This window comes from Salmo salar, chromosome ssa15 (assembly GCF_905237065.1).
Source record: "Salmo salar chromosome ssa15, Ssal_v3.1, whole genome shotgun sequence".
Classification (NCBI taxonomy): Eukaryota; Metazoa; Chordata; class Actinopteri; order Salmoniformes; family Salmonidae; genus Salmo; species Salmo salar.
The window spans coordinates 32570272-32642360 of record NC_059456.1 but is presented as its reverse complement, the minus strand read 5'-3'; the positions used below and the strand labels follow the sequence as shown (position 1 = coordinate 32642360).

Below are 72089 nucleotides of genomic sequence, written 5' to 3'. Positions count from 1 at the left end.
GAGGCCGCTAGTGGTGACTAGGAGGCCGGCGGAGGCTGGCTAGCAGCTAGTGGTGACTGTTTACTAGGTATTCGCTATTATCTGTCCATAATATCTCGCTACACCTGGCCAATAACGGTACGGCACCTGGCTAACGTGACTCTGACCAGTCTCTATTGAGGAGTGGGAAGTATTCCCGATACTAAGACATGTGACATCAGTACTGATAATGCAGGATTATTTGAATTAGTGTGTCAAAGCATCATTCCTGAAAACACATCATGATCAGTGGATGCTGCTGAGGGGAGAAAGGCTCATAATAATGGCTGGAACGGAGGCAAATGGAATGGCATCAAACCATGTGTTTGACATATTTGATGCCACTCCTCCCCAATTAAGGTGCCACCAACCTCCTGTGGATCAGGATATGAGGTCAATACTCAAAATCCCTCCTGGCTTCCTGATGACACGTTCACGGGTCGCTTATCAGATTAACCCAGTTAGATATTACCTTAGGACATTTCCATTCCGTCATTCAAGGTGTGGTGGTCTTAGTTCAGTTGAAACTGAATGCAATCCAGTTTGCATTTCAAGATGACTAGAAGAGCTACTATTACTAGGCCACAAGTAAATATTTGGATGCAAACAAACAGTGTGCCCAGCCACCCTTAAAGCAGTAGCCTACTTTATTCACATTATCCAAATGTATTACTAGAACTGCCTTGGCGAGCCACGCAGAGCAGAACAAAGACTGATCCTGACAACCACCCACAACAGCCAACACTCTGCATCTGAACATCTGACAGTGCAGCTTCAACTCAAATCACATTTTATCTGTCACATACACATTTTTAGCAGATGTTATTGCGGGTGTAGCGAAATGCTTGTGTTTCTAGCTCCAACAGTGCAGTAGTATCTAACAATTCACAACAATACACACAAATCTAAAAGTAAAAGAGTGGAATTAAGAAATATACAAATATTAGATTGAGCAATGTCAGAGTGGCATTGACTAAAATAAAGTAGAATACAGTATATACAGATGAGATGAGTAAAGCAGTATGTAAACATTATTATTAACTATTCATTCTTACATAGGTATTCCTCTTGTCCAGATGGGATAGGGCAGTGTGCAGTGCGATGATGATTGCATCGTCTGTGGATCTATTGGGGCGGTAAGCAAATTGAAGACTAGTGATTCCAAGTCTATGTATATAGGGCAGCAGCCTCTAAGGTGCAGGGTTACATAACCTGGTGGAAGCCGGCTAGTGATGGCTATTTAACAGTCTGAAGGCCTGTTTTTCAGTCTCTCGGTCCCAGCTTTGATGCACCTGTACTGACCTCTCCTTCTTGATGAGAGCGGGGTGAACAGGCCGTGGCTCGGGTGGTTGATGTCCTTGATGATCTTTTTGGCCTTCCTGTGACATTGGGTGCTGTGGGTGTCCTGGAGGGCAGGTAGTTTGCCCCCGGCGATGCGTTGGGCAGACGAACACCACCCTCTGAAGAGCCCTGCGGTTGCGGGCGGTGCAATTACCGTACCAGGCAGTGATACAGCCCGACAGGATGCTCTCGATTGTGCATCTGGGAAAGTTTGTGAGTGTTTTTGGTGACAAGCCAAATTTCTTCAGCCTCCTGAGGTTGAAGAGGTGCTGTTGCACCTTCTTCACCACTATCTGCGTGAGTGGACCATTTCAGTGATGTGTAAGCCGAGGAAGTTGAAGCGTTCCACCTTCTTTACTGCGGCCCCGTCGATGCTGTTTCCTGAAGTCCACCATCAAATAAATTTGTATTCGTCACATGCGTCGAATACAACAGGTGTAGACCTTACAGTGAAATGCTTACTTACAGGCTCTAACCAACAGTGCAGTTAAAAAAAATACAGATAAGAATAAGAGATAAAAGTAACAAGTAATTAAAGAGGAGCAATAAAAAAATAACAATATATACAGGGGGGTGCTGGTACAGAGTCCATGTGCGGGGGCACCGGTTAGTTGAGGTAGTATGTACACGTAGGTAGAGTTAATTAAAGTGACTATGCATAGATGGCAACAGAGAGTGGTATTGGTGTGGAGAGGGGCTTCACACCACTGCCACAATCAGCTCCTTTGTTTTGTTGACGTTGAGTGAGAAACTATTTTCCTGGCACCACTCTCCCAGGGCCCTCACCTCCTCCCTGTAGGCTGTCTCGTCATTGTTGGTAATCAGGCCTACTACTATTGTGTCATCTGCAAACTTGATGATTGAGTTGTAGGCGTGCATGGCCACACAGTCATGGGTGAACAGGGAGTACAGGAGGGGGCTGAGCACACACCCTTTTGGGGCCCCTATGTTGAGGATCAGCGAAGTGGAGGTGTTGTTTCCTACCTTCACCACCTGGGGGTGGCCCATCAGGCAATCCAGGACCCAGTTGCACAGGGTGGGGTTTGGACTCAGGGCCTGAGCTTAATGATGAGCTTAGAGGGTACTATGGTTTGAATGCTGAGCTATAGTCAATGAACAGCATTCTTACATAGGTATACCCATTGTCCAGATGGGATAGGGCAGTGTGCAGTGCAATGGCGATTGCATCGTCTGTGGATTATTTGGGGTGATAAGCAAATTGTGGATCTAGGATGTCAGGTAAGGTAGAGGTGATATGATCCTTAACTTGCCTCTCAATGACTTCATAATGACGTGGGGCTATAGTAATTTAGTTCAGTTACCTTTGTATCTTGGGTAGAGGAACAATGGTGGCCATCTTGAAGCAAGTGGGGACAGCAGACTGGGATAGGGAGAGATTGAATATGTCCGTAAACACCCCAGCCAGCTGGTCTGCGTATGCTCTGAGGACGCGGCTATGGATGCCGTCTGGGCCGGCAGCCTTGCGAGGGTAAATATGCTTAAATGTCTTACTCACGTCGGCCACGGAGAAGGAGAGCCCATAGTCCTTGGTAGCGGGCCGCGTCGGTGGCACTGTGTTATCCTCAAAGTGGGTGAAGAAGGTGTTTAGCTTGTCCAGAAGTAAGACGGTGTCCGCCGACGTGGCTGGTTTTCCCTTTGTACTCCGTGATTGCCTATAGACCCTGCCACATACATCTCGTGTCTGAGCCATTGAATTGCGACTACACTATGTCTCTGTACTGTACTACAACATCTCCTATACACTTCCTGATGAACTCAGTCACTGCATCTGTGTATTTGTCGATGTTATTCTCTGAGGCTACCCGGAACATATCCCAGTCCACGTGATCAAAACTATCTTGAAGCATGGATTCCGATTGGTCAGACCAGTGTCGAATAGACCTTAAACAGAAAGTACCCGTGCTGATTTTGTGCCTATAGGAAGGGAGGAGCAAAATGGAGTCGTGATCAGGGAGAGCGGGGCATTTCAGAAAGTTGAGTAGTAGTGGTCTAATGTTTTACAGTACTACAGTCAATGTGTTGGTAGAACTTCAGTAGCATTTTCCTCAGATTTGCTTTGTTAAAATTCCTAGCTACAATAAATGCGGCCTCAGGATATGTGGTTTCCAGTTTGCATAAAGTCCAGTGTAGTTCTTTGAGGGTCATCGTGGTATCGGCTTGAGGGGGACTATACACGGCTGTGACTATTACCAAAGATAATTCTCTACGGTCGGCATGACGTATTCTAGGTCAGGTAAACAAAAGGACTAGAGTTTCTGTATGTTATCACAATTACACCATGAGTAGCTAATCATGAAACATAAACCCCTGCCTTTCCTCTTCCCGGGAGAGTTCTTTATTCCTGACTGCGCGGAGTACTGAGAACCCAGCTTGTTGTATGGACGGGGACAGTATATCCCGAGAGAACCATGTTTCCGTGAAACAGAGAATGTTACAATCCCTGATGTCGGTCTGGAAGGGGATCCTCATTGCATCTGTTAGGGGGAATGATGAGCTCTACAGCAGAGTCTCACAACTCAATCGCTGGTTGAAAACTGTTTTCTGCCCCTCCCAAAAGATAGAATTTGTCGATAATTGGCCCTCTTTCTGGGACTCACCCATAAACAGGACCAAGCCTGGCCTGTTGAGGAGTGAAGGACTCCATCCTAGCTGGAGGGGTGCTCTCATCTTATCTAGAAACAGAGACAGGGCTCTAACTCCCTTAGCTCCACAATGAGATAGCCTGCTGCCTGGCCTGCACCCTGTTAGCCAGCCTGCCAGCTTAGTGGAGTCTGCCACTAGCACAGTCAGTGTAGTCAGCTCAGCTATCCCCATTGAGACTGTGGCTGTGCCTCGACCTAGGTTGGGCAAAACTAAACATGGCGGTGTTCGCCTGAGCAATCTCACTGGAATAAAGACCTCCTCCATTCCTGCCATTATTGAAAGATTGTGATACTTCACATTTCAAAATAAGGCTACTTAAATGTTAGATCCCTCACTTCCAAGGCAATTATAGTCAATGAACTAATCACTGATCATAATCTTGATGTGATTGGCCTGACTGAAACATGGCTTAAGACTGATGAATTTACTGTGTTAAATGAGCCCTCACCTGCTGGTTACACTAGTGACCATATCCCCGCGCATCCCGCAAAGGCGGAGGTGTTGCTAACATTTATGATAGCAAATTTCAATTTACAAAAAAAAAACGTTTTCGTCTTTTGAGCTTCTAGTCATGAAATCTATACAGCCTACTCAATCACTTTGTATAGCTACTGTTTATAGGCCTCCTGGGCCATATACAGCGTTCCTCACTGAGTTCCCTATCGGACCTTGTAGTCATGGCAGATAATATTCTAATTTTTGGTGACTTTAATATTCACATGGAAAAGTCCACAGACTCACTCCAAAAGGCTTTCGGAGCCATCATCGACTCAGTGGGTTTTGTCCAACATGTCTCCGGACCTACTCACTGCCACAGTCATACTCTGGACCTAATCTGCTCAGACCCCAACCAAGGATCATCAAAAGTCATACTATAAATTCTCAGACAACCCAAAGATTCCTAGATGCCCTTCCAGACTCCCTCCGCCTACCTAAGGACGTCAGAGTACAAAAATCAGTTAACCACCTAACTGAGGAACTCAATTTAACCTTGTGCAATACCCTAGATGCAGTCGCACCCCCCAAAACAAAAAACATTTGTCGTAAGAAACTAGCTCCCTGGTATACAGAAAATACCCGAGCTCTGAAGCAAGCTTCCAGAAAATTGGAACGGAAATGGCGCCACACCAAACTGGAAGTCTTCCAACTAGCTTGGAAAGTATCGAAGAGCCCTCACTGCTGCTCGATCATCCTATTTTTCCAACTTAATTGAGGAAAATAAGAACAATCCAAAATGTATTTTGATACTGTCGCAAAGCTAACAAAAAAGCAGCATTCCCCAAGAGAGGATGGTTTTCACTTCAGCAGTGATAAATTCATGAACTTCTTTGAGGAAAAGATCATGATCATTAGAAAGCAAATTACAGACTCCTCTTTAAATCTGCGTATTCATCCAAAGCTCAGTTGTCCTGAGTCTGCACAACTCTGCCAGGACCTAGGATCAAGGGAGACACTCAAGTTTTTCAGTACTATATCTCTTGACACAATGATGAAAATAATCATGGCCTCTAAACCTTCAAGCTGCATACTGGACTCTATTGCAACTAAACTACTGAAAGAGCTGCTTCCTGTGCTTGGCCCTACTATGTTGAACATAATAAACGGCTCTCTATCCACTGGATGTGTACCAAACTCACTAAAAGTGACAGTAATAAAGCCTCTCTTGAAAAAGCCAAATCTTCACCCAGAATATATAAAAAACTAATCGGCCTATATCAAATCTCCCATTTCTCTCAAAACTTTTAGAAAAAGCTGTTGCGCAGCAACTCACTGCCTTCCTGAAGACAATGTATACGAAACGCTTCAGTTTTGTTTTAGACACCATCATAGCACTGAGACTGCACTTGTGAAGGTGGTAAATTACCTTTTAATGGCGTCAGACCGAGGCTCTGCATCTGTCCTTGTGCTCCTAGACCTTAGTGCTACTTTTGATACCATCGATCACCACATTCTTTTGGAGAGATTAGAAACCAAAATTGGTCTACATGGACAAGTTCTGGCCTGGTTTAGATCTTATCTGTCGGAAAGATATCAGTTTGTCTCTGTGGATGATTTGTCCTCTGACAAATCAACTGTAAATTTCGGTGTTCCTCAAGGTTCCGTTTTGGGACCACTATTGTTTTCACTATATATTTTACCTCTTGGTGATGTCATTCGGAAACATAATGTTAAATTTCACTGCTATGCGGATGACACACAGCTGTACATTTCGATGAAACATGGTGAAGCCCCAAAATTGCCCTCGCTGGAACCCTGTGTTTCAGACATAAGGAAGTGGATGGCTGCAAATCTTCTACTTATAAACTCGGACAAAACAGAGATGCTTGTTCTAGGTCCCAAGAGACAGAGAGATCTTCTGTTAAATCTGACAATTAATCTTGATGGTTGTACAGTCGTCTCAAATAAAACTGTGAAGGACCCTGATCTCTCTTTTGACAAACATATCAAGACTGTTTCAAGGACAGCTTTTTTCCCCCATCTACGTAACATTGAAAAAATCAGAAACTTTCTGTCCAAAAATGATGCAGAAAAATGTATCCATGCTTTTGTCATTCTAGGTTAGACTACTACAATGCTCTACTTTCCGGCTACACGGATAAAGCACTAAATAAACTTCAGTTAGTGCTAAACACGGCTGCTAGAATCTTGACTAGAACCAAAAAAATGTGATCATATTAGTCCAGTGCTAGCCTCTCTACACTGGCTTCCTGTTAAGGCTAGGGCTGATTTCAAGATTTTACCGCTAACCTACAAAGCATTACATGGGCTTGCTCCTACCTATCTCTCTCTGATTTGGTCCTGCCGTACATACCTACACGTACGCTACGGTCACAAGACGCAGGCCTCCTAATTGTCCCTAGAATTTCTAAGCAAAGAGCTGGAGGCAGGGCTTTCTCCTATAGAGCTCCATTTTTAGGGAATGGGCTGCCTACCCATGTGAGAGACGCAGACTCGGTCTCAACCTTTAAGCCTTTACTGAAGACTCATCTCTTCAGTAGGCCCTATGATTGAGTGTAGTCTGGCCCAGGAGTGTGAAGGTGAACGGAAAGGCACTGGAGCAACGAACCGCCCTTGCTGTCTCCGTTCCCCTCTCTCCACTGGGATTCTCTGCCTCTAACCCTATTACGGGGACTGAATCACTGGCTTGCTGGTGCTCTTCCATGCCATCCCTAGAAGGGGTGCGACACTTGAGTGGGTTGAGTCACTAACGTGATCTTCCTGTCTGGGTTGGCGCCCCCCCTTGGGTTGTGCCGTGGCGTAGATCTTTGTGGGCTATACTCGGCCTTGTCTCAGGATGGTAAGTTGGTGGTTGAAGTTCTCTCTCCAGTGGTGTGGGGGCTGTGCTTTGGCAAAGTGGGTGGGGTTATATCCTTCCTGTTTGGCCCTGTCCGGGGGTATTGTCGGATGGGGCCACAGTGTCTCCCGACCCCTCCTGTCTCAGCCTCCAGTATTTATGAGTCGGGGGGCTAGGGTCAGTCTGTTATATCTGGAGTATTTCAGTATACTCTCTCTCTCTCTCTCTCACACACTCTCACTCAGCCCTAGGACCATGCCTCATGACTACCTGGCCTGATAACTCTTTGCTGTCCACCTGGCCGTGCTGCTGCTCCAGTTTCAACTGTTCTGCCTGCAGCTATGGAACCCTGACCTGTTCACCGGACGTGCTACCTGTCCCAGACCTGCTGTTTTCAACTCTCTAGAGACAGTAGGAGCGGTAGAGATATTCTGAATGTGATCGGCTACGAAAAGCCAACTGACATTTACTCCTGAGGTGCTGACCTGTTGCACCCTCTACAACCACTGTGATTATTATTATTATTTGACCCTGCTGGTCATCTATGAAGATCTTGGCCATGTTCTGTTATAATCTCCACCCGGCACAGCCAGAAGAGGACTGGCCACCCCTCATAGCCTGGTTCCTGCAGTGTTTTGGAGCAGCCTCTGGATGAAGTTAAATTTCCCTGGGGGTACGAACAAAGGATCCAATTCGGGAAAGTCGTATTCCTGGTCGTAATGCTGGCGAGTTACCGCCACTCTGACATCCAAAAGTTATTTCCAGCTGTATGTAATAAAAAAAATTAAAAACATGGGCAAATAATGTAAGAAATAACACACACAAAAAAAATTCTGCAAAGTTTCTTAGGAGTTAGAAGCAGAGCTGCCTTACATCTTACTATAGAATTATTGAAGGTTCAACGTTCACCGAAAAGGCCTAAAAATACACAGGCCCAAGTGTTCAAACAGAATTTCTGTCACATTCTAGCTAGTAGCCTAAGGCACAATAGCAAAGATCTCCATTTGTCAGCGGGTCCCTATGCAGGGCTACCTCGCATACAGAATGCTGATGCTGCATGCTGATTATCATATGAAATATCCATTAGTGTGTAAAACTAAAGTAGAGATGCTAATTGAACAGATTTCACATATGGCTGCCTACCGTTCCTTCCTCCTGATAACTCAGGGAGGGGACAGTAAGCACAGTGATAGAAGCCATCTGACTCTTTGCGTCCCAAATGGCACCCTATTCCCTATATAGTGCATATTATTTTGACCAGAGCCCAATAGCCCTGGTCAAAGGTAGTGCACTATACAGGAAATATATGGTGGTTTATATGATGGTAATACAGAATCACGCCTGATCATGTGATTACCACATGCCGTTCTGGAGAGAGTAGGCTAGGAGTTGCTACTTCTCTTGATCCAGGCAATCAACTCAAAGATTGCCACTTTTGAGGCACTTTAGGTGTGCCAGTCAATCTTCACAACTCACACTATTGCTCAATAACTAATGTAGGCACTATGGCACATCTGATATAGTTTGAGCAATGTGCATTTGAAGGAAATGTGTTTCCAATCACTGGGCAGAGGAAAGGGCAAACACATTTGTTTGATTGGCCTTGTGACAAGGGCATAATCCCAAATGGCACCCTATTCTCTGTGTACTGTATAGGGAATAGGGTATCATTTAGGACTTGGCCAAGGTCCTGCTGTGATGTATTTCTACTGTACATGGTAACTCCAGCTCAGTGCCAAGCCAAACGCCTGGAAAACATAGAAGCCATTTTACCCGGAAAGGGATTTTTTTGCGTGACGTGCTGGCTGAGCACACCTGGCCTTTACGCTGCTGCGTAACAAGGAGGTATTTGCTTACTAGCTCATGTGCCACATCTTTTGCAATTTACATATGCAAATAAATTTGACTATGAAGACATCAAGGCTCGTCGTATGTTCTGACATGCAGCAGAACTTGAGCAATGCACAATGCTTTTGTTTGTTACAGTTTTTTTATTTCACCTTTATTTAACCAGGTAGGCCAGTTGAGAACAAGTTCTCATTTACAACTGTGACCTGACCAGGATAAAGCAAAGCAGTGCGACAAAATCAACAACACAGAGTTTCACATGGGATAAACAAACATACACAATAGAAAAATCTATGATGTAGTGTGTGCAAATGTAGTAGAATTAGGGAGGTAAGGCAATAAATAGGCCATAGTGGCGAAATAATTACAATTTAGCATTAACACTGGAGTGATAGATGTGCAGATAATGATGTGCAAGTAAGAGATACTGGGGTGCAAAAGAGCAAAAAATAAATAAATAACATATGGGTACCCCATGAATACTATGGGTACCCCATGAATACTCCATGAATACAACATAGAAAGCATGGAACATAGTGGGACCTGGGAAGGGTTGAGTTGTTGTTCCTTGAATGGAACATAGTGGGACCTGGGAAGGGTTGATGTGGTGCTCCTTTACCTTAGGGAGTAGCCAATCAATAAGTCTTGTACAGCGGCCACAACATGGACTACTTGATGCAGAGCTAAAGCTAACCCAGCATAACCAACCAGTTGCATCAGATCATAGTGTAGTGTGATTGGGGATCATGGTGCTAGCTGCCCCAGAGTGAGTCTGTTTCTAAAGGTATTTTTTTCTCTCTCACTCCACAATCTGACAACCTGCTGAAGGGAAATGTGGGAAGAGAAGAGCTTAGGTAGGACAACACGAAGGCCAAGGGGTGGGTAGGACAACACGAAGGCCAAGGGGTGGGTAGGACAACACGAAGGCCAAGGGGTGGGTAGGACAACACGAAGGCCATGGGGTGGGTAGGACAACACGAAGGCCATGGGGTGGGTAGGACAACACGAAGGCCATGGGGTGGGTAGGACAACACGAAGGCCATGGGGTGGGTAGGACAACACGAAGGCCAAGGGGTGGGTAGGACAACACGAAGGCCAAGGGGTGGGTAGGACAACACGAAGGCCAAGGGGTGGGTAGGACAACACGAAGGCCAAGGGGTGGGTAGGACAACACGAAGGCCAAGGGGTGGGAGTGTCTGTGTGTGGTGGCTGGGAGGGTCGGGATATTTCAGCGAAGACAGGAAACCAAATGGTATTAATATGGATGTTCAGACCAATAGCAGCTGCTGGTTTAAGTGTATTGGATGTTTCTGAAGAGGATTAGGAGAGAAAGGCAGACTATCCTATCTATTCTAAAGAAAGCCACTGCTTCCCCAGCTGAGGATGTCAAATCAAAATAGTTGAGAGGCAGCGTTTAAATGGGTTGTGAGTTCTGCATGTTGGGCCCCCTCCTCGCTCTGCCATGGCTGGGACAAACAGAGGATTGTTATAGTGGTGTTCGCACTGTCTGCCACGCACTGACAGCTCACTGTCATAGTAAAGGAAAGTCACGTGGTGAAGAGTGAAACAAAACCTTGTGATATGTTTAGAAACAATGGGCCCGGAGGCAGCGCCGAAGAAGAACTAAACTCCAAAGAGTTGAGCCTTCAAAGCCTTTTGAATCTGCTTCAGTCTCTTTCTAGTGCTATGACAGTCAGCATTTATAGCTATGCTTAGTTCTATAAATATAGCATATTAACATAATTAACTAGCATTTCCTGTCCCTCATCCTGTCTAGGCATAACGACAGATTATCATGCAAATATTAAAGAATCTGCATGAAGTAAATATGTACATTGTTTTTCACCAAACGGACATTTTGCGGATAAAACGCAGTACGTGATGACCTAGAGCACACAAAACACACTTTTTCATGTACCAAATAAAAAAACAAAGTTCAATGTGATTCCATCGCATTTTCAACTCTAAAACGATAGTTTTGTCACAAAAACTGTTGCGTTAAATAGCAAATGTGCCTACTCTGGTCTTGGCACATGCACTCTAACCAACAGCTCGCAGATACAGTGCGGATAGGCTGTGAGGGTAGGCTAGTTTACATGAGATTATTATGGATAACAGCAAAAATATGTATAGTTGTCAAATGGCAGTTAAGCATCGATCATGTCACTAGAATAAAACCCTTGATATTTTTGGGAAAGTAGCATCGTTACTGTGCACTTTCACCACCCTGTGATGTTCATCATCATTTATTTAATCTGTAGCCTAATAAACGGAATGGGTTTCTGAGTCATCGTCTTGTCGTTGATGGAGAGCCACACACCATATCATAGCGTAACTCCAAGTTTACTTCGATATGATGGTTATTATATCAATATTTACACATAAAGGCGTTTCCACCACCATCTCTCGCATAATTCATTTTAGACACAAAAAGATTCCACCATGTCAAACGAAGAAATTCATAAAATGGTACTGAAACGTCCTGTTTTAATCATAGCGGTTGTGATTTTATACGGTATGACTGGATGGAAACGTGGTTATTTATAGAACATCTGATAAGTAATAATTACAGCCTGCAAAATGTAATGCGTGAGTTTAAAGTGGGAGGGGCCTACTCCACAGACTAGTACTGTAGTGTACTTTAATGCCATATATCATGCTAAGTAACTAGAACTTGCATCATGGAGACAGTCAGCTGGAGTTAGTTTTTCGAGACATGACTTGTGTCCCAGAGGGAGACTGACTATAAGATTATGGCTTCCCTGCCCTGAAGGGTGTGTCAGTTAGGCCTAGGATATGGTCTCTACACCACAATCGTAACTGTCAGTTTTGCGAGTGAGGATTATCCTACTTGACAAAACAGGTTTTCAAACTACAGGCTTAATGATTTAAGTTCAGTTAACACCTTACGGACACGTTATAAATATGTAGTGCCATTCAGTTTTCACTGTCGTGCTCACACAACAAATGTTTATTCTTCTCCTCAGTCAGGGTTGCAGCCACAGAAATAGAATGAGTAGAATGGGCTCGGAACCTCTGATATCACAATTTGACTGGTATACTCATTCTAACTCTAGGGTTCTGTGATGGTGACTCTGTGATGGTTCCTGCCACAGAGGGGGTTCCTGACTACAGGTCAGAAATAGGGCTTTCATCCATGCCCTGTTAACTGGAGCTGACAGAGGCTCAGCAGGAGCAGGTTCCTGATCCTGGTGCCAGCCAGTCTGGTCTAGGAAGGTAAAGCCTACTAGGGTCGTGTTAGTGAGCAGTGGCCACCAGACGTGAGTAAACGGTTTAAAACACAGGAGGTAGCCAACAACAGCACCTGAACATGGCCTGTATGACTGCTCATGTTTTCCATTCAACAACATTTCTCCAGTTTGTGTGCCCAGTGGGTGAATGTGACCCAGTATGTGACTGTACAAAAGCTGAGGCATCACTCTCCTGCAGCCAAGCCTTGCCCAAACTAGGAGTAAAAGGATCAGCAGATTACCAGCTTGTTGCTATTGAAGTGGCCAGGAATCCCTTCCCCTCTGTTCCTAGAGACTCTATTGTGTAAACTCCCTCCCAGTTCAGCGAACTTGGTTTTGATGAGGTCGGCAGATGCGGTGAATCCAAAGCATAACTTCAACCTACAACCCTGTTACACAGCTTAAAGATTGACAAGAATCCTCTTCTTCAAGTCGAAGTCTAATGCCAATAAACTGTTTTCAGAGGGACTCTGCCACTTAAAATAAACATTGGACAAATTCTACAGGTCCTGTGGCAAACTAGGCATATGTATCACATCCATTCCTTCCTATAGGCCTTACTCCTATTTTATACAGTTGAAGTCGGAAGTTTACATAAGTACCGCTACAGAATTGGAGTCATTAAAACTCGTTTCTCAACTACTTCACAAATTTCTTGTTAAACTATAGTTTTGGCAAGTCGGTTAGGACATCTACTTTGTGCATGACAAGTCATTTTTCCAACAATTATTTACAGATCATTTCACTGTATCACAATTCCAGTGGGTCAAAAGTTTAGATACACTAAGTTGACTGTGCCTTTAAACAGCTTGGAAAATTCCAGAAAATGTCATGGCTTTAGAAGCTTCTGATAGGCTAAGTGACATCATTTGAGTCAATTGGAGGTGTACCTGTGGATGTATTTCAAGGCCTACCTTCAAACTCAGTGCCTCTTTGCTTGACATCATGAGAAAATCAAAAGAAATCAGCCAAGACCTCAGAAAAAAAATTGTAGACCTCCACAAGTCTGGTTCATCCCTGGGAGAAACATTTTCTATCCTGTGGACAGAACTGAAAAAGTGTGTGCGAGCAACGAGGCCTACAAACCTGACTCAGTTACACCAGCTCTATCAGGAGGAATGTGGGAAGCTTGTGGAAGGCTACCCAAAACGTTTGACCCAAGTTAAACAATTTAAAGGCAATGCTACCAAATACTAATTGAGTGTATGTAAACTTCTGACCCACTGGGAATGTGATGAAAGAAATAAAAGCTGAAATAAAATCAATCATTCTCTCTACTAATATTCTGATATTTCACATTCTTAAAATAAAGTGGTGATCCTAAATTACCTAAAACAGGAATTTTTACTAGGATTAAATGTCAGGAATTGTGAAAAACTGAGTTTAAATGTATTTGGCTAAGGTGTATGTAAACTTCCGACTTCAACTGTAAGTGCAGTGCATAAGCAACATCGATTGTTATCCTAATTATCTTAAACCACAAAAAAATTGTAGCCCCTAATGAACTGAGCACCATTTCAGGCTAAGCATTGAGAAGGGCAAGTGTTCTATATATATATATATATATATATATATATATATATATATATATATATATATATATATATATATTCCATTTGCACAACAGCATGTGAAATTTATTGTCAATCAGTGCTGCTTCCTAAGTGGACAGTTTGATTTCACAGAAGTGTGATTGACTTGGAGTTACATTGTGTTGTTTAAGTGTTCCCTTTATGTTTTTGAGCAGTATATATATATATATACACTGCTCCAAAAAATAAAGGGAACACTTAAACAACACATCCTAGATCTGAATGAAAGAAATCATCTTATTAAATACTTTTTTCTTTACATAGTTGAATGTGCTGACAACAAAATCACACAAAAATAATAAATGGAAATCCAATTTATCAACCCATGGAGGTCTGGAATTGGAGTCACACTCCAATCACACATTAAAGTGGAAAACCACACTACAGGCTGATCCAACTTTGATGAAATGTCCTTAAAACAAGTCAAAATGAGGCTCAGTAGTGTGTGTGGCCTCCACGTGCCTGTATGACCTCCCTACAACGCCTGGGCATGCTCCTGATGAGGTGGCGGATGGTCTCCTGAGGGATCTCCTCCCAGACCTGGACTAAAGCATCCGCCAACTCCTGGACAGTCTGTGGTGCAACGTGACGTTGGTGGATGGAGCGAGACATGATGTCCCAGATGTGCTCAATTGGATTCAGGTCTGGGGAACGGGCGGGCCAGTCCATAGCATCAATACCTTCCTCTTGCAGGAACTGCTGACACACTCCAGCCACATGAGGTCTAGTATTGTCTTGCATTAGGAGGAACCCAGGGCCAACCGCACCAGCATATGGTCTCACAAGGGGTCTGAGGATCTCATCTCGGTACCTAATGGCAGTCAGGCTACCTCTGGCGAGCACATGGAGGGCTGTGCGGCCCCCCAAAGAAATGCCACCCGACACCATGACTGACCCACCGCCAAACCGGTCATGCTGGAGGATGTTGCAGGCAGCAGAAAGTTCTCCACGGCGTCTCCAGACTCTGTCACGTCTGTCACGTGCTCAGTGTGAACCTGCTTTCATCTGTGTGAACCTGCTTTCATCTGTGAAGAGCACAGAGCGCCAGTGGCGAATTTGCCAATCTTGGTGTCCTCTGGCAAATGCCAAACGTCCTGCACGGTGTTGGGCTGTAAGCACAACCTCCACCTGTGGACGTCGAGCCCTCATACCACCCTCATGGAGTCTGTTTCTGACCGTTTGAGCAGACACATGCACATTTGTGGCCTGCTGGAGGTCATTTTGCAGGGCTCTGGCAGTGCTCCTCCTGCTCCTCCTTGCACAAAGGCGGAGGTAGCGGTCCTGCTGCTGGGTTGTTGCCCTCCTACGGCCTCCTCCATGTCTCCTGATGTACTGGCCTGTCTCCTGGTAGCGCCTCCATGCTCTGGACACTACGCTGACAGACACAGCAAACCTTCTTGCCACAGTTCGCATTGATGTGCGTGGGGTGTCTTGCTAATTGCCTATAATTTCCACCTGTTGTCTATTCCATTTGCACAACAGCATGTGAAATTTATTGTCAATCAGTGTTGCTTCCTAAGTGGACAGTTTGATTTCACAGAAGTGTGATTGACTTGGAGTTACATTGTGTTGTTTAAGTGTTCCCTTTATGTTTTTGAGCAGTATATATATATATATATATATATATATATATATATATATATATATATATATAAATAAAACACCACACACACACACACACACACACACTCACTCAAGGGTTTATCTGTATTTTTTGTATTACTATTTTCTACATTGCAGAATAATAGTGAAGACATCAAAACTATGAAATAACACGGAATCATGTAGCACAAAAAGTGTTATACAAGTCAAAATATGTGTTATATATTTGAGATTCTTCAAAGTAGCCACCCTTTGTCTTGATGACAGCTTTGCACACTCTTGGCATTATCTCAACCAGCTTCACCTGGAATGATTTTCCAACAGTCTTGAAGGAGTTCCCACATATGCTGAGCACTTGTTGGCTGCTTTTCCTTCACTCTGCGGTCCAACTAAAGTAATGATGGACTGACATTTCTCTTAGCTTATTTGAGCAGTTCTTGCCATAATAAGGACTTGGTCTTTTACCAAATAGGGCCATCTTCTGTATATCAAACGCATTAAGGAAAGAAATTCCACAAATTCACTTTTAACAAGGCACACCTGTGAATTTAAATGCATTCCAGGTGACTACCTCATGAAGCTGGTTGAGAGAATGCAAAGAGTGTGCAAAGATGTCATCAAGGCAAAGTGTGGCTACTTTGAAGAATCTCAAATATAAATATATTTTGATTTGTTAACCTGTTATGCCTAGGGGGCAGTATATTCACGGCTGGATAAAAAAACGTACCCGATTTAATCTGGTTACTACTCCTGCTCAGTAACTAGAATATGCATATAATTATTGGCTTTGGATAGAAAACACTCCAAAGTTTCTAAAACTGTTTGAATGGTGTCTGTGAGTATAACAGAACTCAAATGGCAGGTCAAAACCTGAGAGATTCCTTTACAGGAAGTGGCCTGTCTGACCATTTCTTGAACTTCTTTGCCATCTCTATCTTTTACAAAGGATCTCTGCTCTAACGTGACACTTCCTACGTCTTCCATGGGCGCTCAGAGCCCGGGAAAAACCTGAATGTCGTCATCCCAGCCCCAGGCTGAAACACATTATCGCCTTTCTCAAGTGGCCGATCAAGGGACTGTGGGCTTAGGCGCGTGCCCTGGCCGCCCCCGTCTTTGTGATTTTTCCTCTGTTTGCCGAAAAGGAGATTCCCGGTCAGAATATTATCGCTTTTTTACGAGATAAATTGCATAAAAATTGATTTTAAACAGCGGTTGACAATCTTCGAAGTACGGTAATGGAATATTTAGAATTTTTTTGTCACGAATTGCGCCATGCGCACGACCCTGATTTACCATTTCGGATAGTGTCTGGGACGCACGAACAAAACGCCACTATTCGGATATAACGATGGATTATTTTGGACCAAACCAACATTTGTTATTGAAGTAGCAGTCCTGGGAGTGCATTCTGACGAAGACAACAAAAGGTAATCAAACTTTTATAATAGTAAATCTGATTTTGGTGAAGGCTAAACTTGCCGGGTGTCTAAATAGCTAGCCCGTGATGGCTGGGCTATGTACTTAGAATATTGCAAAATGTGCTTTCACCAAAAAGCTATTTTAAAATCGGACATATCGAGTGCATAGAGGAGTTCTGTATCTATAATTCTTAAAATAATTGTTATGCTTTTTGTGAATGTTTATCGTGAGTAATATAGTAAATTGTTAGCAAATTCCCCGGAAGTTTGCGGGGGGTATGCTAGTTCTGAACGTCACATGCTAATGTAAAAAGCTGTTTTTTGATATAAATATGAACTTGATTGAACAAAACATGCATGTATTGTATAACATAATGTTCTAGGTGTGTCATCTGATGAAGATCATCAAAGGTTAGTGCTGCATTTAGCTGTCTTCTGGGTTTTTGTGACATTATATGCTAGCTTGAAAAATGGGTGTCTGATTATTTCTGGCTTGGTACTCTGCTGACATAATCTAATGTTTTGCTTTCGCTGTAAAGCCTTTTTGAAATCGGACAGTGTGGTTAGATAAAGGAGAGTCTTGTCTTAAAATGCTGTGAAATAGTCATATGTTTGAAAAATTTAAGTTTTTGTATTTTTGAGGAATTTGTAATTCGCGCCACGCCTATCATTGGATATTGGAGCAGGTGTTCCGCTAGCGGAACGTCTAGATGTAAGAGGTTAAACACTTTTTTGGTTACTACATGATTCCATAGTTTTGATGTCTTCAATATTATTCCACAATGTAGAAAATTGTAAAAAATAATGAAAAACCCTTGAATGAGTAGGTGTGTCCAAACTGTTGACTGGTACTGTGTGTGTGTGTGTGTGTATATATATATATATTTTTTTTTATCATCTTATATATACACAAGTACTATCAACAACAAAAGATGGCCAAAATGTGTTACAAGGGATACGTGGAATAAGTTTAGAGGGTGTAATACAAGTCAATGTAATATTATCAATCTACAATTTCTGTTCTTAACCCTGGGCAACATGGGCCTGGGAGGCTCACATGGAGATTGCCATCTACAGTATTTTCCACTTAATACTTCTTGTATTCCCCCCAAAAAATATTTTTGGTACACACACTGCCTATAGGAAGTGCCCCTGGATTTCTTTACATTTTATTGTGTTACAAATTGGGATTAAAATTGTTTTAATGATCTTTTTTTGGCAACAATATACACCAAAAACTCTAATGTCAAAGTGGAATATATATTTTTATTAGATAAGTATTCACCGAGTCAATACACGTTAGAAACACCTGTGGCAGTGATTATAGCTGTGAGTCTTCTTAGGTAAGTCTCATAAGAGCTTTGCACACCTGTATTGTGCAATATTTTCCCATTATTCTTTTCAAAAGTCTTCAAGCTCTGTCAAGATGTTGGGGGATCATGGCTAGACAGCAATTTTCAAGTCTTGCCGTAGATTTTCAAGCATATTTATGTCAAAACTGTAACTTGGCCACTCAGGGACATTCACTGTCTTTTTGATAAGCAACTCCCGTGTATATTTGGCTTTGTGTTGTAGGTTATTCTCCTTCTGAAAGCTGAATCCCTCTCCCAGTGTCTGTTGTAAAGTAGACTGAAGCAGGTTTTCCTTTAGGATTTTCAGTGATGTGTGGTGTTGGATTTGCCCCAAACATAACACCTTGCATTTAGGCCAAAAAGTGTATTCCTATGCAGTGTTTTTCAGCAGTATTACTTTAGTGTCTTGTTGCATACATATGCATGTTTTGGAATATTTTGTATTCTTATTTTCACTCTGTCATTTTAGGTAATTATTGTGGAGTCACTACAATGTTGTTCATCTATCCTCAGGTTTCTCCCATCACAGACATTGAACTGTCACCAATGGACTCATGGGGACATCCCTAAGTTTCCTTCCTGTCCTGCAGTTCAGAAGGATGACTGCATAATTGATGTGTCTGGTTGGTTTAATACATCATCCACAGCATAATTATTAATTTGACTAAGCTTAAAGATATCATCCATATATTGATTTGCTGTTACCCATCTACCAATCACTGCCTATCATTATGAGGCTTTCAAAAAGCTCCCTGGTTTTCGTAGTTGAATTTGTGCTTGAAATTCAATACTTGACTGAGGGACCTTAAATATGTTATATGTATGGGGGACAGAGGAAGAGGTCGTCATTCAAAAAACATGTCAACCTTAATAGGGACCCGTTTCAGAAAGCTGGGCGTATGACGGACGTCACTACTTCACAGGAAGCATTTGAACATTTGCATCAAAATGCATTTTTTTGTTGTTGCAATAATGCCATCTTGAACATGTGAACTTTGATGTGCCTTAATAACAAAACTTGTACGTCATCTGTTAAACCGAATAAAAATGGTACAATTACAAGCCTAGTTGGTTGAGCCACGGAAAAGGACTGGAACCTAGTCATGATTGGCTGAGATAATGGATGGGCATGCCAAGAGATCTGCTCTGATTGGTCTGCCATACCTCAGGCTTCTGTCTATAACACGAGCTGCTCAGTATGTAGATCATCCTTGCTACTGTGGTAAAATAAAACAAAAGACAGCCGTGGAGAACTGCAAAAGTGTTGATACTGCACTCAACAACACCGCCGCCCCGGCTGGCTCGCTAGCTAGCTACGTGTATGATCTACGCAGTACACAGGAGGCTGCTGAGGGGAGGACAGCTCATAATAATGGCCGGAACGATAAAATATTGATAAAATAGTCTTTCAGCATCAGCACAGCTGGTTGGACGACTAGAGGATGGTATGGTGCTGGTGGAAAGATATGGCTGGCAACATCACCTGACTCCGTACTTCAGACCGCTGCCAGCAATTCAGGTAAATATCATTTGTATTGCATGAGTTTATCCTCATCTAAACTTAGGTGAATTGATGTTATTCATGGTTGTAATGCCCTATATTTGTCTATTTTTCTGTTTTACAGCTTATTACTTCACAGAGTCTATATCATTTATTATGTGATGTGTTTAGCCAAATATTACTTCTGAACCCATTTAGACTTGCCTAAACAAAGGGGGTCAATAATTATAGCATTTTTATTCATTTAAAACATTTGTAGAATTGTATTTTCCCTTTGACTGAGAATTTTGTGTAGATCAATCCCACTTTGAAACACAATAAAATGTGAAAATAAAGTTCAAAGTGGTATAGACTTTCTTATAGAAACTGTAAATGCGCTGTAATTTAAGCTTAAAAAAATGTTCTGACTCATGGCATTTCTTTTTTAAAATTGCAGGAAATGTGCTTGAAAACTACACAACTTTCTCCCCAATGCCAAGAAGTGTGCCTTTAAGATGTTCCTTCCCAGGGCATGAGACTTGTTTTTTCAGGCCATGCACTACCGAAGTCATAGTAAAACTCCTTGTACGCTATGTTATTTCACTGGAGTTATGAGGGGTCCCAGATGAATTTGCTATCACAACAGGGTCCCCGGACCCAAAAAGTTGAGAACCCCTGGACTAGGGGATTTGATCATCACTGCACTGCATTGTCTACTGTCTAGCTTAAGCCTACTATGTTTATGATTGTTAATGTTTTAACCATTTATTTAAGAGGACCACAACGGAAATACTTTTTCAAAATAAGATTGTCATTACATTATCGACATGTGGTTGTATTATCTTTTGAATTGTCAAATAAATCTATCTATAACAAGTCAAACTGACAAAGGGCAGGGTGGCATCCAGGTCACACATTCTTATCTGTAATTAAAGTATCAGTAAGACAATGAAAAGGAGCTTAACGTGTTACTCTTCAGTGTGAATTCACTTTGAATGTATCCAGCCTTATGGTACCAGAGCTTCCAGGAGCATTCAAACTCCTCCAACAAGAAGCCTAAACCTTTTGAAGTTCACATTGAGTTCACATTCTGTTGTATTTTATTTCCAATCATGCTACTCATGAGTCGTGCACTACTTTGGCTGGGGATTGCCAGAGACCTCTCGATATGATCACGACACTTACAGTGCCTTCATACACCTTGAATTATTCCACTTTGTTGTGTTACAGCCTGAATTCAAAATGGACAACAACAAAAAACACCCACCTAAACACAACACCCCATACTGGACAAAGTGAAAACATGTTTTTAGAAATAGTAGCAAATGTATTGAAAATTAAATTCAAAAATACCTTATTTACATAAGTATTCACACTCCTGATTCAATACATTAGAATCACCTTTGGCAGAGATTAGGCTACAGCTGTGAGTCTTTCTGGGTAAGTCTAAGTGCTTTGCACACCGGGATTGTACAATATTTGCACATTATTCTTTAAAAAAAGTATTCTAACTCTGTCAAGTTGGTTGTTGATCATTGCTAGACAACCATTTTCAAGTCTTGCCATAGATTTTAAAGCCCGATTTAAATCAAAATTGTAACTAGGCCACTCATGAACGTTCAATGTCGTCTTGGTAAGCAACTTGTGTATATTTGGTCTTGTGTTTTAGGTTATTGTCCTGCTGAAAGGTTAATGTCTCCCAGTGTCTGTTGGAAAGTAGACAGAATCAGATTTCCCTCTAGGAAAAGCATATCCATAACATGATGCAGCCACCACCATGCTTGCTGATATGAAGAGTGGTACTCCGTGATGCGTTGGATTTGCCCCAAACATAACGCTTTATAAAGTTCCTTACTTTGCCACATTTTTTTGCAGTTTTACTTTAGTGCCGTATTGCAAATAGGATGTATGTTTTGAAGACTTTTATTCTGTACAGGCGTCTTCTTTTCACTCAGTCATTTAAGTCATTATTGTGGATTCACTACAATGTTGTTGATCCATCCTCAGTTCTATCTCAACCAATCAAACTCTAACTGTTTTCAAGTCACCATTGGCCTCATTGTGAAATCCCTGAGCGGTTTCCTTCCTCTCCGGCATCTGAGTTAGGAAGGACTCCTGTATCTTTGTAGTGCCTGGGTGTATTAATACACCATCCAAAGTGTAATTATGAACGTCAACATGCTCAAAGGGATTTTTAATGTTTGCTTTTTTTATTTTAGCCATCTACCAATATGTGCCATTCTTCGCGAGGCATTGGAAAACCTCCCTGGTCTTTGTGGTCGAATTGGTGTTTAAATTATTTGACACTGAGTGTACAAAGCATTAAGGATACCATCGTAATATTGAGTTGCACCCCACCCTTTTTGACCACAGAACAGCCTCAATTCGTTGGGTCATGGACTACACAAGGTGTCGAAAGCGTTCCACAGGGATGTCGGCCCATGTTGACTGCAATGCTTCCCACAGCTGTGTCAAGTTTGCTGGATGTCCTTTGGGTGGAGGACCCATCTTCATACACATGGGAAATTGTTGAGCGTGAAAAACCCAGCAACGTTGCAGCTCTTGACACACTTAAACCAGTGCGCCTGGCACCTACTACCATACCCCATTCAAATGCACTGAAATCTTTTGTCTTGCCCATTCACCCTCTGAATGGCACAAATACACAATCCATGTCTCAGTTGTCTCAAGGCTTAAAAATCCTTCTTTAACCGGTCTCTTCTTCATCTACACTGATTGAAGTGGATTTAACAAGTGACAATAATAAGAGATCATAGCTTTCACCTGAATTGACCTGGTCAGTCTGTGATAGAAAGAGCAGGTGTTCTTAATGTTTTGAACGACTCAGTGTGTGTGAGGTACAGAGAACTGGTTGTCATTTTAAAAAATCATGTTAAAACACTATTATTACACAGAGTCCATGCAACTTATGTGACTTGTTGAGCACATTTTCACCCCTGAACGTATTTTGTCTTGCCGTAACAAAGGAGTTGAATACTTATTGATTCAAGACATTTCAGCTTCTCATTTTTCATTAATTACTACAAATTTCTAAAAACATAATTCCACTTTGACATTATGGGGTATTGTGTGTAGGCCAGTGACAAAATCTAAATGTAATCAATAACACAACAAAAAGTCAAGGGGTGTGAATACTTTCTGAAGGAACTGTAGGTGCCGGTAAGATATGCATTGTGATTGTCATGATTCTATATGTATTGCGATTCGATACTGTGATTTTATTGCGATTTAATGTTCCAAAACATATTGCTCACTATATGTCTGCTGCAGAGAGACATGACAGAGGATGAAAAAAAATTGCTTTGATCAGTCATGGAAATGTGCTGAAATCATGTTGGCTCACTATTTAAAAAGAAGATGGAGAACAAGCTATAGGATGGATAATATGAGTTAATACCTAACAATAACAACGAATAATAATAAATCATATTTTAACAAATCTATACTTTTAGTCAAAGTATCGGTATAATATTGTCTCAAATAATATTACGATATGTAACTGTATCAATCCCCCCCCATCACTATGAGCTATCATCATCATCATCATCATATTGGCATAAATCGTAGCCCATCTTCCATTTCCATAATTTAGGCCTACTCAAAACGTTTGAGCAACTCGCATGGATCTCAACTAAGGATTCCACACACTCAAAAGGAGCCTTTACTAGGACCCAGTCTGTGCAGTCTGTCCTTTGTCAACTAAACCCTAAGACAACATCCCCCTACGGCCAGTCCCTCGAGAGCTACACAGACAGCACAAATCTCGTTCCCACAATCTTCTCTTTTCAGGCGTACAGTAATCTCTCTGCTATGTGATGTCATCCCGACACAGATACACCACTGATTATTCAATGTGCACATACCACACAAAGCCTTTGTAGTGCACTACTTTTGACCAGGGCACATAGGGTAGCGCACTATATTAGGGAATATGGTACCATTTGGGACTCAACAGAGACACTCCACAGCCACCAGACAATGAATAGAGAGGAAGCCTCGGTGGTGTCACGGTCTGAAGACACTCAGATAGCAAGTCAGAGAGGCACTGAGAACCAGGAGTTGCCATTTCCCAAGAGCCCATCCATCTTATCTAGCCAACGAGAACATGGAAAACACTTTGAGACAATGACTGGAGCCAAATGGAACTGGCAGGAAAACAGTGGTGGCCTCTCTCTCTCTCTCTACACACAGATAGCTTGAACCACATTAGGCCCAAGCAGACACACACACTCTCTGAGTCCCAAATGGCACCCTATTCCCTATATAGTGTACAAAACTATGGGCCCTGGTCAAAAGTAGTGCACTATAGTATGTAGGGAATAGGGTGCCATTTGGGATCCAGCCAGAGTCTGGAGGCCCCAAGCTGCTTATCCCACTGTGTCTCTTAAAAGTACTAGTTAAGTTTCAGCATCGGTACAGGAGGAATAGCAACACAGGGGAGACGCAGGATTAGTAAAAGCTATACATGATCCATGGCCATAGAGTATAAAATAACTATCTCCAAAGTAATGACTCAGGACGTCGGGTTTGAAATGAAAGCTTCTATTAGTTCACGTTACATTTAACAACTTTAGATTCTACAAAACAATAAAAGAAAGTTGCTAGCGAAAGTCAGGATAATCACTTGTCACTTGTACATAACTGCCGCGTTCTTTCTCTACTTCCTGTCGCAAGGCATTCTGGAACTTGCAGTCAAAAGCATAATCCAATACAACAAAAATATGTATGTAGTTCTCTCAATCTCCAACACATAAATTCGAATACAATTACATATGTAAACAACTCTAAAGAAAATTAATTGAGCTGTATCTAAAGATATTAACTTAAACATTAACTCTGTAACCCATTAAAGTTACAACATAGAGACAGTGAATTATTGATGCTGCAGCTAAATTCTGATTTAAAATAATAACAGTGAATGCTGAATGCTCATCCCATTGGTGAGGCAAAATGTCCCACTATTCCATCTATAGAACAGAGAACCATAATGTTTCTGCGTATAAAAATTGCCAAAAAATGGCCCTCAATGACAACAGAAAAAAAACAAAAGAAACAGACTGTAGTCTATAATATTTGCTTTTATGTCACAGGGTTGGGACTAGGGAGAGTGCCGGTTTAATATGGGTCAAAGTTTCCCTCTCCGTTTCCTCCTAGGTTCCTGACTTTCTAGGGAGTTTTTCCTAGCCACCGTGCTTCTACATCTGCATTGCTTGCTGATTGGGCTTTTAGGCTGGGTTTCTGTATAGCCCTTTGTGACATCAACTGATGTAAAAAGGGCTTTATAAATAAATGTGATCTCTATTACGGAGTAAGAGAGAGCATAACTCCATTCCTTAAGGAGGCCTTGGGTTGAGTTTTCAAAGGTCAGAAACACCTGATCTATAGTACTGGCACCAGGGACGAGGTATGTCACTATGGTTACACTGACTATCTAGCTTAATGATGGGCTGGGTTCATTTGCATCTATGTTGCCGGCTAAATCACTTAAGGCATGAAGTTATGCAATCAGGCCAAGTTCACAGCGGAGACATGGAGGGAGAAAAATGTATGAATGAACTGAAGATTCGAGCCCACTCGCAAGACTCAACAGTGTGATGTGATAAAAGACCCATGCCAAGTATGCCTGTCATAGACAGTAGAGGCTCAGTCAGTACAGAGGCTCACCTCAGCCATTTGGTCTGGAAAGGGAAGAAATAAAACATTCCATGATGGTGTCATCCTTCATATCAGATCAATAGAAACAGCTCACGGCACATAATTTCCACTACATAGCCTACCTACTATAGAACCTAGTTTGTTGTTCTGTGTGCTAATAGCAAAATGAGAGAAAAACATAAAACTACTAGCCTTTTACAGCCAAAGCTCAAACCTCCATTGCGCTCCCATTTACAACCCTGATCATACACAACAAAGCTGGTTTGGTGGGGTTTTGAATAGAGTTCGACCGATTAATCGGCATGGCCGATTAATTAGGGCCGATTACCAATTGTTGTGAAAACTTGAAAACAGCCTTTTTGGACGCAGATTATGGCCGATTACATTGCAATCCACAAGGAGACTGCGTGGCAGGCTGACCACCTGTTACGCGAGTGCAGTATCAAAAGGACCTTGTGGCTGCAAGGAGCCAAGATAAGTTGCTAGCTAGCATTAAACTTATCTTATAAAAAACAATCTTCACATAATCACTAGCTAACTACACATGGTTGATGATATTACTAGGTTAACTAGCTTGTCCTGGGTTGCATATAATCAAAGCGGTCCCTGTTAATTTATCATCGAACTACAGCCTATTTCACCTTTGCCAAACGGGTGATGATTTAACTAAAGCACATTCACGAAAAAAGCACAAACGTTGCACAAATGTACCTAACCATAAACATCAATGCCTTCCTTAAAATCAATACACAGAAGTATATATTTTTTTAAACCTGCATATTTAGTTAAAAGAAATGCATGTTAGCAGGCAATATTAACTAGGGAAATTGTGTCACTTCTCTTGCGTTCAGTGTAAGCAGAGTCAGAGTATATGCAGCAGTTTTGGCTGCCTGGCTCGTTGCGAACTGTGTGAAGACCATTTCTTTCTAACAAAGGCCGTAATTAATTTGCCAGAATTGTACATAATTATGACAGCAATATTTAGACTTAGGGTTGCCACCCATTCTATAAAATACGGAACGGTTCCGTATTTCACTGAAAGAATAAACTTTTTGTTTTTGAAATTATAGTTTCTGGATTTGACCATATTAATGACCAAGGGCTCGTATTTCTGTGTGTTTATTATAATTAAGTCTATGATTTGATAGAGCAGTCTGACAGAGGTGGTAGGCAGCAGCAGGCTCATAAGCATTCATTCAAACAGCACTTTACTGCGTTTGCCAGCAGCTCTTAGCAATGTTTGAAGCACAGCGCTGTTTATGACTTCAAGCCTATGAACTCCCGAGATTAGGTTGACAATACTAAAGTGCCTATAAGAACATTCAATAGTCAAAAGGTATATGAAATACAAATGGTAGAGAGAGAAATAGTCGACGCGTCATAATTCCTACAATAACCACAACCTAAAACTTGACTGTGAATATTGAAGACTCATGTTAAAAGGAACCACCAGCTTTCATATGTTCTCATGTTCTGAGCAAGGAACGTAAACGTTAGCATTTTTACATGGCAGAAATCCAGACAGCTGATGTTAAGAAAGAACTGCAAAATCTGGATCCCTAGAAATCAGCTGGGCTAGACAATCTGGACCCTCTCTTTCTAAAATTATCCGCCAAAATTGTTGCAACCCTTATTACTAGACTATTCAACCTCTCTTTCGTATCGTCTGAGATCCACAAAGATTGGCAAGCTGCCACGGTCATCCCCCTCTTCAAAAGGGAAGACACTCTAGACCCAAACTGTTAGACCTATATCCATCCTGCCCTGCCTTTCTAAACTCTTCGAAAGCCAAGTTAATAAACAGATCACCGACCATTTTGAATCCCACCGTACCTTCTCCACTATGCAATCTAGTTTCCGAGCTGGTCATGGGTGCACCTCAGCTACGCTCAAGGTCCTAAACGGTATCATAACCGCCATCGATAAAAGACAGTACTGTGCAACCGTCTTCATTGACCTGGCCATGGCTTTCGACTCTGTCAATCACTGTATTCTTATCGGCAGACTCAATAGCCTTGGCTTCTCAAATGACTGCCTCGCCTGGTTCACCAACTATTTCTCAGATAGAGTTCAGTGTATCAAATCAGAGGGCCTGTTGTCCGGACCTCTGGCAGTCTCTCTATGGGGGTGCCACAGGGTTCAATTCCTCGGGCCGACTCTTTTCTCTGTATATATCAATGATTTCGCTCTTGCTGCTGGTGATTCTCTGATCCATCTCTACGCAGACGACACCATTCTGTATACATCTGGCCCTTCTTTGGACACTTTGCTAACAAACGAGCTTCAACGCTATACAACACTCCTTCCGTGGCCTCCAACTGCTTTTAAATGCTAGTAAAACTAAGTGCATGCTCTTCAACCGATTGCTGTCTGCACCCTCCCGCCCGACTAGCGTCACTACTCTGGACGGTTCTGACTTAGAATACGTGGACAACTACAAATATCTAGGTGTCTGGTTAGACTGTAAACTCTCCTTCCAGACTCACATTAAGCATCTCCAATCCAAAATTAAATCTAGACTCGGCTTCCTATTTCGCAACAAAGCCTCCTTCACTCATGCCGCCAAACATACTCTTGTAAAACTGACTATCCTACCGATCCTTGACTTCGGCGATGTCATTTACAAAATAGCCCCCAACACTCTACTCAGCAAACTGGATGTTGTCTATCACAGCGCCATCCATTTTGTCACCAAAGCTCCATATACTACCCACCATTGCGACCTGTTTGCTCTCGTTGGCTGGCCCTCACTACATATCCGTCGCCAAACCCACTGGCTCCAGGTCATCTATACGTCTTTGCTAGGTAAAGCCCCGCCTTATCTCAGCTCACCGGTCACCATAGCAACACCCACCCATAGCACGCGCTCCAGCAGGTATATTGCACTGATCATCCCCAAAGCCAACACTTCCTTTGGCCGCCTTTCCTTCCAGTTCTCTGCTGCCAATGACTGGAATGAATTGCAAAAATCACTGAAGCTGGAGACATATCTCCCTCTCTAATTTTAAGCATCAGCTGTCTGAGCAGCTTACCGATCACTGTACCTGTACACAGCCAATCTGTAAATAGCACACCCAACTACCTCATCCCCATATTATTACTTACCCTCTTGCTCATCATCATATGCACATCTATCACTCCAGTATTAATGCTAAAATTGTAATTATTTCACCTCTAGGGCCTATTTATTGCCTACCTCCCTACTCTTCTACTTTTGCACAAACTGTACATAGATTTTCTATTTGTATTTTATGTTATTGACTGTACGTTTGTTTATGTGTAACTCTGTGTTGTTGTTGTTTTTGTCGCACTGCTTTGCTTTATCTTGGCCAGGTCGCAGTTGTAAATGAGAATACTTGTTCTCAACTGTCCTACCTGGTTAAATAAAGGTGAAATAAAAAATATTGCACTTTTACTTTCTTCTCCAACACTGTGTTTTTGCATTATTTAAACCAAATTGAACATGTTTCATTATTTATTTGAGATTAAATTGATTGTATTTATGTATTATATTAAGTAAAAATAAGTGTTAATTGTTCATTCAGTATTGTTGTAATTTCCATTATTACAAATATATATATAAAAATGCCGATGCCTTTTTTTTGTTCTCCAATAATCGGTGTCGGTGTTGAAAAATCATAATCGGTCGACCTGTAGTTTTGAATGTGTGTGAATATACAACAAGAGACAGAGGTGTCAGATGCAGCACCTGGGGGAGCAGAGTCTGGGGAGCAGAGTCTGGGGAGCAGAGTCTGGGGAGCCTACACACCTCATACAGTGTAAGGTGACACTCCTCAGTCCTCATCACACTGAACAGAGACTTTAGTCTTCTCACTGGGTCATGACTAAATCAGCTCACATTCCACTAATTCCAAAAGGCACACGGGTGAGCCAATGAGGTCTGGATGGAATCCACCATAGAGTATCATACCCCTCAGAAACACGATCTTTGCAGTTCCCATTCCGTCATCACTGGCACCCACATACACACTGGTGGTTAGGCAACCTATTCCCATAGGGCCCCTGGTCAATAGTAGTGTACTATTTAGGAAATAGGCTGCCATTTGGGAGTTAACCAGTGTCTGATGAAAGGGTTACAATAACCCTCGTCCCATGGTGACACGGAGGGCAGCAGTCAAATAAGAAACCAGTGAGATTGCACTTTACAGCTTTAAAAACCTTGTGTTTTATAGTCATTGAATCCAAATGGCCTTTATATAATTGTATTGCTGCTGCACATCAATAATGGTCCAATAATATGGAGGAATTTGCATTGTTAAAGCTTGACCCACAGTGGTTATAACAGAAAAGAAAAGGGGATATTTAGCCTGCTGTATCCTACAAGCAATAGCTATACACTGGGTAAAAGTAGACCTTTCCAGTGGTCTTCAAATGTTTTTTAAGAAAGGTGAAACCGACAGTGCATGAGCCAGGTAGTAAAGTGAATATTTCCTGAAAGGACTTTGAACGCCCTCAACTTTTACCAGCAGGATGTCAACACAGGTGCAACGCCTCTGTCACAAAGAGCAGCAACACCGTGACCGATAGCAATTCACACTCTCATAAAAATAAAACAGGGATGGAAATGACCAAAGATCAAAGTCCCTCAAAAAACGGAGACAAATCATTTTCTGTTGGCAACGCCTGCAGACAGTGGGATCAATGGGAAAATGGTGAACTTGGCACCTCTAGTTCTTTCCATCAATTGTCTGTCTGGTCTGTCAGACACAGAACAGCATAGCCTATTGCACACACTGAATTCTCATGTAACCATGTAACATTTTTGATTTAGGACATTACTCATCTGAGAACACAGGCATGCAATCCATAACGAGAGCACACGTACCTGTGTGTCTATATGAAAACTCCTGTTTATTTTTTAAGCAATATGTAGGCTAGATGCAGGCCCATGCTTCAATTGGTTGCTCAGTTGAATCTCTTGCCACACAGAACAGGTACTGCCTGTGTGTTTGGGTGAGAAGAAAACGAATGAGCTACAAAACCGGAACATTTCGGTCAGGATACAAGGGTTCCATCAATCCTCATGCAATTGCGTTGATGGTGCATAATTGTTAGGATTATATTGTAATGGAACCATTCGTTGGAACGGTTATAAAACAACCGACTGGAATCGCATTATCTGATCTGATGTACGCAGCAGTGCATGCTCTGCAGCTGGGAAATGACAACTCTAGAGCGGTGTAATGAACCTTCAGTGATACCCACACACTGTTCTGTCTCGGAGCGTGTCAAATATGGAGTTGTCCAGCTAAATGTTGAACTCATTAACGTTACCGGTTTCCAATGTTTTCTACAAGGGAGTATTTCTTTGAGCGAAAATCGGAACAAAAGTCTACATTCCAGGATGCTGTGTTTACGGTTTTCCCTAAGGAAGAATACATGTGATGGCAATCGTCTCCTGCGTTTTGACAGCCTCCATTGGCATCAATGTAGCCTGCTAATGTTAGCCTACCAGCTAGCGAACATAACTCCCGTGTACAACTTGCTACCACTATTTAAAAAGCTTTCAACAATTGCATTGAATTTAGTTTGTAAGGGGGGGGGAAATGCTCGCAGACATTACCTACCTCGTATCCTCTTCAACCAGGGCAGCCCGACACTTGTTTATAAAAGTGGAAGTTTCCCCAATAGACTGCCGGGTGTAGATCCAACCTCCGATCTCCCCTTCCTGCAGCAACCTCCGACTCGCTCACAAGTCCAAGGAATTGGCCATGACGTCACTTGACACTACAGGACAGTTGTACACGTTTAGATTATATGAATCCCATTATCTTTTCAAACTGTCAACGCAGCCATGTGGTTCAATAGCCACATAGCCAGACTTATTTCTAAGCAATTATCCCACTACAGGGTTCTGAAAAATGCAGACAGCATAACTTGGGCATCATATATTTTTGAGTGACCCAGTAACATTAAAGTCCCCTTCCCTAAAGAAGTCATCCAATACCAGATTGAAAGCTGATAGCTGCAGGGTGAGTGCATCACATTAGAGAATCACCTGAGAGGAGGCCAGAGCTACATCTGCTTCATGTTTCTGTACACACAGACAATGGTGCCTCCTAATGTGTGCATTCTGCCCTGAGAACATGTTGGCTCCTCACTGGTGCGTCCCTATAAAATCTCCTTTCTCCTGAAGTGTGCACATAAATTAAAACCATAGGATTGCAGAAGCATGGGCTATTGGGAGCTTCCACCATGTTTCTTATACCACTCATTTCATTTCAAGGACAAGGGAAGTGAACAAGACAAGTGCTTACTTTGGGAGGAAAGACAAAGCACAAATATCACACTCCACACCTGGTGAGGTGAGCAAGTTCATTGGCTACCTTGCATCATGTACATATGAAAAGGCAATTTCAGGCTGTGCTGGAGGAAATGTGTTTTTGTTTGTCTATTCACTAGCCAACTGGGGCAAGCCCTCATGAAAAACAAGGCTAGCTGTGCAAACACCATCATAGGCCTATCCTCCATGGAAACTATGATGACTGGTTGTGTGGCAGAATGGGTTTGGATGCACTTGACATTTCAGGGGACAATAGATACTGTCCGTCACATCACAGAGGACAAGTGTGAGGGTGCATTGATCCAACTTAAGCTTGTAAAATATTTACACATTGTCCATGACCATAACCGCAGCGAAGGCATCTAGGTTATTCTCTCCTGGTCAGCGTCCCAAATGGCACCCTATTCCCTATATAGTGCACTATTTTTGACCAGAGCTCTGGTCAAAAGTAGTGCACTAACTACATGGGGCTCTGGTCAAAGTAGTGCACTACATAGGAAGCAGGGTGCCATTTGGGATACACTCTTGGTTTTAAAACACCCATCAAGATAGAGCGTGGGAATGAATGCAAAGCTTCTATGAACTCAAAAAGCGGCACATACCTAGAAATGGAGAGGAAAGCCTCATTCTGCTGTTTTAACATACTTCTTCACATACAGTATCTTTAAGATCAATGTGATTAAAACAAATAATTAACGCCTCTGGATATACATGGAGCTTACTTTGAGCTAGGGTTATATAAAATAAAAGCTTTTTAGAAAAGAAAGATCTATAAACCTGCTGTGGTCTGTCGTGCACACACCCAATAAATATACAGTGTACAAAACATTAAGAACATTGGGTTCCTAATATTGGGTTGCACCTCTACCTTTTGCACTCAGAACAGCCTCAATTCTGTAGGGTATGGTCTCTACAAGGTGTCGAAAGCGTTCCACAGGCATGCTGGCCCATGTTGACTCCAATGCTTCCCACAGTAGTGTCGAGTTGGGTGGTGGACCATTCTTGATACAGTGGAAACGGTTGTGTGAAAAACCCAGCAGCGTTGTCGTTTGTGACACACTAAAACCCGTGCGCCTGATACCATACCCTGTTCAAAAGGCACTTAAATATGTTGTCTTGCCCATTCAGAGGTTGAATGGCACACATACACAATCCATGTATCAATGCTTAAAAATCCTTTAACCTGTCTCCTCCCCTTTATCTACACTGATTAAGGTGGATTTAACAATTGACATCAATAAGGGATCCTAGCTTTCACCTGGTCAGTCTGTCACTTGGTGTATATCCCTGTATAAAATGTCAAGACCCAATCATCCCTAGATAATGATCGAACAAATAACTGCTATTATGATCTAACAATGGAGGACAGGCAGCTCTCTGGAGGACCTACTTTACATCCCATCCACCCCAGCAACTAGGCACAAATGCATTACTATAACAAGACATATTGAACCTGGGATGACATCTCATGAATTCTATAACAGTAACTGTCAAATATTTTACTAGGGAAAAGGTGCACCCAACTCAGAATGTTTTATGCAGAGGAAAAACACTGACATACAGTATGTTATAAAAACTAAGGCAAGTGATGTGCTCATATCTGTGTTTAATGCTCAAGATCCATCCCCTCTGGCAGTAGAGATTTAACAAGCACTGGCTAAACAATTAATTTTACCTTAATTTAACTAGGCAAGTCAGTTAAGAACAAATTCTTATTTTCAATGACGGCCTAGGAACAGTGGGTTAACTGCCTTGTTCAGGGACAGATCGACAGATTTTTACCTTGTCAGCTCAGGGATTCGATCTTGCAACCTTTCGGTTACTAGTCCAACACTCTAACCTGCCGCCCCATTAATGAGAGGTATGGATATAAATTACAAATAACCGCAAGTTCAGTCTCAGTCGAAAGCATAAACACAATGCGAGAGCAGCACAACAGTATATTCTGCACAGATCCTACCGAAAAATAATATTTATGAAGAAAACATAACTAACCTATGGATGATGATCTTCATGTAGAGCACGGCATCAAAAACAGTCAATTACAAAGGCAGCAAAAAAACTTCCAGAATATATACATGTTTTATTCAATACAAATTTAAAATGTTTTGTTGTCAATGGAAGGAATATGGCAGTTAAGAAATAATGGAGATGGAGAGTAATCCAGCAGTGTACAACCAGGCTTGGCCCCGGCAGCAGGCAGGCAGACCTCCATCCAGGCTTGGCCCCGGCAGCTGGAAGGCATACCTCTATCCAGGCTTGGCCCCGGCAGCAGGCAGGCAGACCTCCATCCATGCTTGGCCCCGGCAGCAGGCAGGCAGACCTCCATCCAGGCTTGGCCCCGGCAGCAGGCAGGCATACCTCCAAGGCTTGGCCAGGCAGCGGGAGACCCACCCGATAGATAGGACCATCATGTCAAAGTAAAAGAGGTAGGTAGGTAGCAGTGTCGGACTAGACAGTGCACCTCAGGGGCTGACAGGCAGGTTCTGAATCTCTACACCTTCCCCTGTATCCTCTTCTCCCACCTCCTGTTCTCCAGGGGAGCCTTTGGCTGAGCCCTGGCCCGCCTCCATCTCCTGTTGGGCTTGGATATTTAAGATGAGCTCCTTGATCTCTTCGCGTTTTGTCTTCATCCGTTGCTGCGGGAACCATTCCTCTAGGTTCACCGGGAGATGAAAGCTGGTAAGTGGATTCTGAATGAGGGGCCCAAAAATCATAATTATTTTGGATTCAGTCCGAAGTCCTATTTTCAAAGTGGTGCAAGGTTGAAATGAAGCTTCCAAATTAATAGTCTAAAGCCCTGGTTAAGGCAATTGCTCAATTGATTAACAACCACTGCAGGTAATTCAGTTAAATTCAATATACAGTGCATTCGAAAAGTATTCAGACCCCTTCGCTTTTTCCACATTTAGTTACGTAACAGCCTTTTTTTTTTTTTATTAGTCTGATCGATCTACACACAATACCCCATAATGACAAAGCGAAAACAGGTTTTTAGAAATGTTTGATAATGTTTAAAAAAAAAAATAATAATAAAAAAAACTTATTTACATACGTATTCAGACCCTTTGCGATGAGCTCAATTTCGAGTCTCAGGTGCATCCTGTTTCCATTGATCATCCATGAGAAGTTTCTACAACTTGGGAGTGCACCTGTGGTAAATTCAACTGATTGGACATGATATGGAAAGGCACACACCTGTCTATATAAGGTCCCAAAGTTGACAGTGCATGTCAGAGCAAAAACCAAGCCAGAAGGTCGAAGGAATTGTCCATAGAGCTCCAAGACAGGATTGTGTCAAGGCACAGATCTGAAGAAAGGTACAAAAACATTTCTGCAGAATTGAAGGTCCCCAAGAACACAGTGGCCTCCATCATTCTTAAATGGAAGAAGTTTGGAACCACCAAGACTCTTCCTAGAGCTGGATGCACAGCCAAACTGAGCAATCAGGGGAGACGAGCCTTGGTCAGGGAGGTGACCAAGAACCCAATGGTCACTTTGACAGAGCTCCAGAGTTCCACTGTGGAGATGGGAGAACGTTCCAGAAGGACAACCATCTATGCAGCACTCCACCAATCAGGCCTTTATGGAAGTGGCCAGATGGAAGCTTCTCCTCAGTAAAAGGCACATGAGAGCCTGCTTGGAGTTTGCCAAGACACCTAAAGGACTCTCAGACCATGAGAAACAAGATTCTCTGATCTGATGAAACCAAGATTTAACTATTTGGCCTGAATGCCAAGCGTCACATCTGGAAGAAACCTGGCACCATCCCTACAGTGAAACATGGTGGTGGCAGCATCATGCTGTGGGGATGTTTTTCAGCAGCAGGGACTGGGAGACAAGTCAGGATCGAGGGAAAGATGAATAGAGCAAAGTACACAGAGATCCTTGATGAAAACCTGCTCCAGAACGCTCAGGACCTCAGACTGGGGCGAAGGTTAACCTTCCAGCAGGACAATGATCCTAAGCAGACAATGCAGAAGTGGCTTCGGGACAAGTCTCTGAAAGTCCTTGAGTGGCCCAGCCAGTGCCCGGACTTGAACCTGATCGAACATCTCTGGAGACCTGAAAATTGCTTTGCAGCGACACTCCCCATCCAACATGACAGAGCTTGAGAGGATCTGCAGAGAAGAATGGGAGAAACTCCCCAAATACAGGTGTGCCAAGCTTGTAGCGTCATACCCAAGAAGACTCGAGGCTGTAACCGCTGCCAAAAGTGCTTCAATGTCTGAGTAAAGGGTCTGAAAATGTATGTAAATGTCCGTTTTTTATTTGTAATATATTTGCTAAAATAATGAAAACTGTTTTTGCTTTGTCATTATGGGTTATTGTGTTGATTGAGGGGGAAAAAAAAACAAATTTTATCAATTTTAGAATAAGTCTAACATAACAATGTGGAAAAAGTCAAGGGGTCTGAATACTTTCCAAATGCACTGTACAACTATTTATCCTACCAGGATCAATGGTAAGGTGAGTCTGCTACAAGTAATTGCGTCACTAAATACATTCTGAAAACATTAGCAATTTAAAATGACAACCAAAACACAGCAACACTGTGTTAATGGCCTCCATCCCATTATATGGCTCCAGGTGTCTCCATTGCAGTATACACTGTATTGGTGTGTGTGTGTGTGTGTGTGTACACTGGTTGTGTCGCTCCAGATTATACTCTCACCTCGAAGAAGCTCTCCACATACTGCAGAATGTAGACTCCACAGTCACTGAAGTTGTCCTGCTGAGGCACATGTGGGCTAGAACCCTTTGTCTGGTCCCTCCCAAAACTCCTCCGACTTCCTTTCCTCACCTCCCACTCCACCTCCAGGTACCTGCAGTTACACACACAAAATATATATGGCTTGGGAAGGTTTGCTTTTGTGTGCTAATTAGGCAAACTAAATCTACAATATTCAGAACAGTATTAAAGTATTGACTTACTCTCGTAATGTTTTAATTACAGAAGATCTCGGAGGGCCACGTAACGAGTCCATGATGAGAATACAAGGCCTGAGAAAACAAACAAATCCCTTAGAAAATGCCTAAAACATTGTAAATATTCATGGCCATTCACCTCAAATTACACTATCCACAAAGGTGTCAGAAGGAGAGCAATAGCATCCTCTACTGGCACAAGAATGGTAGAACATCCTCTCCTACTCACTGTTTACAGATGGTGTGTTTTGACGTCCACTCTAAGCTCTCAGGGGGTTCCAAGTCTTCAGCCAGTGCACCGTCCTCACTGCACTCATCCTAGACAAAAAAAAGAACTAAACAAAGTTACACAACATTCATTTAACTTAATCTGCAAATCATCAGATGTTATTTTACAGTAAACAAATTGACAACAAACTTTCCACATGCTTATAGGGAAGGACGTTCAACAAGCACAGCACTTACACAAATTACTGATTGGCTGAGAGAAATTGATAAAAAGATTGTGGGTGCTGTTTTGTTAGACTTCAGTGCGGCTATTGACATTATCGATCAGTCTGCTGCTGGAAATACGTATGTGTTATGGCTTAACACCCCCTGCTACAGTTGAAGTCGGAAGTTTACATATTCCAAACTAAATGTAATTAAAACTTGTTTTTCAACCACTCCACAAATTTCTTGTTAAACTATAGTTTTGGCAAGTCGGTTAGGACATCTACTTTGTGCATGACACAAGTAATTCTTCCAACAATTGTTTACACACAGATTATTTCACTGTATCACATTCCAGTGGGTCCGAAGTTTACATACACTAAGTTGACCGTGCCTTTTAAACAGCTTGGAAAATTCCAGAAAATGTCATGGCTTTAGAAGCTTCTGATAGGCTAAGTGACATCATTTGAGTCAATTGGAGGTGTACCTGTGGATGTACTTCAAGGCCTACCTTCAAACTCAGTGCCTCTTTGCTTGACATCATGGGAAAATCAAAAGAAAATCAGCCAAACATTGTAGACCTCCACAAGTCTGGTTTATCTTTGGGAGCAATCTCCAAATGCCTGAAGGTACCACGTTCATCTGTACAAACAATAGTACGCAAGTATGAACACCATGGACCCACGCAGATGTCATACTGCTCATCATGAGGCAGGAAAATATTGAAGCAACATCAAGACATCAGTCAGGAAGTTAAAGCTTGGTCGCAAATGGGTCTTCCAAATGGACAATGATCCAAAGCATACTTCCAAAGTTGTGACAAAATGGCTTAAGGACAACAAAGTCAAGGTATTGGAGTGGCCATCAAAGGCCTGATCTCAATCCTATAGAAAAGTTGTGGGCAGAACTGAAAAAGTGTGTGTGAGCAAGGAGGCCTACAAACCTGACTCAGGTACATCAGCTCTGTCAGGAGGAATGGGTCAAAATTCCCCCAACTTATTGTTGGAAGCTTGTGGAAGGCTACCCAAAACGTTTGACCCAAGTTAAACAATTTAAAGGCAATGCTACCAAATACTAATTGAGTGTATGTAAACTTCTGACCCACTGGGAATGTGATGAAAGAAATAAAAGCTGAAATAAATCATTCTTTCTACTATTATTCTGGCATTTCACATTCTTAAAATAAAGTGGTTATCCTAACTGATCTAAAACAGGGAATTTATACTAGGATTAAATGTCAAATTGTGAAAAACTGAGAAATGTATTTGGCTAAGGTGTATGTAAACTTCCGACTTCAACTGTATATTGTGGATAAAGAGTTACCTGTCTAACAAAACACAGAGGGAGTTCTTTAAATGGAAGCCTCTACAACATAATCCGGAAATCTCCAAAGCAGCTGTCTAGGCCCCTTACTTTTTTCAATTTTTACTAATGACATGCCACTGGCATTGAGTAAAGCCAGCGTGTCCATGTATGCGGATGACTCCACACTGTACATGTCAGCTACTACAGCAACTGAAATGACTGCAACCCCCTAACAAAGAGCTGCAGTTAGTTTCAGAGTGGGTAGCAAGGAATAAGTTAGTCCTAAATATAAAAAAATATATGTAAGCATTGTATTTGGGACAAATCTTTCACTAAACCTCAAACTAAATATTGTAATAAATAATGTGGAAATTGAGCAAGTTGAGGTGACTAAACTGCTTGGAGTTACCCTGGATTGTAAACTGTCATGGTCAAAACGTATTGATACAACAGTAGCTAAGATGGGGAGAAGTAAGTCCATAATAAAGCGCTGCACTACCTTCTTAACAGCACTATCAACAAGGCAGGTCCTACAGGCCCTAGTTTTGTCGCACCTGGACTACTGTTCAGTCGTGTGGTCAGGTGCCACAAAAAAGGACTCAGGAAATTGCAATTGGCTCAGAACAGGGCAGCACGGCTGGCCCTTGGACGTACACAGAGAGCTAATATTAATAATATGTATGTCAATCTCTCCTGGCTCAAAGTGGAAGAGAGATTGACTTCATCAATACTTGTATTTATGAGAGGTGTCGACATGTTGAATGCACCGAGCTGTCTGTTTGAAATACAGGCGCACATCTCGGACACCATGCACACCCCACAAGACATCTCTTCACAGTCCCCAAGTCCAGAACAGACTATGGGAGGCGCACAGTACTACATAGAGTCATGACTACATGGAACTCTATACCACTTCAAGAAACTGATGCAAGCAGTAACATTTTATTTAAAACCGTGGGCACAGTGTGTTCTGAAATCTGTGAATGGGTTGTAATATTTTTGAAATTGTATAAACTGCCTTCATTTTGCTGGACCCCAGGAAGAGTAGCTGCTGCCTTGGCAGGAACTACTGGGGATCCATAATAAATACAAAATGTCACCAACAGAATAGCAAAATCCCCCATTACCTGACAGGAGCTTTGGTCATCAGAAAAGGTATCTGTGTCATCACCATTGCCACCTCCTGATCTGTAACACAAACTGATTCTGTGCAAGCCATCTGCAAAACATGATTAAAAGCCAGTGAGATAACTGACTCTTCATCCATCAATTTCCACACAGCTTCTAAGACATCAAAGTATATTTGCCATATGCACAGGATACAGTGTATTGTACACAGTGCAATGAAATGCTACTTCCAAGTAGAGACATTGTCTGTGGCTCACCTGTGTACTGTGGCTGAGCATTGACCAGCCCATTCACCCCGTCTAAAGAGGTCTTGGGAGGCACTTGGCCCCCATTGGGACAGGTGGATGCTCCCTTTGGCTGCTTGCTGTGAGAGTGTCCTTCCGAGGAGGCCTCTGTTGCACTGAGGGACAGCTTCTCTGAGGGGGCCAAGGGCTCACAGTAGTCTGGCTCTGGGGAGAGTGGCCGGCAGTGGTCAGGAGGCCTGCCCTGGGGGGCTGACTGTGTCTGTGCTAGCCCTGGGGCCTGGCACAAAGGGTTGGGCTCAAACTGAGGGCCCTGCATCCCTGGGAAGCAGATCACTGCCAAGTACCAGTGGGCTCTGAAACACAGAGAGAGCAATGGGTTTGGTTAAGAAAGAGAATTAGGTTTACCATCTGTGTCTTACATTGTATCTTATACTGATACAAAATAACAAATGTGTTTGCCTTCATCACTGCACGTCCGGATTTTAGCAATGAAGCCATTTATCTACTTCCCCAGTGTCAGTAACTCGTGGATACTATTTCTATATCTCCCTGTGCAGATTGAAGGGAGTTGCTAGCATGCTAGAAGATACCATAGACTTCCGTCATTGCACTAACACTACAGTGCATTCGGAAAGTATTCAGACCTCTTGACTTTGTTCACATTTTGAAACATTACAGCCTTATTCTAAAATGGATTAAAATTGTTTTCCCCCCATCAATCTACACATAATACCCCATAATGACTAAACAAAAACATTTTTTTTAGAAACGTTTGCAAATGTATACAAAAATAAATAATGAAATATCACATTTACATAAGTATTCAGACCCTTTACTCAGTACTTTGTTGAAGCACCTTTGGCAGCGATTTCAGCCTTCTTGGGTATGACACTACAAGCTTGGCATGCCTGTATTTGGGGAGCTTCTCCCATTCTTCTCTGCAGATCCTCTCAAGCTCTGTCAGGCTGGATGGGGAGCGTCGCTGCACAGAGATTTTCAGGTCTCTCCAGAGATGTTCGATCGGGTTGAAGTCTGGGCTCTGGCTGGGCCACTCAAGGACATTCACAGACTTGTCCCGAAGCCACTTATGCGTTGTCTTGGCTATGTGCTTAGGGTCGTTGTCCTGTTGGAAGGGAAACTGTCACCCCAGTCTGAAGTCCTGAGCGCTCTGGAGCAGGTTTTCATTAAGGATCTCTGTGTACTTTGCTCTATTCATCTTTGCCTCGATCCTGACTAGTCTCCTAGTCCCTGGAGCTTAAAGATCCCCACAGCATGATGCTGCCACCAGCATGCCTCACCGTAGGAATGGTGCAAGGTTTCCTCCAGATGTGACGCTTGGTATTCAGGCCAAAGAGTTCAATCTTGGTTTCATCAGACCACAGAATCTTGTTTCTCATAGTCTGAAAGTCCTTTAGGTGCCTTTTCGGCAAACTCCAAGCGGGCTGTCATGTGCCTTTTACTGAAGAGTGGCTTCCGTCTGGCCACTCTACCATAAAAGGCCTGATTGGTGGAGTGCTGCAGAGATCATTGTCCTTCTGGAAGGTTCTCCCATCTCCACAGAGGAACTCTGGAGCTCTATCAGAGTGACCATCGGGTTCTTGGTCACCCCCCTGACCAATCTCCTTCTCCCCCGATTGCTCAGTTTGGCCGGGCAGCCAGCTCGAGGAAGAGTCTTGGTGGTTCCAAACTTCTTCCATTTAAGAATGATGGAGGCCACTGTGTTCTTGGGGATCTTCAATGCTCCAGAAATATTCTGGTACCCTTCCCCAGATCTGTGCCTTGACACAATCCTGTCTCGGCGCTCTACGGACAATTCCCTCAACCTCATGGCTTGGTTGTTGCTCTGACATGCACTGTCAACTGTGGGACCTTATATAGACAGGTGTGTGCCTCTCCAAAACATGTCCAATCAGTTGAATTTACCACAGGTGCACTCCAAGTTGTAGAAACATCTCAAGGATGATCAATGGAAACAGGATGCACCTGAGCTCAATGTCAAGTCTCATAGCAAAGGGTCTGAACACTTACCTTATTTACATATGTTTTTTTTTTGTTGTTTTTTTTATATACTGTGTTTTTATTGAGGAGCACAAAGAAAGTACAAATAAAGTAAAGTAAAAGAACAACAAAAAAGATCTGGCAGTTACAGTGAACATCACATTAGTTACATTGACATCTTTGAATTAGACCATTTTCAAGTACGAAACCCATTTTTCCCAGTATTCCAGACCTCTCTCCTCTTGAGTTCAAAAAGCAAAGGTCATATGTTCTATGTGGTGTATTTCTTTTACAATGTCAATCCACTGATTTTGTCTATAGTATATTTCTATTACCATGTCTTCATTTCCCAAAACTGACTGTATGGGCATCTCTGTCAAAGTAGTCTCGATGTCTTTCCATTTGAATTCGTATTCTGAATTGCACCAACACAGAGGTCTCAATTGGGCTGACACATAATAATATTTTAGGTTTGGTAAGGCCACACCCCCACAGTTGTTTGGTAATTGTAATGTTGTATATCTAATTCTTGGTCTCTTACTGTTCCAGATAAACCTTGATATCCGTTTATCCCAATCTGTTGTTTTTTTATACATTTGCAAACATTTCTAAAAACCTATTTTCGCTTCGTCATTATGCGGTATTGTGTGTAGATACATTTTTTAAATCAATTTTAGAATAAGGCTGTAACATAACAAAATGTGGAAAGTCAAGGGGTCTGAATACTTTCCGAATGCAATGTAGCTAGCGTTGGCTTGTGAAACTACCTCCAACTTCCTCCATACTGGATGCAGAGACATAAAAATGGTATCCATGACTTCATTGCCAAAATCCCAAAGTATCCCTTTGAGACTTGAATGAAATTCCATGTGGATAGATTTTACTATTTAGGATGCACACTTATTTTAACCAGAACCCTATAAAGCGCACTACTTTTGTGAAGTGGTGCACTATATAAAATGTGTGCACTATGTAGGGAGTGGGGTGCCATTTGGGAAGCAGACAGTGATATTTAGAGAGACAGTAACTTACGACTCATTGATGGGAACAAAGATGAAGTCCTTTTGGAACAGGTCTACATGTCTGGTCCATGTCTTCACCCTGTTGTGCTTCCTCTTCTGCATCCTGATAAATAAAAATAACATGTTTCTTTGCTGGTTAAGTCGTTGGTATTTTGTTTTATGGACAATAATAGTCATTGTCGAAATGTAGAGAGGAAGACTGAGTGAGACCGAGAGGAAGGGCCGAGGCAGGCATCGAAACGCAGTAGCCAGCGGATTTGTGTGGTCCGGAGTCGGCAGAGCAATCAGTAAACCAGACTCCGGCACTTCAGCTTCTGTCCTGTCATAACTAAATTCTGTGTGAAATGTGTCGCCCCTCGTATCACTGGGCAGAGAAGAGGAGACTCACGGTAGGTTGGTGGTGTCTGGGAGGTTTCTTCTCTCTTTCTGGTTGAGTCTCTTGTAAAAGAAAGAGCTAAACACGTGACTCCTTTGTGAGTCTTCTTTTTTCAACTTCTCCAAAACTAAATATCTAAGTAAAGGGAAGATGCACAGAAAACAGTCATCCACAGTCCCTGTGAGGTTGGTCAATGTCCCTTATATGCAACAAAAGCAATCACTGTTTCTATAGAATATCCAACAGAGAATGTGACTTTAAAGACAATGGAAAATAGACAACGTAAAATTTACAAAGGAAAGTAAGATCATGGAAAGCAAATTACACCAACTTTAAATAAAAGTCTATGATGACGTCGTTTAGGAATTCTCCATCATTAAGGCAGTGAAGGTCTTCGTTAGTCACCGATATGCCCCCCTTGGCTGGAGGAGGTGGGTACACCATCAACCTACAACACAACCATCCAATGATTAAACCATTAGGAACAAACAAACACAGAATTGTTCTTAAGATGACAGGGTTGTATTCATTAGGGTACAACGACGCAAAATCGTTTGCAACAGAAAACAAGTGTTTCTTATTGGACAAGTTTCAGATAGTCCCTCCCTGTTTCAGTCAATTTTCTTCTGTTTGGTGCCTAATGAACATGACCCAGGACTAGGAGATAGATAACTCTTGTACTTTATGATTGGTCCAGTGAAGGTGGGTTGGAGCTCAGCCATGTCATCGTCTTCATCATCAAAGAACGCGCTGTTCTGCTGTCGCGTAGCCATGCGCGTTCGCACCATTGGAGCCGGTGTGTTGGTTTTAGTGCTGTTGTTTACCTACAAGAAAGGGATGTAACCAAAATATAATTTGTCAAGGGATTGTTCAAAATAAACTATTTATTGAAAATCTGATGTCTAAGAAAAGCAAAACCAGCAACATATATTTTGGTAGCTAGTCTCAAAAGGCTCTAAGATGCTAATCTTCAGGACCTGGGACACACAGCCCTATTACGTCACATACTGTTAGGTTTGATAAATTCCAACAACTTTTCCAAAATTCCCAAATTCTCCAGAAATCCCAGTTGGAAGATTCACAGAAACAGGGAATAAGCAGGCCCACCTTTTCTTTAGTTGCTTTGTTGTAGTTGACCAATCTGATGTTAGCTTCATCAAACGACAATTTGGTGGGGAACTCATTTAGGCTGTTGGCTCGGCCGATCTCTTGTAGAATCTCCTCTAGAACCATCTGCTGGTGCATCGACAGCCCGTTCTCAAAGATCAACACGATGTACTTCTCATCGGAGTCTGAGGACAGAACGGAAAGCAACAAGACTTGACATTTTGTTGAAGGTGAGGTAACAGACTTGCTTTATTTAGCACAAAATGACACGTCACAGAAAGGCTTCTCCAAACACAGGTTTCTGTTCATCCATCTATGTACAGACTACTGCTGTTGCAACTGGCATGGGATCTCCACAGTTCAATTGACATCACTATGTAGCGTCTGCAGTCCTTACCGTTGCCAGCGCAGTCGTACCAGCACAGGCCTCCCTTGTCTCGGGTCATCTTGAGCTGGGTGCGGAGCCGCACACATTCCTCGGGGCTGGTCTGGAAGAAGAGGACGGGCAGCTTCCTCACGCTGCACCACTCACAGCTTATGAGCTCCGACGCACGCAGACACACCTTCTCCAGAGCATCCGCCTCAGGACCTGGGACACAAAGCACTATTATGTCACATACTGTTAAGTTTGATAAATTCCAGCAACTTATTTTAGGAACTGTATTGTAATTTTGCAACCCTACACACTGTACAACACTGTCTAGTCCATCTACAATAGGTTGTCCTTTGAGAGCAGTGGAAAACATTTATAGGACATCTGACATCCTTGTTGTCTCCTACCTTCAGTTTCAAGATGAATGTGATCGACCGTAAACTGAAAGACAAAGAGATGGTTGAATGATGCCAGTATGCTAGACAGTCAGGGAATAGTGAAAATTCAAAAAAACTATTAATTTAGCAGTATTCATTTTGTTATGTTGAAAAATAACATTATTCATGGAAAATGTATAGAATTGCAGGAAAACTAGCTTTAAAAACGGTAAAATTCTCTCTCAGCTCGATGGCAGAATATGTAGAATCACAGGAAATAAGCTTTAAAACTGCACCATTTTCTCTCAGCTCCATGGAGAAATGTGTAGAATTGCAGGATGGGGGCCTCTTAAAATGTTCTCTAAAATGTAGCCACACTGACGGCGCTCATTCCACGCCTCCTACCAAGCCCACCACCTAAGCCCCTTTTTGATCCAGGAAAAAACCTGATAAGCTATTGTTTTTGGCCAGATTTTAGGTAAGTATAAGTGTCTGTACAGAGAGAGTACAGGAGCAGAGTACTTACATTGACAGGTTTGGACACCATCCTGCGAAGAGTCCCTACTCTCACACTCCGACAGTCCAGGATGATGCTGTCCAACTTGTCGGGAGAGATCCTCTGTTTTTTCCTGGGTGTAGAGTCGTCCGGCATTTGGTTTCCAAACTGAAAATAACATGCATGGTCAGCCTTGAAACCTGCTGCTTCATATCACTAATTTCTCTGAGGGACAAATCATGTACAGTAGATGTCTGGCCAACACCACAAGGTGATTCATCAACTGGCCATTTAGATTCAACTGCCCAATTTGTTTGCAAGCTAAATATATCAGGAGCACTATGTTTTCTCAAAGGTAGACTTAAATCCTTAGTCCCAACTGCTGCCAAAAACAACTTAAGGAGCCCATCTCGGTGAATACAAAAACACCCAGTGATGTCATTTTCTGCCAAGCAAAACAACCCGAGGTTACCTTGAGAGAGCAGATCAGGAACATTATGGTCTCAAGGACATTTTGACAGACAAAGTCAGACTGAAACGTGCTAAAACGGCTCACTACAAGACTGGCTCACTACAAGACTGGCTCACTACAAGACTGGCTCACTACAAGACTGGCTCACTACAAGACCGGTGCGTTTACATAATATAGCCTAGAATTGAGGAAAACTTAATTACGTATCAGCACAAGTACCACCCGATATACAGAGGCTGTTGTAGAGGATAAAGCGGGTCGCCTGCAGCACCTATACACCACCCCAGCATGGGTAGGACTCCCGGCCGACCCTATACACATCATGCTATCCCGGACTAAATTAAATGAAAAAATACTTACAAATATAAACTCAGCAAAAAAAGAAACGTCCTCTCACTGTCAACTGCGTTTATTTTCAGCAAAACTTAACATGTGTAAATATTTGTATGAACATAAGATTCAACAACTGAGACAAACTAAACAAGTTCCACAGACATGTGACTAACAGAAACTGAATAATGTGTCCCTGAACAAAGGAGGGGGGGTCAAAATCAAAAGTAACTGTCAGTATCTGGTGTGGCCACCAGCTGCATTAAGTACTGCAGTGCATCTCCTCCACATGGACTGCACCAGATTTGTCAGTTCTTGCTGTGAGATGTTACACCGCTCTTCCACCTGCAAGTTCCCGGACATTTCTGGGGGGGGGAAATGGCCCTAGCCCTCACCCTCCGATCCAACAGGTCCCAGATGTGCTCAATGAGATTAAGATCCGGGCTCTTCGCTGGCCATGGCAGAACACTGATATTCCTGTCTTGCAGGAAATCATGCACAGAACGAGCAGTATGGCTGGTGGCATTGTCATGCTGGAGGGTCATGTCAGGATGAGCCTGCAGGAAGGGTACCACATGAGGGAGGATGTCTTCCCTGTAACGCACAGCATTGAGATCGCCTGCAATGACAACAAGCTCAGTCTGATGATGCTGTAACACACCTCCCCAGATCATGACGGACCCTCCACCTCGATCCCGCTCCAGAGTACAGGACTTGGTGTAACACTCATTCCTTCAACGATAAACACGAATCCGACCATCACTCCTGGTGAGACAAAACCGCGACTCGTCAGTGAAGAGCACTTTTTGCCAGTCCTGTCTGGTCCAGCGACGGTGGGTTTGTGCCCATAGGCGACGTTGTTGCCGGTGATGTCTGGTGAGGACCTGCACTACAACAGGCCTACAAGCCCTCAGTCCAGCCTCTCTCAGCCTATTGCGGACAGTCTGAGCACTGATGGAGGGATTGTGCGTTCCTGGTTTAACTCGGGCAGTTGTTGTTGCCATCCTGTACCTGTCCCGCAGGTGTGATATTCAAATGTACTGATCCCGTGCACGTGTTGTTACACGTGGTCTGCCACTGTGAGGACAATCAGCTGTCCGTCCTGTCTCCCTGTAGCGCTGTCTTAGGAGTCTCACAGTACGGACATTGCAATTGCCCTGGCCACATCTGCAGTCCTCATGCCTCTTTGCAGCATGCCTAAGGCACGTTCACGCAGACAAGCAGGGACCCTGGGCATCTTTCTTTTGGTGTTTTTCCAGAGTCAGTAGAAAGGCCTCTTTAGTGTCCTAAGAATTTCATTACTGTGACCTTAATTGCCTTCCGTCTGTAAGCTGTTAGTGTCTTAACAACCGTTCCACAGGTGCATGTTGATTAATTGTTTATGGTTCGTTGAACAAGCATGGGAAACAGTGTTTAAACCCTTTACAATGAAGATCTGTGAAGTTATTTGGATTTTTACGAATTATCTTTGAAAGACAGTGTCCTAAAAAAGGGACATTTTCTTTTTTTGCTGAGTTTATGTTGAAAAGACGACATACCTGATCTTTCATGCGGTTCCTTCTGGGTAGTGAAATTCTGCTGTCGACGTCGGAGAAGAAGTCAGAAGTGATCTCCTCCTGCTCCCCTCCTGTGCTACTCTTCACTGCCGCCTCCACTCTGCCTCCGGAGGGCGCCGGTGAGGAGTGGGCAGAGTCAGCGGGCCGAGGGGAAATGCTGTCCAGCCTGTTTACGCTGCCCATGCTGGCGTTGTCCGCCTCATCCTCATCACTGGACAGCACGACTGGAACACAAACAGAGTCGTCATTTCCAGACGTAACACAGCTGAATACATTTTTTCAACAAGATGGGATTTACATCCTGAAATGTGACCTTCGTTTCCTAACAGTTCTGACAGAGAGAGGTAAGATGTACAGACAGGTGCTAGTGGTTTTGAGCTGTGTGGTTGGTTACAGAGAACGTCCTGTACAGTTGGTTGAAATGAACCATTTCTGTAGTGTACTACCTCTCACAGGGACAATCGCCTGCCTGCAGTAAACCCTGAGATTAACCAGCATAGAGGACGGTGAAGAGTGAGTACTGAGCAGGCCAGGTGTGTCCTCCAAATGACACCCTATTCCCTACATAGTGCACTACTTTTGACCAGAGCACTAAATGGAATATGGTGCAATTTGGGATGCATACCTGGACAGTGGACTTACTGGGGTCGTTGAGCAGCTCATGCTGCTTGGCGGCCGCCGTCCTCCTGCCTTTGTTGCCGGCGACTTTCCCGGCGCAGCAGCTCCCCACCAGCCCCACCCCCGTGGGTCTCCCGTTGTGTGGCAGTGGCAGGCCGGCCCGGGTGGTGATGCGTACCGGAATGGGCGGGTTCATCACTGTGTCCACACGCAGCGGCAGCACCCTCATTGTCGAGGACGAACCGTAGAAGCTGTTCTTGGTCAGCTGTAGACTGTTTGGTCCTGGGGAGGGGTGTTGATGGGGGTGGGTGTGCTGAGGGTGAGGTCGAATGGGGGGTCTGGGCGTGGGGGACGTAGGCTGGGCTGCTGGGGGGTGGTAGAGGTGGGGAACCTCCGGCACCAAGGAGTTCCCACAGTGTTCACACGTGCTGTGGTTTTCACTGGACTTGCTACACTTCCCACACACTGTGTGGTCCCTTTCTGGATTTAGGGGCTGCAGACAAGGCAAAGACAATTACATTTCAGTAGCAGGTTGGCTACACTTCCATTACTTGTATCTTCTGACATCAGTCAACATCATTGCTAAATCGGTCAGGGGTATCGTCTTAAAACCGCTCAGCTCTTTTTGGTTGAAACGGACAGCGAAGGTAGAAATTATAAACAAGATGCTTCTTCTTATTCAGTTATTCATAGGATCTCTAGCCACAACATTATTAGGTATGACTCGGACAGGAAGGAACAGGCTGGATGGTTTGATAGTGGACTAGCAAGATCAGAGAGAGAGGCCGAGAGAGATGCGAGGCCGAGAGAGAGAGAGGCCCAGAGAGGAGATCAGAGAGCGAGAGAGAGAGGCTCAGAGGGGAGATCAGAGAGCGAGAGAGGTCCAGAGGGGAGTAGCAGTAACTACAGACCAGCACGGTCACAGTCCTCTCATAGAAAAGGCACCATAATGGTAAATACTAACCAGTAGATGATCCTAAACTCGCCCAGCCAGCACAGGTCCTTTTTAACTTCAGGACCTGGCATATCCATAAAGAGTCTCAGAGTAGGAGTGCTGACCTAGGATCAGGTCCCCCATGTCCATATAAACATATCCATTATGGTGTAAAAGACTAAACTGATCCTAGATCAGCACTCATACAAGATGTTTTATGAATACGGACCCAGATGACGACGTGAGTGCATACTGCTCTTACCTCCACTGTCTGAACCTGCGAGGGAAAGCTACAACAGCCCTCCAGCGAGGGTCTCCGACTGTGCTCTTTGATGCTCAAGTTGTCGTTGGCTTAAAAGGGAATAAAAGACAACATGGAAAGGAAACATTCATCTGTCATGTACAGTATGCAGTAACGACTGATCGTGTTGAGAACCAGCCTCATCTTCAACACAAACCAAAAAATATCATAGTGGAGAAAGTTGGCCTTGGGGAAGTTTCACACAGGTGCAGTTTTCATGTGTTTCAAGGTCACCTTGCTGCACCAGGTGATCATCATCATCATCATTACTGTATACTGTCATATTTGTCTGTGCCGGAGTCAGCTGGCTGGGCCACAGTGTGCTTTACTAGCCTGACTGCCTGTGTGTGCTACGGTCCTCTCCATGCTCATCTGTGGCAGCCAGACTCACTCGCTCTCACTCCTTCCTCTCAGAGGAGCTTTGCAGGCAGATTAATCTGCGAGGCCTGATGCAATCCCCCTTAGGCAGACAATGAGGCTCAGCCCAGATCTACTACCCTCCAGGCACCACTCCGCCAAGGATTTCACTGCTAGAGACAGACTGCCCAGCAAGACACCGTCCACTATTCCCTCTACCACCTAGTACCAGGTCCCACATTACATCCTGATACTAGCATTTAACCACATCATCTTAGTACAGCACACTGTGTCCACATAGGAAACCATGGTTTGAGGCTGCCTCAGATTGAGACTGCACACACGGTCCTGCATCCCCCACCACCACTTACCGTCCCACATCGCATCCTGAAAGCAGCATTTACCCACACTGTCTTAGCAGTACACTGCCTCCACATATAACATGCTGCTGCTGTTATTATATCAGTACAGCACAGTGAATGTAATGGCAATGTGTCTCTCATTTTACCTGGGCTCTCTGGACAGGTGAGAATGATACTCTCTACTTCTGCTGCTTGGATCTGCTGTTGAGTGGTGCTGATGTCTCTCCTGAGGGAACAATGGCACAGTCTGGTCACAAGTCATTCAAAACAAAGCCTTTTTGTTTTCTTGTCAACAACCATAACGAGGTAAACAAATCAAATCAATAACTCAACTTTGGAGATAAACAAGTTAAGCAATTGGAGAGGTTGGAGGGGGAAATGATCTAATATGATGAAACAACACGTGGGGTATCCATGCTAACAGTGTTGCCCTACAGAACCAGAGCAAAGGTGGATGGATGCAGGTTATTAAGGTAGCTAGTTAGTATAAACGCACATGGCCACAGGCACCACTGCTTTGACTACAGCATGAGATGGAACAAAATACAATATTGGAACAGGACAAAGTTAGGATCACTACAAAGTATGACAGCACAAAGCATGGCTAAGCATATACTGCATACAGGGTGCAATGTCTTCCCTTTCTTTTAGGTCAAGGTTGCTTTAGAAAGGAAAATGAAGAGAGCTAGTCTAGTCTTGCTGTTAAGAAACCAATAACAAACCGACTGATTTTGCAGCACTCGTTATGTCTAGGGGTCTTAGGCCTAGCTACCTGGTCTGTAACCTGACTTGTTATGTCTAGGGGTCTTAGGCCTAGCTACCTGGTCTGTAACCTGACTTGTTATGTCTAGGGGTCTTAGGCCTAGCTACCTGGTCTGTAACCTGACTTGTTATGTCTAGGGCTCTTAGGCCTAGCTACCTGGTCTGTAACCTGACTTGTTATGTCTAGGGCTCTTAGGCCTAGCTACCTGGTCTGTAACCTGACGTGTTATGTCTAGGGGTCTTAGGCCTAGCTACCTGGTCTGTAACCTGGTTGGTGCTGCCACCTGGGGGAGGGTATGTTGAAGTGTATCCTGGTAGAGTATTGCCAAAAGCCAGGTGTACACTACACAACTTTCAAAATCCTGACCTCTCACATTAAACAACATATTTCCTGTCGTTTTTTTGGTCTTGCCAACGTAGTGGTGCTCAAACTGAACAATGTGGCACAAACGTGGGTCACACAATACATAGTACCCTCCAAGCTCATCATTAAGCTTGGGGCCCTGGATCTGACCTCCGCCCTGTGCAACTGGGTCCTGGACTTCCTGACCGGACGACCCCACGCGGTGAATGTAGGCAACAACACCTCCACTACGCTGATCCTCAACACAGGGGTCCCAGAAGGGTGTGTGCTCAGTCCCCTCCTGTACACCCATGACTGCGTGGCCATGCACGTCTCCAACTCAATCATCAAGATTGCAGACAACAGTGGTAGGCCTGATAATCAACCACGACAAGACACCTCCTCCCTGTAGGCTAAGGGCCCTGGCGGAGTGATAACCTCTCCCTCAATTTAAACAAAGCCAAGGGGCTGATCGTGGACTTCAGGAGACAGCAGAGGTTGGTTGAAGACATTTGGCTTGGCACCTAAAACCCTCACTAACTTCTAAAGATGCACCATTGAGAGCATCCGGTCGGGCTGTTTCACCAACTGCACCGAATGCAACCGCAGGGCTCTCCAGAGGGTGGTGCGGTCTGCCCAACATCACCAGGGCCACACTGCCTGCCCTCCAGAACATCTACAGCACCCAGTGTAACAGGAAAGCCAAGAAAATCAACAAGGACCTCAGCCACCCGGGCCGTGGCCTGTTCACCATGCTACCTTCCAGATGGCGAGGTCAGTACAGGTGAATCAAAGCTGGGACCCGGAGACTGAAAAACAGCTTCTATCCCAAGGCCATCAGACTGTTAAATAGTCAACACTAGCCGGTACCCTGCCCTGAACTTTAGTCACTGTCATTAGCCAGCCACCACCCAGTTAATCTACCCTGCACAACTGACTAGGTATCCCCCAATTCCCTACATACACAGTCATGGAACACTGGTCACTTTAACAATGTTTACATACTGTTTTACCCTCTTCATATGTATATACTGTATTCTAGTCAAGGCCCATCCTATTTAACTATTGCGGTACATATTCTATCCACGTATTCTTCAGATTGTGGATAAAATATATATTATATGTCTATACATCCCATACACATAAATACAGTGCATTCGGAAAGTATTCAGAACCCCTTGACTTTTACACATTTTGTTATGTTACAGCCTTATTCTGAAATTGACTAAATAGTTTCCCCTCCATCAATCTACACACAATGCCGTATAGTGACAAATCAAAAACAGGTTAAGTAATGTATTACAATTTTTTTTTTATGAAAATACAACATTTACATAAATATTCACACCCTTTACTCAGTACTTTGTTGAAGCACCTTTGTCAGTGACTACAGCCTTGAGTCTTCTTGGGTATGATTCTACAATCTTGGCACACCTGTATTTGGGGAGTTTCTCCCATTCTTCTCTGCAGATCCTCTCAAGCTCTGTCAGGTTGGATGGGGAGCGTCGCTGCACAGCTATTTAAAGGTCTCTCCAGAGATGTTTGATCGGGTTCAAGTCCGGGCTCTGGGTGGCCACTCAAGGACATTCAGAGACTTGTCCCGAAGCCACTCCTGCGTTCTCCTGGCTATGTGCTTAGGGTTGTTGTCCTGTTGGAATTTGAACCGTCATCCCATTCTGAGGTCCTGAGCGCTCTGGAGAAGGGTTTCATCCCCTCAATCCTGACTAGTCTCCCAGTCCGTGCTGCTGAAAAACATCCCCACATCATGATGCTGCCACCACCATGCTTCACCGTATGGATGGTGCCAGGTTTCCTCCAGGTGTGACGCTTGGCATTCAGGCCAAAGAGTTCAATCTTGGTTTTATCAGATCAGAGACTCTTGTTTCTCATGGTCTGAGAGTGACTTCTGAGGAGTGGCTTCTGTCTGGCCACTCTACCATAAAGGCCTGATTGGTGGAGTGCTGCAGAGATGTTGTCCTTCTGGAAGCCACTGGATTCTCCTATCTCCACAGAGAAACTCTGGTGCTCTGTCTGAATGACCATCGGGGACTTGGAGGCCACTGTGTTCTTGGGGACCTTCAATGCTGCAGAAATGTTTTAGTACCCTTCCCCAGACCTGTGCCTCGACACAATCCTTCAACCTCATGGCTTTGTTGTTGCTCTGACATGCACTGTCAACTGTGGGACCTTATATAGACAGGTGTATACCTTTACAAAATCATGTCCAATCAATTGAATTTACCACAGGTGGACTCCAATCAAGTTGTAGAAACATCTCTAGAATGATCAATGGAAACAGGATGCACCTGAGCTCAATTTTGAGTCTCATAGCAAAGGGTCTGAATACTTATGTAAATAAGGTATCTGTTTTTCTAAAAACCTGTTTTCACTTTGTTATTATGGGGTATTGTTAGATATTACTGCACTGTTGGAGCTAGGAACACAAGCATTTCGCTACACCCGCAAAAACATCTGCTATATATGTGTATGCAACCAATAACATTTGACTTGACAAGATTCTTCACTCGGACGTGAGGATTCTCCATACCACGCTGTCTCGCGAAAACAATGTGATTAGATTTAACGTAGCTACAATGAGCTGTGGCCTCAAACATTTTCAGTCAGACATTCACGCTTGCCCTACAGAGTTTAAATGTTCCAGCCAACATTTTGAATCGAGTAACATTGCTTGTGAACTTCAGAGCTGTAACGATTTGACACTTTGGTTGAAAGGCAAGTACAAACACATACTAGTAGTAGTCATGCCTCCTGCTCAAGTCCACACATTCTGGGTGATGCAAAACCACTTCATCATTTCACTGGGTTCTTCTCTGGCGAGCTCTTATTGGCTATTGATCACTGTTCTCAAAACTTATCGTTGCACATCTCACACTACAAAAGCATTGCAGATTTTGTGCCGATAAAATCAAAAGTCTGAAAATATCGGGACGTCTGGGACTGCTCAAAGACGAGATCGGTAGTCCGCAAACTGCGTCTCTGACCCGCTCACACGAGCATAGCTGACGGCCGCGCCCCAATTGTACAACAAATATGGGGATTTTGTCTCGGATCTCGAAAACTTGTCTGAGACAAGTAAATCGGGGCCAAAATTATTTCGTGCACACCCGGCTTAACTGTGTGCTAACACTAAACTACCTACTACATAACTTTACCAATACAATCAAGTCCAACGCAGTAATAGTCTATCACAATTATTAAATGGGTTGCACTTTCGACTTGATGTCAATTCGCCAAAATGAATTGATCAGATCGCCTAAATAAAGTGAGTAACATGTCTCTTCGACTGATTAGAGATCCAGCCCTACCGACTACTTTGAGAAAGAAAGCATTTTGTCAAATGAAACCATTCGGTAGCTCTCAATGCTATGTTATGCAGTACGACCACAGTGTGACTTCAGTGAGGACTCATACCTTTGGACAGGTTTCCGCATTGCAGCAAGAACATTGTGGGTGTGTTGAAAGGGCCTCCCCTGTAGAACAACTCCTTGAGACGGTGTTGGGCTGACTATTAAATAGTCAGTTCTGTTAGGCATCGGTGACGTCATTGCTACCATGTTTGGGAGGTCACTGTAGTAGAGGAAGCAGAGGAACGACATTAGGGTTTTGCTGTACACAGGTTGTAATGGTTCATTGTGATATTTGCAGTTGTCAGCAAAACATTCCAACTTGAACTGAAGAGATACTTGCAACAGTGATATGTCATACCTTAGCCTCTTGTCACTTCCTGGTTTGTTTAGAGCCCGTATGCGATTATTTGTATTTGGCCTGTTTTCATATGTTTTTAGGGGATCCGAGAAATGCCTAAGAGCGGGGGACTGGTGTGGGGAGAGAGATTGAGAGTAGAGAACAGAGAAGGTAATTAACACAGGATCTGGTGACAGGTTGCAGGGCATTTCTGCGGAGTACATAGATAATTCTGTATGTCAGTGATGCTGCATGAAAAACGGATACACCCCCTGTAGAATATGACAATAACAGCACTGATCTGATGTCCTTGTTCACTGTTCAGTTGAAACAAGAGAAACATGTTTTGAAGATTTTGTTATAACAGCCTAAAGTAAGATCACATTCACAATAAAGTTCATCAGATTAAATGTTCTGTGTATAATAACTGAGTGCTGTAAGCATCAAATGTCACAACATGAACTTTTCACCAGCAGCAGCATAAAACAGACCCATTTTGTTTGTAAAAATACAGAGTCCTCTGGATGGCATAGCCAGACACGTTTTGGCAGACACGCTTTGGCAGAGATAGTGAGAGAGGAGAGCAAGATGGGCAGAGTAACAATGACCTAAATGTGAGTTGTGTGGAGGGGGGCTAGATGAGGAGTTAGCCTACAATACCTTCTGTCCCTCTGGGGAGGAGTGCTGCTGTCTGTCCATCTCCATGGTCACCACCGATGTGCTGCTTAGGAGAAAAGAAGAGCAAGAAAAGGGTGGAAGAGTGCTTAGATAATGCCTTGGTTTTATGTCCACTTATGCCTAACCATTGGATAAACATACTGGGTACTTATTGCAGTTAATGGATTACATACAGTACATTATTGGATTAAAAATACATTGTATGTAACATCATGATTATGAGATATATGTACTGCATATTTACAGTAACATCACTGTCAGGTTGTAGCTCTAGTGTAAAACTAAAGTCTACACACTTCTATCTCAACACAATGGCTCTGTATGCAAAGTGTGTCTACATGTGGCCGTGCGTGTCAGTCTGTGTATTGCGCTGACAGGCAGGCAGGCTCTCAGGTGGGAATAGTAATTCACAGAAGAGAGAGACACTTGGGGTCTATCTTAGTCTGGTGGATACAGTGGGGTCAAATTGATGCAGTGCAGCGATGCCAAGGGCTGAGTGCTGAAATGAGGTCCGGGAGAGAAGTGCTTACTCGTGTCTCCTCTCCTCTTCACTGCCTTCAGAAAGAGAAAAGCTCCAGTTCTGCTTGTACCCTCCATCTCGCCTGGCCTGTGACCTATCCAGAGCTTGAATATAATAAACCACAACTCACATCAGTTATTCGAGGCCAAATGAATGCATCAGTTGAAATGATCATGTGTACTTCCAGGAGTTCACTAATAATTTCAACATTGCTTGTATTAGCACCATATGTATAATTCAAACCATCAAAGAGCAACCTGATTTAAGTGTGATCCTAAGATCTAATTAGATAAATCAGATGTTAAGCCTCAGTCTAAAGTAAAGTTGTCAACACTGACTATCCCTGTTATGTTCTTTGATGAATAAAACTCAACTCATGCCTGCAATAAAACTGTATGCAGAGACACATTGGCAGCTGAGAACAAAGCAGGTGGTACCAAGGAACTACTCCCCCTCTCTCTGACCCACAAGACTCATTTCCTGGTGACTCTCAAACATTTGCAACAGCCTTAGAGGCTTAGCAATATGCTGCTCCCCGAAAATGAGACATGGTGGAGTTGTAATATCTCACTAGAATCACAATAGCTCATTTAGATAAAAACATTTTTTATGATGTTTTTTCTTGAAAAGCAATATGTTTTCGGTGTTGTCACCCTGTCGTTATTGCAATCACGTAATTGTAGGCCTCCCCGTATCAATGTCTGGGATAAGGAAAGACATTTTACCTCTGTAGGGTAAACCCATTTCAATTCAATCCCTTTTTGATACCACCCCTTTTGATTTGAATGAAACCTTCCATACATATTTGCCCATTAAGTTACTTTTTGGACCTTAATGCTAAAACATTCAAGGGCTAAAACTGCTCAAAGTTGACCTATTTGCATACCCCACCATACCATCTGACATCCATGTCTTCAACACTGGAAAAGAAAGACAGTTGAGAATGATATCATTTAAAAAGCTTAAACTATTTTCTCAATCTGCTTTATAATTTCTTGGGGGGAGTTCACCTTAAATGTCAATTAAATTAAAAAAATATATATTTTTCATATTCGCATACATTGTAGCTTAGACCCTATTTTATAAGCGTTTGAGGTTTTTGTGTTGTACCCGCCATTGGTTGAGACTCATACTCTGGAATACAGGGTGGTTGTCATGTTGTTTTGGCTGATAAATGTACTAAAATGGGAATACAATTTTAATGTAAGACTTTGAAATGGTACCACAAAGATGGTTGGAGTTCCACACAACAGAGAATGTTGACTTGAATGGGAATATCTGTTGTTTTAAATTATACTGTCAATCCTCCATTGGAAACCTATTGAAATATAGATATTGGAATAGACATGAACATTTAAATTGACATTCGACGGTGGGTGGACCGGCGGCTATCTTTGTGGTAGTAATTATAAGTTACAATTTTAATTCAATTTCAGTGGTGTACCAGCTAAATTGCAGTGGTCCATTCTATGAATTATATTTATATGATTGAATTGACACCGACCCTGTTTTCAAGAGCATGTGTCTCAACCGATGGTGGGCACAACACAAAAACCTCTAAGCTTTCTAGGGTCTAAGCTACAAAACAAATCTGAGTTTTTGAATTATCTGAATCAACCATTTATCTTTTCCAGTGATGAAGACATGGAAGTCTCAGTCTGGTATGCAAAATGGGTCAACTTTGAGCACCTCTATCTCCTGAATGTTTCTGACCACGTCTTCCATGTGCAAACATGTATGGAAAGTTTTGTTTAAATCAAAAGGGATGTTGTAAAAAAGTTATTGAATTCATATGGATTTATCCTGTATGAAACCATTGAGGCACTTAAAATGTTTTCCATAGCTGAGCTATTATTAAATTCATCATTCTGCCTGCAGTAAAATACATGTCCAATATTTAAAATCAGCACTATGTGGCACAGCAGCAGGATAAGTAGTGAAGCTGGGGATGTGCCTGTTTGCCAGAGGGCCTATATTTCACAGTCAAAAACAGTGTCACTAAGTGTATAAACTAACATTACAATATAGGACATGCCTAAATCTAGCCGAGTTCAGAAAATATATCTACAACTGTACCCTAGATAACCAACTGTAACCTAGATAACCAAGTCATGGCTGGTCCATTGAGCTCCTTCCATTTCCACCCTACTAGCTGTGACTTCATAACGCCGTAGGCTATCCTTACAGTGTTATGAAATCGAAGCTTCCACCCTAGAAGCCTACCTTCTTCATAACACCATGAACAGGCTAAATGAGTTAGGCTGCTCAGTCATAGGTAGAGCAGTTGTAAGAGAGCTTTGAGTCTGGCTTTGTGGTTCAAACTACCTGACAGTCACTGCAGCTTTGTTTCCCCTGCCGCAAGACAGCTCAAACCAGTCTATGGTAGGTACAGCTAGATACTTCCCACTATAGGCACTTACAGTTATTCATAATTGAAGAAAATTGTTACGGTGAGCATTGAGGATTCTAGAATGACAGGCTACCTTTAGAATCTGTCAGATCAATCTCAACATACTGACCTCCTGGGCTCAAAATTAATGTTAGGAGCACCAGAAAACATGATTTTTTATTTATTTATTGAGATACAGCCTATATGAATTCTAGCTTCTTTTGAAGCACATTTTGTGATTTTTAAACCAGGGGTTGGAACCAGGGATGCAAACCGGTGAGGTCCCAAAAAAGGTGACACTTTTTGCACTGAAACATGCTAACTAAACAAAGAATATGATCTACATGATCAGTCTGTGTGTAAAATAAAGTGATTAATGTGAACCTAACTCACAGCTAAAAAATGGAGCGAGAGCAATCCAATGTTAATTGTTGCCTAGACTTTACTGCAAATGACAAGTCTTGAGAAGAAAAAGAAAAAAATAATAATATTGCAGTTATCCATGACAGCCTTTATAATAAAACGCTTGTGACCACACACAACTATTGCACTTGGGGGGGAAAAAAACATCTTAAAGTAGAAATAGAACGAAACAAACAGGCATTCTATTTTTTGCTCTGCTATAGTGGCCACTATATTCAACACAACATCTTTGGACTACACTGCACATTATTACATTGTACATTTTCTGCCTGTGGACATCTGTTCTTCAATGTGGCAGCAGAGCATGATACCCTTCGTAGGCATAATTGATCTCTTTCAGGCTGAGAGTACACCTGGCATACCCCTTTCTATCCACTGTATTGAAAAAGTGAGAAAGAGGGAGTGTGTGGTCCTTTCACCTCTATAGTGGCATCCAGCTTAACCCAGGCCCAGCTCCAGCTGCACTTGATCCTTGAATCCACTTGTTTAATTAACAAGCAATACCCCATTTTCACCTAATTCTCTCATTCTGAAAATGAACCTCATAACGTTACTGTAGCGGGAAATCATTAGTTAACAGATAGTGGTTAGTTCGTTAGCTAGTTGTTTCACACAGATTGCTAGGGTCCAGTAAGCAACCAACGCATTATAACTTGAGGAACGACAAGGAGTCGTATACCAGTTAATACTATAGCAAATTGGTTAGGTTACTAATGTTAGCTAACTAAAGTTACAACATCAGATGAGCTAACGTTAGCTGTCTGACTTCAATAGCAAGCTAATTTTCACACCATAAACGCAATTATTTGATCCGTTAAAATTGGCTAATGTTGCTCAGCATTTCTCTGGCTAGCTAACGGACAATTTGATCCAGCTAGCAAGATACTTAACAATGCTAATACTTGTTCCACCACACTTTATCCCTCACGTCAAACTTCCCAAATGCCAGTAGTTTTTTCGGTCACAGCTCATGAAGTACGCTTCATCACCCCCGTGTCCGTGGTCAGGCTTCTCATCTAACGTTACCTCTTCGTTATCGTCCAGGGGACCCGCTGCTGTAACTGACAAGCTGCCTTTCCAGAGCGCGAGCTGATGCTGTAAATGGTAAATTGGTTATATTCTTTCTTCTTCAGTCGCGTGCTGCGCTGCATTCTGTTATGTGAACGATTGACTGAGCCTTGGATACAGCCAGTATTGCTCCAAACGCGCGTCACTCGTTCGCTTATAGCCAGTAGTGGTCCTGATCCAAACCCCCCCTCCCCTCCCCTCCTAAACGTTTCTCATCGAATCTACACGAATCACGTAGGTCACCTATTTTGGATTCAAAACGGTGAATTTCGCCTAAAGGTGACTAGTTTGCATCCCTGGTTGGAACCGGTTGAGGGAACACAACCGAAAAATAAAGTTCTTCAAGGAACAGAAGCGGAACCTGTAACGAAAGTGATCCATACTGTTCCAGAACAGAACCGTTATTTTAAAAGCATGGGAACCAGTTAATAACATTATTTTACATTCCACACATTTTTTTTCTAGTCCCACATAAAAACGCAATAAAGCGCCTATGAAAAGCCCTCACTCGGTCACTCAAATGTATTCCAGTGTCTGCCTGCAAGCTGAAAATCCTTTCCAGTGCGTGTGCGTGTTTAGGCTACCTGCCCCTCGGAATAATTTTGGTTCCAACCCCTGCTAGAAACAAATAACACTGTAAGGAGTTTATTAGAGAAGCTAAAATGTTGATACGAATGATAACATGCAAGAGATATGCAATTCAATGATCTCCTGAAGAAGCGGTCCCTTTTCCTTTCTGTGACCCCAAATGTTTGGATACACTGGTAGTTACCAGGTTGTTAGCTAGCTAGCCATGACTGAACAAAGCCTAAACAAATGATTAACAACGCACAAGCAGTTTTAGAATGGCCCAGGACGTGGTTTATGAATGCAAAATAAGGTCCGGGCAATCCACTCATATCAAGAAACAAAATGTTGCTCCGTTAATATGGGTCAGACAGATCTTTTGCTGTATCGAATCTGCACAGTGAAGCCTTATCATTACAACAATTATTATTTGGGAGATTTTTTTCCTTGTCACACAGCGGTCCCGAAATAAAACTCAGCAAAATATTTAGTCACACTTTAGAGCCCCTGCTGACTCCTCTCACAGGATGTGGTCTATAAAGCTAGCAATGTAGTATAGCAAGAAAAAAAATAAACCAAGCTAATCCAGTAAATGTCATTGATCAACATGCCTTTGGGTTGCATAAACTGTCCCCATATCAACTGTCCCCATATCAACTACTTCCTTGCTGCACATTGCACAGGCAGTGAATAACTTAGGACTATTACTTAGCCTAATTGGTAATGACTACAAGTGTTAAAGGTTCAGGTTTTTCATCAAACTGGATGATATTTGAGATGAAACCAGTTCATAGTAGGTTGACCCAAGTATGAAAAATGACTGCAGCAGGTACATTGACAAAGTTGATTTCCCCCCCATGTCAACCAGTTGGATTCAGGAGGCACACATTACTTCCGGTTTTATGCAACTTCACTTAAAGACTGACATTTTATACACCAATGGCAGCATTTTATAATCTTAACTCATTTAAATATGCAAAGCCTTAAAACCGTAATCACGTGCACGTTATACGGCTCTGTAAGATAGCTCAAGCAGAATGTGTCAGAATGATACTTGTAAACAACCCCTTTTCATCTGTGTTGTGACCTTTAGCTAGCAGGCTACCTACCAGCACACCAGAAAAAGCACACTGTTGTGACTAGATGCCATAGTGTTAATTTAACATTACACTATTATTTCACTGTCCATCTCCTTTTGTCTTTCCACTATCATCAAACTGTAATGATAGACAATTTTTTAAATTCTAAATCTACTCTGTCGGCTCAGCTTCCCAGGCAATCACCGCAGCAGGAATGCTGTGATGCAAAGAAGGGGGGAATATGCTGTGAGGACAGATCCAACATACTGTATGTCATCATTATTAATTTCAGGAAAACAAAAATTACAAATACAAAACATTGAAAAGTTTCCCAAAAAAGTGCAAGACCAAATATTGCATATTTCCAATTGAGTACTTCAAAAACACATTGTAGAATGAGTAGATCACTATATCAATGAATTGATAGCATCATAACTCAAAAGTCAACTCTAGCCACTTTAATAATGGAAAAATGTATGTAATAAATGGATCACTAGCCACTTTAAACAATGCCACTTTATATAATGTTTACATACCCTACAGTACTCATCTCATATGTATATACAGTACTCTATACCATCTACTGCATCTTGCCTATGTCGTTCGGCCATCACTCATTCATATATTTTTATGTACATATAAGGTAGTTGTTGTGAAATTGTTAGGTTAGATTACTTGTTAGATATTACTGCATGGTCGGAACTAGAAGCACAAGCATTTCGCTACACTCGCATTAACATCTGCTAACCCTGTGTATGTGACAAATAAAATTTGATGGAGGAAATTAAATTCACTACCCATTTAACAAACATTTCCCTTTTCAAAAACATTACAGGCTACGTAGACAGGCTCCTGGATCTCCTCTTCAACGAGGTCACCCTTGATCCAGTGCAGTATGTGGGGAAGCTGTGCAAGCTGTCCATCCCAGGACCCCTGTATGCCCAGTGTGAGAGGCCTGACTAGGAGGCCATAGCTGGATTTGTCTCCCGCTTCAATCTTGGGGGTGACTGAATCCTGCTTGATTGAAGCGGGGAACATGGGTCCCCCTCCACTCCCACTCCCCTTCCATCAATCTCTGTAGTTGGTTGTATTTCCTAAAGTCTAAGTAATTCACTTTTACATGATGACTTAACATTGTTACTTTGTATCATTATTAAAATGTTTTTTTTTTTTTTAATCAAGCATTTGGACAGGAAGGTGAGCGTTACAAATTCTACGATGCAATGGGGTCCTGCGGTTGGGTATTAGGCTTCTGGCTCAAATGTTTAGGGTGTTAAATGTCTCACCATTATTTCTCAGTTCATGTTGATCAATAATTTACAGTAGGCCAGCATAGCCAAAATATCAAATATATATGTCTAATACATACACTACATTAACAAAAGTATGTGGAAACCCCTTTAAATTAGTGGATTTGGCTATTTCTGCCACACCCGTTGCTGACAGGTGTATAAAATCAAGCACACAGCCATGCAATCACTATTGACAAACATTGGCAGTAGAATGGACTTACTGAAGAGCTGTGACTTCAACATGGCACCGTCATAGGATGCCACCTTTCCAACAAGTCAGTTTGTAAAATGTCTGCCCTGCTAGTGCTGCCCAGGACAACTGTAAGTGCTGTTATTGTGAAGTGGAAATGTCTAGGAGCAACAAACAACAGCTGAGTGGTAGGCCACAGAACGGGGCCGCCGAGTGCTGAAGTGAGTAGAAATTGTCTATCCTCGGTTGCAACCCTCACTACCGAGTTCCAAACTGCCTCTGAAGGCAAAGTCAGCACTAGAACTGTTCTTGCGGGAGCTTCAAAAAATGGGTTTCCATGGCCGAACACAAGCCTAAGATCACCATGCGCAATGCCAAGTGTCGGCTGGAGTGGTGTAAATGTGTTCTCTGGCATGATGAATCACGCTTCACCATCTGGCAGTCCGATGGACAAATCTAGGTTTGGCAGATGCCAGGAGAACGCTACCTGCCCCAATGCATAGTGCCAAATTTAAAATTTGGTGGAGGAGGAATAATGGTCTGGGGCTGTTTTTCCATGGTTCAGGTTAGGCCCCTCAGCGCCAGTGAAGGGAAATCTTAACGCTACAGCATACAATGACATTCTAGACAATTCTATGCTTACAACTTTGTGGCAACAGTTCAGGGAAGGCCCTTTCCTGTTTCAGCATGACAATGCCCCGTGCACAAAGCAAGATCCATACATAAATGGTTTCTCGAGATCAGTGTGGAAGAACTTGACTGGCGTGGACAGAGCCCTGACCTCAACCCCATCCAATACCTTTGGGATGAATTGGAACATCAACTGCGAGCCAGGCCTAATCGCCCAACATCAGTGCCCGACCTCACTAATGCTCATGGCTGAATGGAAGCAAGTTCCATTCAGCAATGTTGCAACATCTAGTGGAAAGCCTTCCCAGAAGAGTGGAGGCTGTTATAGCAATATTAATGCCCAATATTAATGCCCATGATTTTGGACAGATGTTTGACGAGCAGGTGTCCACATACTTTTGGCCACGTAGTGTACAATTCTGAACATATTGTCACTTATAATGCAGAGGCACAAATAAATTGTCCAGTACACCTATTGTAAGCTGTTTTCATGTACATTTTCTTATGTCTAAGTTTCCAAGGTGGCTCAGGCTTTACTAATTATTGTAAAGAAGTGTATTCGGTAATTAGCTACAAAACAATAGCAATGCAATTGTGTATTGCAGCTGTTTGTCTGATATCCAACAGTCCATGATCAGCTCTGTTGACCATGAGAGCATTTTACAGAGAAAATGGGTTGATGCATACTATTTAGGCTCAGAATAACATGTTGTTTACCTGGTCATCAATGACATGTGGTCCATTGTTTAGTTTGTTACCTGGCAACGACCATAATGGTGTTTCAAAGAGCTGTCAGTCAAGGTGAGCTCAGAATTATAAACTCCCCACCCACCCAAGCTGTCCTTTCAGACGTTCTGATGAGATAACATGTTTGATTTCTTCAAATATGTGCATTTTAATAGCGTACAAATGATATGGGTGATGTTTCGGTCATTCACAGGATATTTTTACTTGGGAAATTGGATGACTTGCAGCACCTTTAATACAAAAAAAATATATTCAAATGTGTTAGTCTTGTTTGAAGTTGTGTTCTGTGGAGCAATAGGCCTCAACTCCCCCACCCCTGTGGGACACACTGATTCTGAGACACCACATTCCACACTGGCGTGGTGCTTAGCTACAGAAGTAGTCCCTTTCTTGTTTTTGTGAATTAACTAGCTTCTTTGACATTGCATTACTGTTACGTGTGCACCTGTACAATGCAGAAACGTGCACGTTATATAGATAAAGCATATGCTTTGTCCTTCCTGGGTTGTTGGCTATTTACATAAACACCGTCAGACTAGCTAGCTACTAACTTTGTTATGTGCTGTCTGAAATGAAGAGCCCTGGCTGTGCTTTACCTTAAAAAGCCGAAAGAATACATTGTTTATAGGTAGCTAGCTAACCAACCAACAAATAACGTTACGTTGATCCACTGTTGAAACTATGTAGCTATATATGAAATAAAAAAAATATTGTAAAAGTATATACTAGTTGACAGGAAGGCCCGTCAACAATTAGGTAACTAACGTTAGCTAGCTAGGCCTTGCTGTCTGGCCGTTCGCAAGTACAGTAACGTTACAACTTCACCCCATGGCACAGCAAGCTGTCGAAAGTTATAAAACTAACGTTAATCCTGTAAAAATACTGCGCAAACGTATCAGTCAATTAGTGTCCAATTTCCTACGATATGAGGCCAGCTAACAAGCTAGTACCAGCTAGTCTGATAGCCAACGTTACACGGGCAAGTTAGCTAGCATCAACAATAGCTACTAGCTAGTTTAGTAGATTTACTAATAATAATTCAATTTTAATCGTGCCTATTAGTTAAGTCGTTTTGTCCATGCACTGTCACAGCAGCTGTAAGTTAAGCGAATACATGTAGTTAGGTCTGCAAGGCATAACGAACTTTAGTTAACTAGCTAGCTCGCTCTGAACATGATTGAACCCACATTTACACGCGTGCAATGTATCTGATGGCGTCTAATTTACCTAGGAATGCGATTGCTAACCGACATTGCCTTGTCTTCGCTATTAGGTGAATATAGTAACACCTTACCTTCAAAAAAGCGTATATTGTGGGCCATGGTTTATTCCATGTTCTCTCTCTCAGATGGTGTTTGCTTCTCATCAGCGACCCAGTCTCGCGAAGGGCTCGCGATTAGGCTCTTTGTGGTTCTGTGCACAATGTGTCGATTACTTTTTTGTAGCCGAAAAACAAATTGCCAAATGTACCGTACTGGTCTCAGAATTATTTTGTTAGCGCGACACACATTGTGTTCATTCGATTGTTACAAAGTAGCTAGCTAGCTATAAACTGCATGACCAACATTATTTGGTAGCTAGAATAATTGACTGGAAATGCCCCTATTGATTTGCCGATTATTGTTATTATTACTCATTCAGGTGCTAGATAAAACAACAAAAATCAAAATAATACGTGCGTCGACATGGGCACATCATCTGCTGCTGCTGCCTCCACGTAGCCTATTCTGTCTGTGAAGGTACGGGCTTGCAAAGCTACTGTAAGTAGGCTCTAAATTCACCCATGGTTACAGTCATCTGCCATGATAAGCTGCCTGACAAATTATTGCTTGGAAATCATTGGGCTTGTGTGCAACAAAGTGACAAAAGATTTGGTGTAGCCATATCCACGTGAAGTAGGGGTGCTTCTTTTTTATACCCCCCCCCCCCACACACACACACACACACACACACATTTTGTGAACTAGGCATTTATTACTCCTGTGTGAATGGAGAAAAAAATACCAGCATCCCCAACCCAAAACATATTCCTGCGGCCATGGATGAAGCCTACTGATGATAGCAAAGTCAATTTTGACAAAAGCTGAACCCCTTCTAGACAAACAAGAAAAATCGTCCCATCCCTACTGTTCAGCAGTGTTCACAGCAACACTGATCTCTGAAATACCACATCCCTCAATTCACTTTCCCAAACCACAGACAACTGCTAGGTGGAGTCAACTCTCCAGTAGCAGCGTTTACAACCATCTCAGTAATTTATATATACACTAGATGACTATCAGGGATGCTGTTTTGAAGCCCCACGCCTCCATCTTGGCACTCCCCCACCGTCGTAAAAATACTTTGGAAGCTATAGAAATTGATTTATTAAGCCCAACGTGTTTTTTCCACATTTATTATATTACAAACACCTTAATGCATACTTTTCAATTATATTATGTGAATTAAACATACAAATAAAACATGACAAAATATAGGCCTATAAAAACATGTTCATTTTTACATTTTTGTAGACGCTCTTATCCAGAGCGACTCACAGGAGCAAATAGGGTTAAGTGCCTTGCTCAAGGGCACATCGACAGAGCCTTGTCGGCTCGGGGATTGGAACCAACAGCCTTTCAGTTACTGGCCCAACGCGCTAACCTGCCATCCATTTTCCTGAAAGTATATTTTGATAAAAATGTAAATAAACAAAATAAATGTAATTTTGTTGTTGAAACGTTTAATTGAAATACTGTAGAATTCCATTCATCCCTATAGAGGACTGCTTCTTTTGGGGAGGTCCAATATGGCCTACCGGTGGCTTTAAAGCCTCTCATTGGCCAACACATAGGAATATTAATCCAGGGTTTATATACATCATTGGTACAAACCCGTATGTTACAAAGCTTCTTCACTCCTAAGGGGTATCACTTATAGCAGTTGTGTAAATTTTACACAAAATATCTGTGTGCTCATGCACAAAAATGTTGAGATTTAGAATCTTGGTGCGCGCCATACATTCGCATTTTCCGGTTATAAATCAGACCTGTCTTTAAACTGTGCAGGAATAAACAAGCATTATAACACCGCCTGAAAAACAGGTGCATGTATACTTTGGAAGTATTGGAATTAGGCCAAGACAGTATCTCAAATTAAATAAAATTGTATTGGTCACATACACATATTTAGCAGATGTTATTGTGGGTGTAGCAAAATGCTTGTCAAGGAAATAGCAATGGCGAACTTGATTAAATGTCTTTGGAGGTGTTCGCAGAATGTTTTCTTTTGTTGTGACATTTGCTGTAAACTATCTGAACAAGTGTCTGAAAGACAAAAACAATTGCACATTGTTGTGGACCTGTAAACAGCTCCTTTGAATTCAATGTTTTGCATTTACTTATTCCCTAACCTAAATATGATGCAATGCCTACGAATTCTGAAACATTGTCTAGTCAAAAAATAATAAACTACAGTAGGCCTACTTACAGTGGTAGCCTACACACTTAAATGCAAAGATCAACTGTCTGTTCACCTGTTCAATTCTACTGTATGTTATAAACTGCACTCCCTTTAGGATGCATAGAGCAAAAACTCTAATTATAATAGCCTATCTAATAGGCCAAATTAAATGAGAGATTTGCATGGTAATTTGTTTGTATGGCTACTTCGGGAATATGAACTCATCATGGCCAGAAAAGGTTAGGAATTGATATGTATTGCGTTCATAAATGAAATATTGTCTATGAGAAATTTGACATTACAGTATTCAGATGTAGCCTACAAACGTCAATGGAAAAGGTGAACCATCATGGAAATGAAATAAATATATGCCTATTTATAATGATTTTACAATGTAAAGATTAAATTGATTTTCGCTGTTTTCACTAATGGCAAATTATTTAATGTTATTATATTTAGCTAGAGTACCTGTTCTTTGTTTATGAATAAGAGTGTATTCTGAGCATTTATGGCGCTTTCAAAACTACTGGGAACTCAAGAAAAAAAAACAAGGTCAAATCATGACGTCAGAGATCTTCAGGTTGGCGCTCTACAAAGAGGCCATAGTTCTAGACTTGGAATTCTGAGTTTGAGGTCCATTCAAAACTTATTTTCCCAATTGGAGCTCATTTTTTTTGGAGTTCCCAGTTGTCTTGAACACGGCAGCAGTCATGCTGGATTGACAGCATGGCCAATATATTCAACCTTTTCTGGCCCATGGTGTGTTGTGAGTGAATGTTTGTCCTTTTAAGCTTGGAAAAGAGACCCTTCAACCCAGACTTGGACCACACACCCTCTCCACTGAATAGCAGGCTAGTGATTGCTTTGCAAAGCTTGCAGTTAGCAACTGATTCCTTCCAAACCACTTATTGTTGAATTTACGATTTCCAACTTGTGTAATATTTATGTCCAATTGCCGATGAGCACCAATATGTTTTATCTATAATTTCTCTTTATATGAAAATGATTGAAAAGGATTTGCCAGTAGATTGTCGACTTGATTCACGTTGATGACTGCTTGTCTAGCTTGCTAGCTAATATTTTGAAAGTACCATGTTGACATGATCATTCCAATCAAAGCTACGGTAGATATAACGTGATTTGACGTCATTTTATCTGTGGCCAATGACCTTGTGCTGTCAAAGGCAAAGGGTGGCTACTTTGAAGAATTTAAAATATATTTTGATTTGTTGAAAACTTTTTGGGTTACTACATGATTCCATATGTGTTATTTCATAGTTTTGATGTCTTCAATATTATTATACATTTTAGAAAATAGTAAAAATAAAGAAAAACCCTTAAATGAGTAGGTGTGTCCAAAATTTTGACTGGTACTGTAAGAACTGACGCTGGAGCTGTTAAGCAGGTACTGGAGTTAACATTTAATTTGAACAGACATGGAACAAACAAGCAAAAGCAACAGCACCGGTTAGTATAAGGACAGACGACAAACAATGCAGCAGCGAGGAACAGAGTTGGGCAACTGACAAATATAGGAGAGGTAATGACAGAGGTGATTGAGTCCAGGTGAGTCCAATAATTGCTGAAGCGTGTGACGGGGAGGCAGGTGTGCGTAATGATGGTGGCAGGAGCGAGCAATGCTGGGCAGCCTGGCGCTCCTGGAGCAGATGTGACAGGTACTGTATATAGATCTTTTTTTTTTTTTACCTAAACATGTGGTGCTCAAAACAGTTGGGTCTCTTCCCCACCTGCCCTGAATGACGGGTCGCCACTGATTGAGATTTATAAACTTGCCACATGCCATACATATTTCCCATTATAAATCAGACCTGTCGTAAAACTGGCCCGCGTGAACGAGCATTATAACGCCGCCTGAAAAACGCCCATCATTCACATTTTATGGTGACAATAACGCTCTTATTGGCTGTATACTTTGTAAGTATTGGAATTAGGCCAAAACAGTATCTAAAGTAAATCGCAATGCATGGCGAACTTGATCAAATGTCTTTCAAAGGGTTGTCAGAATGTTTGCTTTTGCAGTGACACTTGCTATATCTGACCGTTTCTGCAAGACAAAAACAATTACAAATTGTTGTGGATCTGTAAACAGATTTTTTTCAATGCAATAATGTTTTGCATTCAGTTTTTCCCGAACCTAAATATGCTGCACTTCCTGCTAATTCTGAAACATTGGGTGCGTTTCAGTGACGAGGTGAAAGCCAGCAACTCGACGAAAGTCGAGAAGTTAAATCAGGAGAGGTGCATCTGCGATAGCCGAAAGTCATACACTAATGTGGCTCAGATCCACGGGGGCAGAGTTTGTGTGTGAGAGAGGGTTGGAAATGGTGGTGAGTAGTGCAGACGAAATGGAGAAAAAGATGGTGAAGCAACAGCTGTCCTGGAATCAGGACAATATGGGTGTCAGTTCTGATGGTATGGAACTGGAAGATGAGGGTCAAGGACTGGGATGGTCAGTAGTGGAAAGACATGGGAAGAAGAGGGATCATGATACAGAAAGCAGTGGAGTGTCTAGTAAAGAAAGCACAAAGAGGGCCAAGGTAGGAAACAAGAATAGTGATTTGTTAGAGTAGAAAGTGGTGATAGTGTTTGATGAGACCACGGGGCCCTCACTTACACCCTATTCAACTACTATTGCCATAGAGAAAGAGGTAGGTGAAGTGAAATTATCCTTGTTCATCAGAAATGGTCAATTGTTAATATTGTGTGGTAGCCAGGCTCAGCAAGAAAACATTCTGCAAATGGAAAAGCTGAATGGAAGAAGATTAAAAGCCATGTACCTGGTGCTTATGCTAGATTGAGGGGAGTCATCACTGGGGTCCCAATATCTATGTCCACAGTTGATATTAAAGAAAATGTGAAAAAGGGAGGCAGAGTGATTGAGGTCAAAAGGTTGATAAATAGGAAAGAGGGTCAAAGAAGTGAAAGCTTAACAGTGATGCTGAGGTTTGAGAAAGTCTTGCTGGGAAAAGTACAGATAGGATTCCTTAGTTTTAATGTTAGAGAAGTTGTCCCATATGCACTGCAGTGTTTTAAATGCCAAAGAATGGGACCTGTTCAGTGTAAAGGAAAGGAAAGCTATGCCAAGTTTGGAGGAGCACATGATTACGGTGAATGTGGAAGCAATGTGAAGGTTACGTGCCGTAATTGTGGATGCCAGGTACAGAGAGAGGCTAGAGAGGCTTAGAGATGTATAGGATCAGTCATGATGTATCATATGCAGAGGCCATAAGACAGATTGGTAGAACTACAGTGAGGACTGATGGATTTTACATGGATGTTCCTGTAGTAAGTGGACCTACTGTCTGGGCTGGTGCTTCTGATGGTCCTGGCATGGTTTAGAGGCCTGTTCAGGAATCTTGTGCTCATGAATGTGTCAAAGGACACTTTGATAATGAATAAAGTTGACATCATAGCTTTTTGGTAAGGTTATCAGTACAACTTGGGCTGTGGAAAGCATAAATGCCAGGTTGAAGGTTATTGTGGAGACAGCAAAAGAGATATTGGGAAAGGGGGATACCTAGTCAGTTGTACAACTGAATGCATTCAACTGAAATGTGTCTTCTGCATTTAACCAAACCCCTCTGAATCAGAGAGGTGCGGGGGGCCTATGGGAGCCTTAGAAAGTGTCACGTTACAGCAGAGATCCTCTGTTTTCGATAAAGAGAGTATAGAAGG

At 42.5% G+C, this 72089-nt stretch overlaps 2 protein-coding genes across 11 annotated transcripts in view; both read right to left on the bottom strand.

Annotated features, from left to right (window-relative positions):
• LOC106571274 (unconventional myosin-VI) overlaps positions 1–31318 on the bottom strand; it is a 136875-nt gene extending 105557 nt beyond the window's left edge. For 4 of the 6 annotated variants that reach the window (XM_014144128.2, XM_045695626.1, XM_045695627.1 and 1 more), the window contains exon 1: positions 31126–31318. The gene's annotated coding sequence lies outside the window, so the exon portion shown is untranslated. Of the gene's footprint in view, positions 1–31121 lie in introns of all 6 variants that reach the window. The other 2 variants (XM_014144131.2, XM_014144132.2) reach the window with 2 other exon arrangements.
• A 2586-nt stretch (positions 31319–33904) lies between these two features.
• Positions 33905–66802, bottom strand: LOC106571272 (sentrin-specific protease 6). Of its 5 annotated transcripts, none has more exons than XM_014144119.2 (23): positions 66247–66802; positions 56578–56671; positions 56030–56093; positions 55391–55500; positions 55097–55252; positions 50706–50785; positions 49802–49890; positions 48630–49098; positions 47970–48211; positions 45660–45797; positions 45164–45197; positions 44781–44972; positions 44384–44568; positions 43958–44100; positions 43608–43724; positions 43289–43411; positions 42911–43003; positions 39893–40233; positions 39635–39726; positions 37000–37088; positions 36777–36845; positions 36517–36667; positions 33905–34534 (listed from the first exon to the last, which is right to left on the bottom strand). In XM_014144119.2, the coding sequence occupies exons 1-23, from the start codon at positions 66272–66274 to the stop codon at positions 34307–34309; spliced, it is 3327 nt and encodes a 1108-aa protein (XP_013999594.1). In that variant the 5' UTR covers positions 66275–66802; the 3' UTR covers positions 33905–34306. The 5 variants fall into 5 exon arrangements, with proteins under 5 accessions (XP_013999594.1, XP_013999595.1, XP_013999597.1 ...); XM_014144120.2 differs by having other exon boundaries at positions 56030–56090; positions 66247–66801; XM_014144122.2 differs by lacking the exon at positions 66247–66802 and adding an exon at positions 60406–60560 and having other exon boundaries at positions 56030–56090.
• Positions 66803–72089: the final 5287 nt, after the last annotated feature.

Coding starts and splice junctions, on each gene's coding strand:
- LOC106571272 (XM_014144119.2), bottom strand. CDS start 66,274: ATGGCCCACAATATACGCTTTTTTGAAG. Junction 43,004..43,288: donor CCAGACACCACCAACCTACC/GTGAGTCTCCTC, acceptor TTTATTTATCAG/GATGCAGAAGAGGAAGCACA. Junction 34,535..36,516: donor ATGTGGAGAGCTTCTTCGAG/GTGAGAGTATAA, acceptor CCCCTCATTCAG/AATCCACTTACCAGCTTTCA.